Source organism: Chrysemys picta, chromosome 2 (genome assembly GCF_011386835.1).
Source record: "Chrysemys picta bellii isolate R12L10 chromosome 2, ASM1138683v2, whole genome shotgun sequence".
Lineage (NCBI taxonomy): Eukaryota > Metazoa > Chordata > Testudines > Emydidae > Chrysemys > Chrysemys picta.
This window is the reverse complement of record NC_088792.1, coordinates 190,174,463-190,246,551: the sequence shown is the minus strand read 5'-3', so window position 1 is coordinate 190,246,551 and position 72,089 is coordinate 190,174,463. Positions and strand designations below refer to the sequence as shown.

The window sequence follows — 72,089 nt, the reverse complement described above, 5'->3', positions numbered from 1 at the left end:
GGGACGGGCGCGACATCGCTTCACTGTGGTCCCGCACTCGCAACGCCACACGTCGCCTGGGGAAGCGCATCGGCTGCCGTTGGGTGTGGTGCGAGGAGCGCCAGGAGCTGGGAATCTGGGTGCCGCAGATCAGGTCCGACGACAACACCGTCGTTACCCCGACGGGCAGGGGCTTGCTGGAGAGGACTCTGAAGGCCGCCATCCGCTCGCTGTACGTGGGAATCCTGAAGCATAAACCGGACCAGGGTAAAGCCTTTGAGTTGACCAGCAAGTGGGACGCCAGCAACCACTTCCTCGACGGGGGCAGCTTCACCCGTTTCGCCGACTGGCGGTTCATCCACTGTGCCCGGCTCAACTGCGTCCCGCTCAACGGAGCCGTCTGCCACGGGAACTGAGACAAGCGTTGCAGGAAGTGCGGCTACCCCAACGAGACCCTGCCCCATCTCCTGTGCAGCTGCAAACCCCACTCCAGAGCCTGGCAGCTGTGCCACAATGCCATCCAGAACCGCCTGGTGAAAGCCATTGCGCCACGCCTGGGGGAGATCTCCGTGAACTGCACCATCGCCGGTACTGACAGCCAGCTACAACCTGACGTGGTCGTCACCGACGAGGCCCAGAAAAAGATCATCCTCGTAGACATCACGGTCTCCTTTGAGAACAGGACCCCAGCATTTCGCGAAGCCCGAGCTCGTTATCTGGAAAAGTACGCCCCCCTGGCTGATACCCTGAGAGCGAAGGGCTATGAGGTGCAGATGGACGCCCTGATTGTCGGAGCCCTGGGCGCCTGGGACCCCTGCAACGAGCGTGTGCTGCGGACCTGCAGGATCGGTCGACGTACACACGTCTCATGCGGCGCCTCATGGTCTCAGACGCCATCCGATGGTCCAGGGACATCTACATCGAGTACAACACCGGCCACCGACAGTACCAGGAGGCGTGAGCCAGAATGACATCATTCTCCCACTATGAGAAAGGGACCAAGTGACCTTCTCCTTTGGAGCATATGAACTGGAACCATAAACTCCCTGAACATTAAATCTCACGAAATGAGGGTCAATCCATCCTCATCATCATATCCACTCATTATAATCTACACTCGAACATAGCCACTTTATGAACTTCATACCCTCATATCTCAATGTCTATACTTTGACCCATCAACCTTTTACCCCCAATCGGGGATATTGCAGATTATGTATTCCTCATGCCACCTTATCTTAAACCAAACTTTGCACCCTCGATAATCTGTATGTTATTCCCTGATAACCAGGAACTTCTATGCTCAAACTCTGTTCACTACTTTTTTAACATCATCTTAATAACATTTTTAATCTGAGATAACATCTGATCAACCTTCCAGCTTTCTGTATAAATAATAAAACAATTTATTAAAATAGGGCTATATTATGTCAGGCCAAACAATTCTGATGCCTGAGCATTCACTGTACAAATACTGGGGGATGCCAGCACTGACACAGGTTCTAGGAGCTCCATAAAAGGTAAGAAGAAGGTTAAGGATGAGTTCATGGAGGGAGGGCCTTTTTGGAGTTCTAAGTCAACAACTCAGGAGCCTCCCAATGTCTCTTGCCTCCCCTGTGTCTGTTTTGTAGACTGTAAGTTCCTGGAGTCAGGCACTGTCTTTCTTTGTGTCTTGTACAATGCTGAGCACATCAGCAGCACTTAACAAATAGCACATAATAGCAAAGAGACAAACCTGTTTCCTTATTCACATGAGAAATCCTGTTGACTTCAAAAAGTGAGCTGGATTTGCCACAAAGTGGATAATAATAGTATTTATGACAATTCACACCTGTCCTTTGTGGGAGACCGCTGAGACTTTCCAGAGCCTTGAGGGGAAGATTCTAATAAAAAGTTTTTCTAGCTATTGTGCTATTTACCAGGGACAGCCAGACTCCTGAAAAGCTATGCTGGCCTGAACAAGTGGCTTTTATATAGTATATTTACTCTATTTTTTTCGATTAGACTCTCTCTCTTACTCTTTCAATATAAAAGTACTATTTACTTTCTGCAGTTACTTGTATAACTTTATCATCTTGATAAAATGTATAATGAAGAGAACTGATTGCTTTAAAAAAGGAAAAAGTCAATGAAACTTTCCAAGGGTATTTCTAAATTGTGTGTGAGATATTTATGTCAGTAAGTCCCTGCTTGTATCCTTAGATTTTCTAAGCAAATGAGAGACTGCAGTTGAGGGTGGCCATTGATAAGATTCCACAGGAGAAAACAACCAATGAAGGCACAAAGGAAAAGGTTTTATTTCTTTTTCCTTTTCGACCTAGCATCAATTATTTTTATAAGGCTAGATTTTTCCTTTACTTTCACTATGGCACATTGCAGACAACCAGAGAATGTGTTTTTTGTACAGATATTTGACTAGAGAATTGATATCTTCTCCATGTTGTGCTGGGCATTGGTGGGTTGTGCCAAAAGTTGCAAGGTGAATAAATAGAAGAATTTTACTATTGGGCCTCCAACACTTACACTACTAGCAAGGATATCAGGAATATAACTAAGGAGCAGTACTAATTATGGGACCACATTATGACGCTACACCCCACATGCTTCATAGAAATATTGTTATGATATAAATATGGCATAACTAAGATATATTTTATGCAAGATGGGTCATGTGAGGTATCATTGGAAAGGTTATGATTTGTTGAATGTGATTATCTAATTTGTATACATGTATCATTTCTGTATCTGAAGTTAGGAATATTGACTATGTAACAATTACAACTGTATGTGTGCTTGGGGCAATGCCCACCAGACAGTAGGCAATCAGCCTGAATGAGCCATTTAAGAAGGACAATAGAACTTTTAAGATACTAATCTCCCACCTTCCTGAGAAGCTTCCTGGGATGTTGCTTTGACGCTGCACAGTCATGTGATGATGTCACCTGGTACAGAGTACCACCTTAGACACTGCTGGTATTTTTCCACTGGAAATAACGGATTCCCACCTTATGTAAATCCTACTCTAAGGCTGAGAGGTGAGTCAATCAGGGCTCTTCTCTATTGCTTCTCCGCCCAAGAAGGAAGGCTGCTAAAAACACCTGAAGAAGCAAAGGAACTAAGTTGGGGAAAGGCAAAGGCTGAATCCAGGCTGAGACAGGGGTCCAGCTTGTAAAGAAAAATAACTGGAACTCTGAGCTGCAGAAACTCTGCAACCTGCCTAAAGCAACATTTAGGGTGAGAAATTTCTGTTTGTAACCTGTTTCTTTAGTGAATTAGCCTTAGGCTGCATGTTTTATTTGCTCAGCAATCTGTTTTGTTCTGTTTGCTATCCCTTATAATTACTTAACATTTACCTTTTGTAGTTAATAAACTTATTTCTTGTTTATTTCAAAACCCAGTTTGTGCAATTCATATCTGGGTGGCAAAAAGCTGTGCATATCTCCCTCCACATTGAGGGAGGGGGTGATTTTTATGAGCTTGTGCTGTGCAGATCTTTCTATACAGCACAAGACAATATTATTTTTGGTTTACACCCCAAAGGAGGTGAACATGTGAGTGCTGTGCAATCCCCTAGCTGAGTCCTCCCACAGAGAGCTTACTGCAGGCTCTGTGTGATTCTACAGCTGGGTGTGTCCCTACCTGTGTGTGTGCTGGAAAGGGCCATGAGAGCCAGTCACAGCAACACAGAGTAAGGGAAACCCAGGCTGCTGGGACAGGTGGGCTCAGTGGGACCCCAGCACAGCTAGGGGCACCCCAAAAGGGGGTCCAACCCATCACACACATTATCTATTTATCTTAGGTACTTATATGCCCCCCCATTACCATAGCATCTAACCATTACCCAATGTTTAGGGTAATGTTGCCCCTTTTTTACCTGGACTGCTAGTCAAAGTTCAGGGCCCTGGGGATGCTCCACTGGGAACTAGAAATGGATGGAGTCTGGTATTCTTTTTGATGCCATCTTGTTTATTTCCAAGGAATGCACAAAGTCCTCTATATCTGAATGCAGAAGGAACCAAGAACAAAAGGAGCAGTTTCTTAGTTTGCAATCCCAAAGCCCCTTTAGCCAACATCAGAATCAAAAGCTCTCTTGCTTTTTTCAGGGTCATGTTGTGCTCACAGGCTTCTGCTTGGCTTTCTTGTCTTTTCCTTTCTTGCTCTCTCTCTGTTCTCAGTTTCTGTTTCTCACATATTCCTGGTCACAATACCCAGTTGAACTCTCTGCTCACATGGTGCTAATTTCTGGGAAGACTCTATGAAAGCCTTGTTTTAGGTATGGTCTCTTAACTGTCTCTTATATCTTAAAACAGGGATGTAAGCTTCAAAGAGGTTTTAACTCTAGCCATAACAAAGTTTCACTCAGCTCATAATGGCATTTATCCTCATAACACCTTGACAGGCAGGGAAGTGCTATTATCCCCATTTTACAGATAAAGCATGGAGAGATTAAGTGACTTGCCTCAAGTCAAACAGGAAGATTGTGGCAGAGCAGGGAATTTAATTCATGTCTCCTGAGTCCCAGACTAGCACCCTAAACACTGGACTATCCTTCCTCCTCACTCATATATCCTATTCTCACATCCCTCGAGCAACTATCTGGGACTATTGATTTATTTTCAAAGAAAGTGAAGGAGTACATTGCTAGGGCTTCATTCGCCCAGTGATTCTGCTCACTCAGTTGCATAGGTATAATAATAATAGTCTTCTTCACCTATTCTTACAGCCCTTGTTTCACTAAGCAGTGCACACTCAGAGCTGCAAAGAGAAACAATTTGCTACATTGCTTCAGATTCCCAGGTAACTAGTTAAGTTGTCCAAAATTTATATTAGCTGTAGTCTCATGGAAGTACAATACAACAGAGAACAAGACAGTCTACTCTGCAAAATCCCATATCAACCAATAAGCTGATAACAGGTGATTTTTTAGTCTAGTCACTCCTCAGCACACACAGCTGAATATAAAATTCAAAGGATCCACAAGTTTTCCATATTGCAATCATGTATTTTCCACCCTGTGCATAAACTTGCAGTAGCCATAGGCTATCATATGTATCATATGCACAGATGTTCAGTAAACAATCAACACTAGCACAGCATATTAGAACTTCAGTGTAGATTGAACTCAAGGGTAGTGAGGAGAAGTTAAGATATGATGTATGCCTTTCTCTTCAAGATCTATGCTAGACCCATACACTACACTACACTGGAGCAATCTGTCCCTGTAACCTGACAGCCAGGCCCAAAACTTAGGGCTTAGAAAAAGCTCAAACAATGCCATCAGGCACTGAAGAGTGAGTCTCAATATAAAATCTTGTTATTGTCTTTGCAAAAGAAGAGCACCAGGCTGAAGCACGCAAATATATTCTTAATCATTCAAAATAAACATGACCAGCCAGTGGTGTGGGATTTATCATATTCAGCTCTATCTATCTGGCTTATCTCAATGTTAATGTTTTTTTTTAATACGATAGGAGTATGACAGAAACGAGAAACATTTTGGACCTGACTTTTTTTTCTTCCTCACACAGATGTTAATCGGGAGGAGTACCTCCACTGATGACATGCCATTAAACGAGTGTAAACTTGTAGTAAAGTGAAAGGAGAATCGGGCTCTTCCTTTTTTCATGAACGTAAAAACCAACACAAATGTCTTGCTTTAAATAATAGTCTCTTTGATACACAAAGCAAAAATAATGGGGAAAAAAGAAGCTTTAACTTTGGTTCATGTACAGTCAATTACTATTATACTGTAGGAAATACAAATACTTTGTTAGCTGAATGCTTTCTCATGCCTTTTCTTTCTAACCAACCAAATTCAAGAGTTTAGCTGTACAAAGGAAAATTCTATTTTTAGTTCCTGTATAGTGACTGAAAATTAGATACAACAATGAAATTGAAACTAGTTATTTTCACAGAAAAGGAATGTGCACACTCAAAAAAAAAATGAAAAGATTGCCACTGTGAGAAACACTGCTAAAGGAGTTGTTGTCTGTGAATATGTATTATTTCAATATCAGTATGCACATACATTTTCTAAGTGAGTCAAGATACTCCTGTGCATAAGTGTCTGAAGAATCAATGCCAAAAAAGAGTAACATCAGCCTTGACATTTTCTGCTTTGTGGAAATACTAGACCTCTTTGTGCCTTTCAGATGTGGGCATACATTAGTTTAAAATGCATTGTTAATTTCTGCACTGACATCCACAAGTCTCTCAGAGACTGATAACTGTAGAATTCGATGTCACACTTCTTGAAATTTGATTTTGCCATTTGAAATTTACATTACTTCATGCTTAACTATAGTACTTATGGTCATCAATTACAAAGGTACCAGGTACCTTCAAAGTAATCACAAGGTTCAGAGTGTTAATGCAAACCTACTGTACTGTTGGTTATTATTATATCATATACATATGACTGAGAATTATGATGAAGATTTCTAGAAAGTTAATACAGGCATATGTGGAGATAAAACAGAACCAGGACATCAATAACAGGGGCATTCTCCACTGATAGGTGGTCAGAAGAACCTTCCATGGCAAGCACTGTGGTGGGATGGTGGGCAGATGGCTGCAGTGCATTGCACTCTGGCTATTCTGGGCTGGTGGAGCAAGCAATAAGTGGCCATTCAAGGTTGTGCTGGGCAGATCCCAGAATTTGGAGGGCACAAAGATGGCTTAAAGCTACTTTTGCCCCTCACCCCCTTCTGAAGAGGCTGTGCCTTTTGAATTGCACTTCAGAACAGGGCCACTGTCTGGTGGTTAAAACAGAGGACTGCTCTGGAAGTCAGAACTTTCTCTTGTAAATCAGTTTCCCCATCAGTTTAGCAGTTATGAAATAGTTTCCCACCTGAAATGTATGTTGTGGGAATTGATTACACTGGTCTACAATTTTTGAGAAGTCGTCTGCTTCAGAGATAAAATGTGCTATTTATTATGTATTTTGATGTGCTGAATTCAAATATGACAATTAAAACAACGGATTGGCTACTGTTTCTAAGATATTTAAGTTTTTACATTTTATGTCTATGTATATTGTGTAGATAGTAGAGTTTTAATCATAAATTGTAAACCTAGGTCTTTTCATGTGTTTATGGTTGCTTTACATTATAATAGTTCACCTGTCCTGTTTATGTAACACTTTAAAAATCAGCAAAAGGGAAACAAAAGGCAAAAAACTATTATGTACATAGTTTAGTCCTATTCAGTGTCTACTCGGCGCTTCTTGGCTTGTCTCTTGTATTCATTAAATGGAGCATCTCTTGTCACTGTCCAGCAATAGTCTGCAAGCATTGATGGGCTCCATTTGCCCTGATAGCATTTCTCCATTGTTGCAATGTCCTGGTGAAATTGCTCGCCGTGCTCGTCGCTCACTGCTCCGCAGTCCGGTGGAAAAAAATCTAGATGAGAGTGCAAAAAATGTATCTTTAGTGACATGTTGCAACCAAGGTTTTTGTATGCCTTGAGGAGGTTTTCCACCAACAACCTGTAGTTGTCTGCCTTGTTGTTTCCGAGAAAATTTATTGCCACTAACTGGAAGGCTTTCCATGCCGTCTTTTCCTTGCCACGCAGTGCATGGTCAAATGCATCATCTCGAAGAAGTTCACAAATCTGAGAACCAACAAAGACACCTTCCTTTATCTTAGCTTCACTTAACCTTGGACATTTTCCACGGAGGTACTTGAAAGCTGCTTGTGTTTTGTCAATGGCCTTGACAAAGTTCTTCATCAGACCCAGCTTGATGTGTAAGGGTGGTAACAAAAACTTCCTTGATTCAACAAGCGGTGGATGCTGAACACTTTTCCTCCCAGGCTCCAATGACTGTCGGAGTGGCCAATCTTTCTTGATGTAGTGGGAATCTCTTGCACGACTATCCCATTCGCAGGGAAAACAGCAGTACTTTGTGTATCCAGTCTGCAGACCAAGCAAGAGAGCAACAACCTTCAAATCGCCACAAAGCTGCCACTGATGTTGGTCATAGTTTATGCACCTCAAAAGTTGTTTCATGTTGTCATAGGTTTCCTTCATATGGACTGCATGACCAACTGGAATTGATGGCAAAACATTGCCATTATGAAGTAAAATAGCTTTAAGACTCGTCTTCAATGAATCAATGAACAGTCTCCACTCATCTGGATCGTGAACGATGTTGAGGGCTGCCCTCACATCATCGTTGTTGTTGCAGGCTACAAGATCACCTTCCATGAAGAAGAATGGGACAAGATCCTTTTGACGGCCACGGAACATGGAAACCCTAACATCACCTGCCAGGAGATTCTACTGCTGTAGTCTGGAGCCCAACAGCTCTGCCTTACTCTTGGGTAGTTCCAAATCCCTGACAAGGTCATTCAGTTCACCTTGTGTTATGAGGTGTGGTTCAGAGGAGGAGGATGGGAGAAAATGTGGGTCCTGTGACATTGATGGTTCAGGACCACAAGTTTCATCCTCTTCCTCTTCCTCGTCTGACTCAAGTGAGAATGAATCTGGTGCATCAGGAACCGGCAGTCCTTCTCCGTGGGGTACTGGGCATATAGCTGATGGAATGTTTGGATAATGCACAGTCCACTTTTTCTTCTTTGACACACCTTTCCCAACTGGAGGCACCATGCAGAAGTAACAATTGCTGGTATGATCTGTTGGCTCTCTCCAAATCATTGGCACTGCAAAAGGCATAGATTTCCTTTTCCTGTTCAACCACTGGCAAAGATTTGTTGCACAAGTGTTGCAGCATATGTGTGGGGCCCACCTCTTGTCCTGATCTCCAATTTTGCAGCCAAAATAATGGTGATAGGCTTTCTTAACCATAGTGGTTATACTGCGCTTTTGTGATGCAAAAGTCACTTCACCACAAACATAGCAGAAGTTATCTGCGCTGTTCACACAAGTACGAAGCATCTGTGCTCACTTTGGCTACACAGAAATGTGTCCCTTTGCAAAATCAAACACTGACAAATAAGAGAGCACAACACTGTATGATTTCTAGAGCTGATAAAGGGCAATTTGTTCAGCAGAGTGATGTAAACTTCGTTATGATTGCATCATCCATGACTTCTAGGAATAACATGATGCAATTCATATCATGGATGACGCAATACGAGCTTTAGATTGCATCATTCATTGTTTTGCCTAAAAAGCAAGTACTGTCCAAACCCAGTCATAGATTTATTCATAGATCCAGTCAAAGATGTATTTTAGTCATTTCTGGTTTAAATTGAGATCCCTTCCCTTTATAACTCACTTATCCTCCGCCATTCCCAAGTCAAGGGTCGTGTATACTGACCCAATAGCATATCTTGAAAACTAGAGCCAATCAACAATTTTAAGCATCATTTTCGTTCTCAGTGACCCAGAATTAGTAAAGTTTGACTACATTTATTTCAGAAGCATTTTGGCTGTAGAGCAGTGTTATTTGTAATGAACTTTGAGAGGTTCAGATGATTTTTATTGATGTTCATAACTCTGAGAACATAAAGTCATTAATTAATGGACTTTTCTGCAATGATCTTCTGGATTCTGCTATACAGAAACATTACTGATTAACTGACTTTTCCACAATAACCAATTGGATTTTGCTATATTCCATCCACATTTCAATGCAGTGAGCATCAGTAGGTCTATTACTGAGACATCTCACTCCTCAGTTCTGAAGTATGTGACTAGAGACTATAATAGCAGAAGACATGAACTTTCTTCAGTGCTTATAAAATGTGTGAGATACATTAACATCAAAGGCAGCTGGATATTTGCAGTGAATGCCAACATTAAATGAAAGCAGACAGGAACAAAAATGTGTAACTGTAGGCACATAACTTTCATGTATGAACCATTATGCTTTTCTTCAAAGAAACACGGTCAATGTTTCTTTTATTCAGAATGCACAGGGTTTAATCACTTGTTCTACCAATTGTTGAGTAAATAACATTAATTATGAAGTTTTGTTATTGATTTATAGGCATTTCTATGGTGCCTATCAACATAGTGTCTGAGTGTCTTACAAACATTAATTAACTTCTCCTCTCTTGCTCTTCTGAAGTAGGGAAGTATTATCATCCCTCTTTTACAGATAGAAAACCTGTGTTTAACCTTAATGAAGTTATCTAACTTTGGGCAAGATACTTAATGAGTTCATGGAACTAGGGAATAGAATCCACAAGTCCTGACTATTTGACACTGGACTGCAATTATATGTTTCCATTATGAACTTACAGGTCTGTCTCATCTTACACTGGGGTTATGTTCCGCAGTCAGTGCGTAAAGTGAAAATCGCATATAATCAAAATTACATTGAGTGTAATGGCGGGTGGAATTGCAGGGCCAGCTCTGGCTTTTTTGCCGCCCCAAGCAAAAAAAAAAAAAAGGGCAGTCGGAGCGGCGAAGCAACAACAACAAAAAAACAAAACAAAACAACAACAAAATCAGGGTGCAGAACGGCTAGAGCGGCGAACCAAAAAAACAAAAAACAAAAAAAAAACAGGGTGCAAACTTTTGGTGCCACTTAAATGGCAGCTTGCGGCTGCCTCCCCGGGCCGTGCTGGTGGGCGGCGGCTGCACTCTGTCTAGCAGGACTCCCTGCGCTGCAGCCATGCCCCGGGCAGCGGAGTGCATGCCCTGGCTAGCAGGGGGGAGAGAGAGAAGGGGGGCACCAGGGCTTCCTTCAGCTGGGGCACTTGCCACTCGGCCCCTCCCGCTGCGCTGCCTGCTGGGAGGGCTCTGCGCCGCTCCTGCCTTTAGGTGAATTGAAAGTCGTCGGTCAGCGGGGAGGGAAGGACGCGGGCTGCCAGGCTTGCTGCAGACCTGGCACTGGCTGGGGCAGACGAAGCGCGCAGCCCACTCGCAGCAGGGCGCAGCCGCTCCCCTCCTCCGCGCTGCTGCCCCCTACAGTGGCGCACTGAAAGTCGTTGGCGAAACAAACAAACAAACAAACAAAACCAGGCAGGTACAGTATTTAAATTGTTATTTTTCTCTCTTTTTTTGTTTTTGCCGACCACGTAAAGCTGAATTCATGCATGTTAAATGCGCATAAGATGAGACAGACCTGTACTAAGAGCAGCATTACTATTGGTTAGAGAGGTGAATTTTTTTTAAAAATCACCAAAAATTTGAGAAATTCAAAAACTGTTTGATTGTGCTAGTTTTGAGGCTGGATTTTTTATTTTCCAGAGTTTTTCACAGACTTTGTTGTTTGTTTGTTTTGTTTTCAACATTTGGAATATTTGAAAATAAAGTTTTAAAATTTCCAAATAGAAATGATTTTATTTTGAAAAAACCCTCCAAGTGACCAAACTGAACAATCAGATTTGGCATTATGAAAGACTGCAAAGCCCCAACATGGTGAATTAAAACTATAAACAAAATGTTCTGGTTTTTCATTAAAATTTTAGAGACTATCAAAATATTATTGTGAAAGTTTTTATTTTTGAGGGAAAAAAGCCATTTTAATTGAGGAAAAGTTTTTGTTTTCTGTTTTATTTTTTTAAAGACCATTACCTCTAGCATGCTATAAACAAGAGATGAACCCTAAGCCTTGATTCCGGATTTGTGCATTTTGGGGGCAGGGAGGACTGTTGAACCCAAAGACAGCCACAATGGCATCACTGGGATTTCTATGGGCACATATGTAAACCCATTAATTGCCAGATTGGAACTCTAGTTGTTGTCAGCTTTCCTGCAGTTCTCGTAGCTCTCTAAGGGCTTTTCTACATGTATGGGGGATTGACGCTGTGGCGATCAATGCATCGGCAGTTGATTTAGTCGGTCTAGTGAAGACCCTCTAAATCAATTGCGAAGACCTGCTAAATCGACCGCTGATTGCTCTCCCATCAACTCCTGAACTCCACTTAATCAAGAAGAGTAAGGAGACTCGATGGGAGAGCGTCTCCCATTGATGTTACATAGTGTGGACCCCACGGTAAGTAGATCTAAGCTACGTCAAGCTATTCACGTACCTCAAATTGCGTAGCTTAGATCAACTTTTCCCTTTAGTGTAGACAAGGCCTAAGACTCCCACCAGAATACATACTGTGACATATTACTGAGTCTGACAGGAAGGTGAGCACTCTGATCACTGTAGCCTCAATTAGTTTCCCAACTCACAGTCTCACTGAGAAATTAGCTAATCAGAGGGAGAGGCTGGGGAGGTTAGGAACTAATTAGACCTCAGATGGCTAACCTGATAAAAGCCAGGAAAGAAGTGTTACAAGGGTGGAGGGATAGTGCAATTATGGATTGGACTGGACTGAGTCAGAACACTCCCAAGACAAGGAGATCGCTTTCCCTCCTAGACCCCTGATAAAGAGGGATTGAAAGATGTAGGGATTAAAAAATGTGATGTTGCACTCAACTGATGTTGGTGGGAGGGTGTGGAATAAAATACAGACAGAACACTAAAAAAGTGGGTCTGAGCAGTTTCTGGGGTATCAGAGAATGGGACATAGCATTGTCCTGTCACACATACATATGGAGTATTCTCCAGTTCTTCTTTCATTATTTGATAGGAGGAATTAGCAGTTGTAAACTGATTTTAATGGCCAGAAAAAAATCTAATTAAAATAAATGCCATCTCCTAACAGCTACCTTTGGACAAACTCAAAATGCTAATTCCTTGCCTCTTATGTTTTAAAAAGAACCGAAGGTGCTCTTGGAAGCCTTGGTTTTAACCTTGAAAAGTTTTGTAGCTTTTCACAAACTCTTCTATCGTGTCGAAATTTCAATTTGAATGGAAAATGGTACCATTTGTAAACTTTTTTTTGGTATTCAAAAGGAAGTTTATCACATCAGAATGTACATAATGGGAAAAAATTCCCATTTTCCTCTCCTCTTACATCATGGTTCTATCATGCTTCATTGCTCATTCCAACTCAACCAGATTCTTTCCACCAACCCGTAATAGGCCCATTGCTCGTGGGCATACAAGAGGAGGGCATAAGAGTAATCCCCTGAAAAAATTGCTCATGTTGTACAAAGGCTTTCCATCTATATTCCCCTAGTAGAAGAGTTCTGGATAGTACAAATAGCACTCATTATACACATGCTTTCTTGCTGTGCATCCATGCTTTCATGTGGAGACACAGCAGAGAAAATAACCATAAGACAGAATGCAGAGCTATGGGAGTAGGGAAAACTTTGGGACAAACTGTCCAGAGGCATCATGGAAATGGGGGGAAACAAAGACTGGTTGGTTGAATTGTGCTTTGTTATATGCAGGGAAGGTGAGAAAGCAGGGAAAGAATCTACTAGGAGAAAAGGAAGAAAAGTTTGAAGTTGAAGAGAGTTCATGTCTTTTGCAGTTCTAGTTTCAAGATACATAATTTAGAGATGAGGAAGTAGATGACTTAGCAACAGACTTCTTGGTGTACCTTTGATGGTTACCTTTGAAAAATGGATAGAATTAATTTGGAAGCATGAGTGAGCCTTGATCTTAGTATAAATGAGGTAGTGACAAGAGTTTGACATCAGTCCCAGCCCCAAAGTATGATACCAAGAATGCTGCTGAGCAGTTTCTGTATGAGATCGGCCAGACCACCTGGAATTATTCAATAGTCACCATGCTGTCCTTGCTATCCTGAATTAACTTACAAGGGTTATTGTTGGCATGGACGTCAAAGTCATCCAGAACAATAAGTCTGTGCTCTTCCAGCACCAGGCCAGAAAAGTACCTAGCTGGTTCAACAGCAAACGTTGTTTGCAGCAGTGTCAACTTTACACCAGAACAAAGGAATATGATACTTAGGAGCAGCTCTAATACCTGAAGTAAGATACAAAAAGAAGTGATCCTAGTTCATGCTGAACCAAGTATTTGTATTGTCTAGTAAAAACAATTCTTGTTATTTTCCAGTCATCTGCTAAAGACTAATTGTATTAGAATTTAAATTTGCTGTTAATAAGTAAGTAGTCTGAAAAATTGTATTATCATTACCTTTACTTGCCTAAGATCAGTGGTTTTTCTCCAAAGAGTATATAGGGTATGTTTTGGTTTGGTTAGAGATGCCTCCTACGTCCAACTCCCTCTAATCCCTGGCTGATATCCCTTACTTTTCATGATATCCTATCAGGAAGGGAGAGGAGGTGTATCAAGTTTGGCACTTTCTCAATCTCCAGTTAGCTGTTCTATTCAAATCTTTTATTCTCCAGGGCTTCCCTGCAGAAAAGAGCCCCAATTAACATAAGAATGGCCATACTGGGTCAGACCAAAGGTCCATCCAGACCAGTATCCTGTCTACCGACAGTGGCCAATGCCAGGTGCCCCAGAGGGAGTGAACCTAACAGGTAATGATCAAGTGATCTCTCTCCTGCCATCCATCTCCACCCTCTGACAAACAGAGGCTAGGGACACCATTCCTTACCCATCCTGGCTAATAGCCATTAATGGACTTAATCTCCACAAGGTTACATACAGTACAGTTCAGGAAACACTTTCCTTAAATTATTCAGGAGAAAATGAAAAAAAAAAATAGGCCTATTTATAACAGAAGAAATGGATTAGAGGCAAAACATTATTGATCATCTATAACTGTCCCAATTTATAGTTCATTCTCCTCCTCTTCTATTGCAATGTGTAACATAACTTGTGCTCCTGGCAGTATAAATTTCACCTCAATGATAGTTAAAACTGAGCTTTTCTAATAAAGATTTACCCTCACCAGTCCCTAATCACTTCACTGTGGAAGCACAGTATATATATATATATATACATACACAGTATATATATATATATATATACACTTCAACTCTGAGGAAATGTAGAAAAGAGGGGAGAGTGTTGCCACAGTATATTTATTCCTTTATCTGCAGATATTCCCCTTTCAACGGTGCTCCTGTCAGATCTCCCCAGCTATACAAGTTAGGCTGAGTCATCACTTAAACAAGAGACCTCCAGAGTGCTTCAGTAAAAGGCAATATCATGGGGTGGGGCTGTCATCTCATACGTAGCATTTTCCCTATGAATCACTGCTGAACTAAGGCAGCTTTGCCAACTCCAAACAACAATTATGAGAGTGCTTAGAAGTCATGAGATTTAAAAATAAATAAAATAAACGTGTTCTTTTTATTTTCTTTCTTGTTTCTGAACCCACAGGGGTCACTCACTTCATGTTTTCAAGCTTTTCTCTATGTCAAAGAGGGCTAGAAATATACTTTTAAAAAATGAAAGCTGAGATTCCTCTGCAATCTTTGGATTCCAGCAGCTGGAAATTTAAGTAATTACACAAGATATTATAAGATATCAACAATCACATTACAAGAGTTGGCAAAAATTCTAGTGCCCTGGCCTGATGTTGGGCACACTGGTCTGAGGAGACATAAGACTAAGGCCAAGGCTGCTTCCAATAGCTTGAGGTTGTTTACTTTGGCTTCCTAGTCACATAAAAGCAAATTGTATTATTGTTGTTTCAATAAAACAGCAATTTACACGTGACTATTTTTATACATTTTCTTACATATCTACCGTACGTTTATGTGTCTCTAGTGCTTACTAATAATAAAATCGTAGCAGGCTTGTGTCGGTACAGTACTATTTGAAGTGTACAGTCAATATATTTGTCATATTTTTAATTACAATATTAACGAAAACAGGGGAATGAAATCGTAAAAAACTGTTAACTATTAACATTTATTTATATCTATTGAATCATCTGTGTTAATTGATAAATAAGGCGTATGTTAATAAGGAACAATTATTTAAATAAGGGCAAACTAAATTAAAACTATTAACTGATTTTTAATTGCATATTGATTATTTTTTAAATTAATTATTTCTTGATAAATTTAGTTTGATATTTGACAATTTAATATCAAATACATAAATCTAATGCTGAGCAAAGAACAAAACCCAGTTTATTAGATTCATTAGTATTTTAGTTTGGTTGTCTTTTGCCGTCTTATGCAAAAGCCACTGTATGCTGTCGTGGGCAATAATCTAATAACACATCTTTCTTTACTATATTGTAGGACGTAGGTAGAAATATAGATACATAAAAGAACGCAAATTTGTCCCTGCATCTTTCTGTTTGTTCGCTTAAAGAAGGTAGATTTCCAGGGGGGCGCTGAGTAATTTTTTTTCTGAAAAGGGGGGCGCTGAGTAATTTTTTTTCTGAAAAGGGGGTGGTAGGCCAAATAAGTTTGGGTTAGACTCTCCATGTTTCTGTTCGGGCACCCAAAAATCTAAAGGCACCTACAATGGAGGCTTTTGAAAATTTGAGCCTGTGTGACTTTAGCATTTCAAATAATTTGTATTCCTCTTTGAAACTGAGCTCGTTCTAGTTGACTAATAGGCTTCACTGTAAACAGAGTTTTTCTGCTGTTAAACTGAATTCCTTTTGTTTCAGATAAAATTCATTATTTTTCTAGCTTTATCATTGTTAACTAATGAGACTGTGTTCTCTCTTTCTTTGAATAGATCCAGGCCTGTTCAACACATTCTCGTTTCAATTCTTACTTCCCCCCATCCCCCTCCTAATCAGGATAATGATGAATCTTAGCAGAAAAGGAAAGAGCTGTCAGACATGTATCCTCCCACATCTGCTGCAGCATCCGACCTCTCCGCACAATATAGATAGCCAGAAATGGGAGTGGAGACTAATATGACAAAAATGCTTAGGTGCCCATAAGTCCAAATTTACATGTGCAAACTCCATTTCTTGATACAAAGTGTGAGGCATGGGAGAGCCAGGATCTTCCATGCAAAGAATATAATAATTATATCAATCACAGGGAAAAAATGTCATCAAAGTGCAAAAGAGACATTTTAATCCTGGATGATGCTCCTTTAAGGATTTCTGTGAACATTATTTTATGAATGCTGGTTGAAAACATGAATGAAGTTCATGAAAAATAATTGAAAATTTGAGGTGACCAGAATTAGCGATATGGAAAGACTTCTTTATAAAGAGAGGCTGTAAAACTGGCACTATTAATTTTTTTAGAGAACCTGGATATGAGCTGACATGACAGAGGTATATTAAATTATGAATGGAATTGAGAAAGTAAACTAGGCACTCTTTAGTCTCATTCATAATACAAGAATAATGGAACATTCAGTGAATATGAGAGGTAAAATATTCAAAACTGAAAGAGGATTTTAAAAAATAACACAATTAACTTATGGAACTCTTTGATATAAGGTATCTTAGGCTAAGAGCTTAGTAGAATTCAGAAAACATTAGCTATATTTATGGACCTGATTATCATTTATATAAAGGCTCCTTTGCACTACTGTAAAGTAGTGTACATAAAGTGTATATAAATTGTAAAGTGAACATAAATTACATTGATACTCACTTTAGTGCCCTTTATACTCCCAGAATGGTTTGACGTGGCCTTAGTGTAAATGAAAATAGGCTTATATGGCTAATGAGAACACCTGATTGTATTACACAGGATTATACTAAAAAATTATTATGGATATAAACCTTCACACTTCAGGTAAATCAACCACTAATTTAAGGGCTAGGACATTTTTTTTGCTATGAGCAATTTATCCCATAATTGTTCAGTATGTTGTTTTTGTTGTTTTGTTTTTTAAACCTTTCTTCAAAGCATCTGGTACTGGACATTATCAAAGCCAGGATACTGTACTAGATGGATCACTCATCTGATCTGGTACAGCAATTGCTATGGTACTATGTTGTAGAATGTTGTAAACAAATATTAAAATTATATTTTTGCACATTTGAAAAACCTTGTTGCATGGTAACTGATTCAGTTTCCCAGTTTGAAGGTGTTTCACTAAGGCGTACATTGATCCGTTTGTCAGCTTCTAGTCAAACCATATTTTGAATACAGGATTTGAGAGGTTGTAGTTATGTTATTAGAAACATTGCTTTATAACCTTTCTTCAACAATAACCAACATGCTCAGACAGCAGTTTTCATTTGGGGCTTTATTTTTCCAGAATTAAAACTTGACAGGGTTAATGACCTGTATAAACAAGTAATATGCAATTACTTCTCAGATAACTGTATCCATTCAAACATAACATTCATCTGGTTAGTGTAGATAAAGAAATCACCTTAAAATGTATAAAAGTATGAATAATGCATCATAAAGCAACTGATAAATTTTTGGTGCTAAACAAACTAATTAACTAAAATGCGCCCATAAATCTGCATAGTGCTTAAAGCTATTATGTGTTTTCAAAAATAAACTGACAATTGCATCCCTAAGGTGAAATTCTCACTGCCTGGTAGTTTTGTCTGAGGAAGGACTATAATATTTGGTCTTCTGTGTTTATAGGAAGAACACTTAGGGTCAAAATCTGGATTTATGTTCATTCGCTTTCAGTGCATGCCTGATTCCGTATGTACATTGACACACATGCATTTACCCTCTCTCCTTCATGGTGCATGTGACGGGCTTGTCTAGGGCAGAAGTTGCATTGTCAAAAACATTATGAGCCATGTGCCCTATGGAAGAGACAGGATTCAGCCTGGATTTAGAGACAGGATTAATACCTATAAAGGGGATTTTTTTCTTAATTGAGGCCACTGGCTCTCTAGCAATGATAGATATCATCTTATCTCTCTATATAGAGTTATACAGGGTGATTTGCTGCTTTAAGAGAAAGCAAGGTCCTGTGCACCTGTGACTCATTAGCTAGCTGCCATTTAACTGAAGGCCTTTCTGCCTAAGAAGGGAGGGAGGCCTGGTGAGTCAAAGCTGTCTGAGAGACACAAACAAGGGCAGGTGGGAGCTGCCTGAAGGAGAAAGCAAAAATCCAGAAGGAAGTAGCAGCAGCAGAGGAGAGTTGGTATAGACAGCCACTGGAGAGACCAAAAGGTTGATGGTGAGCACTGGCCAGAGCTGAGTAACCCCTGCTGAGTTAAAGGAGAGCTCAGGCAGAGGTCCTAGGAAGAAGGGAAAGAACCAGCCTGATTAGAGGAAGCTGAGCCCAAAACAAGAGGGCTGATGCTGGAGGGTGGATTCCATGAGAAGGGGTGGGACTCACAGGCAGGAGGCCTGGCTGAGTGGAACACGGCAGAAAGCCCCCTTGCAGCAGGCCTGAATGGATTTCTATGGGAAGCTGAGCTGAGACCAAGAGGTTGGTCCTGGAGAGACATTCCCTGAGCAGGGAGGGGTAGGACTCACAGGCAGGGTGGCACTCTATGGGGAGGAAACCTGACTTCAGGCTAGAGGAGAAGACTTGTGGGAGGGAAGTTGGTCTTGGAACTCTTGAGTAGAATGCCTGTGGAGTGGGGCCCTCAAACAGGAGCTAAAAGAACTGTGACCAAGTGGCTGATGATTCTTGAATGGATGGCCTGGAAACAGGGACCTTTGCAGGGGATGGCAGGGCTGCTGTGTTGTTTTATTTTAGGGGTTTGAGAGGAGTGGTTTTTATTATTGATATGTTGACAGTTGATATGAAAAAAGGGGTTGAATTTGCTGTTGAAAGAGACAATATCCCTTTGCATGGGTGAATGAAGGGGAAATTGAGGCAGGTACACTTGTGGTGTGACCTGCTGCTGGAAGGTGCCTCTGGTGATTGGCAGTCTCATGACATTCTCCTTAACTCCTGACCTGAACTCCACAGCCAGGGAATGGAGCATTGATCAGACTACATGTCTCTGGAATACTCCTCCACAAGCCAGGATGGGTAGAAAACTTTATCTCTGCTTTGTATGATTCTTATTGTTCGTTGTGTCTGTGAAGGATCTGGGACTAATCTGTTGTCATTTTTTAATAGTGTATGTGAGCTCGTTATTGGGATAGGTGCTGTATGTCTAGATTGGGTTATTGCAACTTTTGTGCATAGGTTAGGTTAGTTTAATAACAAAGCTGTTAGAAGGAAGGCAACACAATGGCTCTAGATAAGCAACCTTTTTGTAAATGCCGTAGGGGTCATTAAGAGACAGTGCCTGAGCTATTAGCTGGGAAGATGCTGCTTCCAGGCACCAGACAAGTTACAAGACTTGTGTTGCTAGGGAGTTAAAAGATCAAAAGGATACTAAACCGTTAAAAAATGTCTCTCTAGAGAGAAGTGGGAGGTAGTTGTCAGACTGCTGTTTGTGGAAAACAGACAGCTGCAGAGAGAGAGAGAGATGCATCTGGAGGGTCTGAAGAGTAGTAGGGCTTAAAGTAAGACAGACATATATAGATTTTAGTATTTTAAAATTTCTTTTCTCTTATGCTGGTGGTTCCAAGCTCCCAAGAGAAAACCTTGCAGGTGCTGAAGCCAGTTGGACCCGCTGAGGAACCAGCGTCAGTATACAGAATGCCGTAGCCCAGCAGCTGGTCTGAGAGGGAGAATTGCAGGATTCCACCCTGACAGAGGGGAAGGCCTGAGCTGTAAAGGGGTGCACTCTGACACCAGAGAGGGGTCACAAGTACAGCTAGCTATGTAACCATGATGGTCTCCATCCAGAATTCGGTCCTTTTGGTATTTTTAAAATGTCATATTAACTCACATGTATTTTGAGCCTTATTAAATATCTAATAGTAGAGGACAGAGATATTATAAAGCTTAATATTTTTTATGTATTAGAAATGTCTTGTTGAATAATGGTGGCAAGCTGCTAACAATGACTGGAGGACAGGACCATATTTCATAATAGGCCAGTATTTCATGACTACAGAAGATGAGGAGAGGGAGAAGGAAGCCTTATAATTAGACCTCAGAAGAAGGATGGGGAAAAAAAACCATTGCTTAGAAAGCCTTTTATTTCACTTAATATAATGCGAAAGGAAACAAAATAAATGTAAAATGCATGTGTCTGCAAGCTAGCAAACAGTATGTAGCCACAAGCCCTGAGAGTTTAGAGCTGCTCTTGGCCAGCACTGGGGAAGTTGAGCCTCAGGCAGCCATGATCACTCCTGGTGCTCCTCCTTGAGCAGCAAGGTACACAATAGTTGGTGTAGAATTCTCCTTTAGAGTCCCTGCCCCACACTATGGGGGCCTCCTGACTACCCAACCCCTTTCAGCCAACTTGTTCCTTAGGGAGGAGCAGGAGAGAGCAATGTACACATTAGAGTGCAGGGATCATGAGGATTGCTGTAGTACAGCCGCCTAAGGCTAGACAGAGAAGCCTGAACAAAGGCAGCACACAAACTGGCCTTCAATAAACAGCTGTCTGTGTCCCAGCTACAAGTCCGACATCGGTGAGAGAGCATAATATAATATACGTGTAAATAGGAAGACGGACTGATTTGTATTCCAACCAATTCCCTACGTTACAAATGCTTTTGGGCATGATTTTATTAGGATTCCTACAACTCACCCCAAAACATTGACATTGACTATAAAAGGGCTTCTCAATTTTGTCTCCTAAAAGAACTCTTATTTCCAGGCAAAATGTTAGCACAATCACCAGGAGAGTCTAAAACCATTCTGAAGAGCATTAAAAACCTTAATTCCTTTGTAATATACAATGTAATGTACATCATCTTCATGGTATCATGCATAATTAATTACTAGCGCTAGGCCCATATTGCAAAAGACTGTCTCGGCATCTTCGTGTGCATGTGTGTTAAACACCTTCAGTTTGTCTGTTCAATAGTATTTTATATTCATCATCATGAAAGTTTACTATCAGCAATGTAATGGAAACAGAAAATGTTAAGTGGATACTGGAGAACATTAATGTAGAGTGAATTTTGCCATCATAATTACACGTGTTTTCACCAGAAGCCTTATTCACAGAGTTACGCTTATCCAGTCAGGAAACAGAAGCACAACATATGACCATGTGTCGGATCTACGCCTTGAATACTGACAATGAAATGTTCTTGACGTATGCAGGAGGTCAGACTAGATGGTCACAATGGTCCCTTCTGGCCTTGGAATCTATGGAATTATGAAACTATGAGTAGAAATGAAGTATTCACAGATTATTTGACTAATTGTGACTAGCAAATGAATTTGAGAACTGGAAAAATCTAATGGACAACTGCAAACTCAAAAGGAGAACTTTTATTTAAAAAAAAAAGATTGGAAATTATTCAGACATCTCTAATCACCACCTCACCTTAGTTAAGACTGATATATATTTTTACATAATCATACATTCCTCTATTTGTTTAAGAACACAACAGGAAACCTCTCTTTGCTCAGGCCTTGCATGCATCACCACAAATCAGTGCTAGAAAAGTAGTGAGCTGGGACATGATTGTTAGTGATGAGAGACCTAGTTAGGTCAAACTTTCAATGGAAGTCTAAACTTCAGCACACAAAAGGCACATTTATGCACACAAATAGGATATTAAACCATGTGACAAATCTGGTTTTTAATACCCTGACTCATTTCCAAATACAACGATTGTTTCTGCCAGGTCTCTTGAGACTATGCAATTGATTGATATTCAGACACTTTATATGCAAATATCTTTTCAACAAATGTGTGGGCCTTTAAATATAATGGCTTTAAGGATGGTTGCTTTCTTTTGTAATAACTACTGAACACTTTTTTTTTTTTTGCAAATTTTGTGGATGTCTATATTAGGGATGGGTAACCAGATGCACAGAGGAGCACTAAATGTGGGATTTTGAATGTCAATGGGATGTTTACTCCTATTTCACTTAGACATTTTGAAAATTCCATCCTTAAAGACAAAGTGCATGACTGTGCAATTTTCTCTCACAGGCATTGCAATTCCTGTGACTGATGGAATCTAAAGACTGCTTCCTGTCTCTGTCCCCCCAAGGGAACAGATTATCCCAATGGGCCAGGAAGGAGTTGGGGATCTGGATTTGTCTCCCCACCTCCCCCAAACACATACACTGGCCAATGCATCCTGCTAATGGATGGTGCAATTTTTCCCTTTTCCCCTAAACCACACCCTATTCAGGATTTTTACTTAATAGCATAATCTACTTTTTACAGTCCAATTCAGTCCTTATTTAACTGTAAATCACAAGTCAGAATGCTGGCCTATGATGGCTTAGGCAGAACTCAGGCTGAAATATGCATCTCAGATGTCAGTGGAGAGTGAGAGGTGTAGATGTAAGGACTGAGCAAGAAGGAGAAAGGTGGGGGATTAGCCTAAGTAAAAGGGGTGTGTATTTGTGGATACAGGGATGGGATAGAGACAGAGCAACTAACTGCTGGTGCAACTTGGCATTGCAGCGTTTAACACAGTGGTGGCCAACTTCTGGCCCGTCAGGGTAATCCGCTCACAAGTCGCGAGACAGTTTGTTTACATTAGAGACTAACAAATTTATTAGAGCATAAGCTTTCGTGGACTACAGCATAATATATGCATCCGAAGAAGTGGGCTGTAGTCCACGAAAGCTTATGCTCTAATAAATTTGTTAGTCTCTAAGGTGCCACAAGTACTCCTGTTCTTTTTGCGGATACAGACTAACACGGCTGCTACTCTGAAACCTTTGTTTACATTGACCATCAGGAGGCACGGCTGCCCGCAGCACCCAGTGGCCGCGGTTCACTGTTCCTGGCCAATGGGAGCTGCGGGAAGCGGTGGCCAGCATGTCCCTGCGGCCTGTGCCGTTTTCTGCAGCTCCCATTGGCCGGGAACGGCGAACCGCAGCCACTGGGAGCTACGGGCAGCTGTGCCTGCGGATGGTCAATGTAAACAAACTGTCTTGCAGCCTGCCAGCAGACTACCCTGACGGGCCACAGGCTGCCCACCACTGGTTTAACAGCTTGTGCAAAATAAAGTTGCCCTAGGCTAGTATGAATCACATGGATTCCGTGAAGCACCCATCAGTATTCCCCGCAAACATTGTAGTGCATACCACTTGGATATAATACATGTGTAATTCATGTGCAGTTGAGGTATACACACTGTCACTTTAACACACATTTTTCAGAGTGAAAACTGACTTTAATCTCTTTCCCGACAGTGGCTATTGTGCTTCCTTAACACTTGAACCCCAGGAAGCTATTACTGCGCTCAATTTAAACTTTTAAGTCTACACTTTAAAAATTGTCATCACGGCTTGTGTACGGCCTGGACCTGGATGCCAGTATAATAGTCTGTGTGCCTAGATGATGGAACAGCCAAGTTATGAAGCTTTGTACATAAAAGCAGGTAGTTAAGTCAAAACTTAAAAAAATAACTTGGTTTAATTTGGGGGACTGCATGTTGTAAACACACACAGCTTCCAGTTTAATCTGTGGTGTTATGGCAACAAAGGGCTACTTTAAATCACATTTCCAGTACAGCTGAGCTAGACGTGTTGGTATTATGTTTGAAATCACAAGCCTACTCCTGTTCCGTCTTCAAAGTTGGTAGGACTTGTTTTCCATCATAACTTGAGGCACTGAACCCAGAGTGTTTCTGTGGTCAAGATCTAGACCAGGTGACACTTGGTCATTATTTGTACAATTACAGCCTTAGGAACATAACAGTTACCAGAGTGGATCAGACCCAAGGTCCATCCAACCATGGTCAGAACCAGCTAGCTGGGAAGGAGGTGCAAGAAACTTTGCAGTAGGCAGTTGTGTGGTAATCTGCACCCCTAAGAATTAAAGATTGTCTTAAACCCTGAAACATGAATTTATATAGCCCTTCCAACACACTGTCTTGCTTTTTTTTTTAATTTAAAGCATTAAATGTTATAACGGTGAATATTATTACCCTACCTTCTGCACTGGAGGCCTCAATTCTAGCAAACACTTAAATCCACAGACTTCAATAGGGCTACTCCCATGCTTAACCAGTGCACTGGGAGAAACTTCACTGAAGTCAATGGAATCACACTGATGTACAGCTGTTGTGAGAAGGGAATTGGACCCCAGATGACTTCAATAGGAGTTGCACCTTTTCCCCCTCCTCTCATGATTGGGTTAATAGATGTGAAGAGCAGGTTTGAGATGCTACTGAGAAATGTACTGTCATGTAAAGTGATTAGATTATTTGTTTTAATCTTGTATCACTTCTTAGTACAATTACAACAGAGGCAATTTTTTGGAGTTAGTCTATTGATCACATGTGACCAGTTGAATAAATCAAAAATATAGACAATTTTGTTCTGGTATCTGTAGCAGCAGGTTTATACCTTACTAAAGATATTGTTCTCCCATTCTCAGAAAAGGCCTGTTTTCTGAGCTTGGATACTCAGTATGAATCATTGGATATATTAAACAATAAACTGACTTGCTTATTAATATATTCACAGCTGATTTTATAAAATACATACAAATACAACGAAGAGAGGGAAGAGCATCTTCGCCAGCAGGCTGGCTAACCTAGTGAGGAGGGCTTTAAACTAGGTTCACCGGGGGAAGGAGACCAAAGCCCTGAGGTAAGTGGGGAAATGGGATCCTGGGAGGAAGCACAAGCAGGAGAGCGCAAGAGGGGAGGACTCCTGTCTCATACTGAGAAAGAGAGACGATCGATGAGTTAGCTTAAGTGCCTATACACAAATGCAAGAAGCCTGGGAAACAAGCCGGGAGAACTGGAAGTCCTGGCACAGTCAGGGAACTATGATGTGATTGGAATAACAGAGACTTGGTGGGATAACTCACATGACTGGAGTACTGTCATGGATGGATATAAACTGTTCAGGAAGGACAGGCAGGGCAGAAAAGGTGGGGGAGTTGCGTTGTATGTAAGAGAGGAGTATGACTGCTCAGAGCTCCAGTATGATACTGCAGAAAAACCTGAGAGTCTCTGGATAAAGTTGAGAAGTGGGAGCAACAAGGGTGATGTCGTGGTTGGAGTCTGCTATAGACCACCAGACCAGGGGGATGAGGTGGACGAGGCTTTCTTCTGGCAACTAGCAGAAGTTGCTAGATCGCAGGCCCTGGTTCTCATGGGAGACTTTAATCACCCTGATATCTGCTGGGAGAGCAATACAGCGGTGCACAGGCAATCCAGGAAATTTTTGGAAAGCGTAGGGGACAATTTCCTGGTGCAAGTGCTGGAGGAACCAACTAGGGGCAAAGCTTTTCTTGACCTGCTGCTCACAAACAGGGAAGAACTAGTAGGGGAAGCAAAAGTGGATGGGAACCTGGGAGGCAGTGACCATGAGATGGTCGAGTTCAGGATCCTGACACAAGGAAGAAAGGAGAGCAGCAGAATATGGACCCTGGACTTCAGAAAAGCAGACTTTGACTCCCTCAGGGAACAGATGGGCAGGATCCCCTGGGAGAAAAACATGAAGGGCAAAGGGGTCCAGGAGAGCTGGCTGTATTTTAAAGAATCCTTATTGAGGTTGCAGGAACAAACCATCCCGATGTGTAGAAAGAATAGTAAATATGGCAGGCGACCAGCTTGGCTAAACAGTGAAATCCTTGCTGATCTTAAACGCAAAAAAGAGGCTTATAAGAAGTGGAAGATTGGACAAATGACCAGGGAGGAGTATAAAAATATTGCTCAGGCGTGCAGGAGTGAAATCAGGAAGGCCAAATCACACTTGGAGTTGCAGTTAGCAAGAGATGTTAAGAGTAACAAGAAGGGTTTCTTCAGGTATGTTGGCAACAAGAAGAAAATCAAGGAAAGTGTGGGCCCCTTACTGAATGAGGGAGGCAACCTAGTGACCGAGGATGTGGAAAAAGCTAATGTACTCAATGATTTTTTTGCCTCTGTCTTCACGCACAAGGTCAGCTCCCAGATTGCTGCACTGGGCAGTACAGCATGGGGAGAAGGTGACCAGCCCTCTGTGGAGAAAGAAGTGGTTCGGGACTATTTAGAAAAACTGGACGTGCACAAGTCCATGGGGCCGGATGCGCTGCATCCGAGGGTGCTAAAGGAGTTGGCGAGTGAGATTGCAGAGCCATTAGCCATTATTTTTGAAAACTCATGGCGATCGGGGGAGGTCCCAGATGACTGGAAAAAGGCTAATGTAGTGCCCATCTTTAAAAAAGGGAAGAAGGAGGATCCGGGGAACTACAGGCCAGTCAGCCTCACCTCAGTCCCTGGAAAAATTATGGAGCAGGTCCTCAAGGAATCAATTATGAAACATTTAGAGGAAAGGAAAGTGATCAGGAACAGTCAGCATGGATTCACGAAGGGGAAGTCGTGCCTGACTAACCTAATTGCCTTCTATGATGAGATAACTGGCTCTGTGGATGAGGGGAAAGCAGTGGATGTGTTATTTCTTGACTTTAGCAAAGCTTTTGATACTGTCTCCCACAGTATTCTTGCCACCAAGTTAAAGAAGTATGGGCTGGATGAATGGACTGTAAGGTGGATAGAAAGCTGGCTAGATCGTCGGGCTCAACGGGTAGTGATCAATGGCTCCATGTCTAGTTGGCAGCCGGTTTCAAGTGGAGTGCCCCAAGGGTCGGTCCTGGGGCCGGTTTTGTTTAATATCTTTATTAATGATCTGGAGGATGGTGTGGACTGCACTCTCAGCAAGTTTGCAGATGACACTAAACTAGGAGGCGTGGTAGATACACTAGAGGGTAGGGATCGGATACAGAGGGACCTAGACAAATTAGAGGATTGGGCAGAAAAAAACCTGATGAGGTTCAACAAGGACAAGTGCAGAGTCCTGCACCTAGGACGGAAGAATCCCATGCACTGCTACAGACTAGGGACCGAATGGCTAGGTAGCAGTTCTGCTGAAAAGGACCTAGGGGTCACAGTGGACGAGAAGCTGGATATGAGTCAACAGTGTGCTCTTGTTGCCAAGAAGGCTAACGGCATTTTGGGCTGTATAAGTAGGGGCATTGCCAGCAGATCGAGAAACGTGATCGTTCCCCTTTATTCGACATTGGTGAGGCCTCATCTGGAATACTGTGTCCAGTTTTGGGCCCCACACTACAAGAAGGATGTGGAAAAATTGGAAAGAGTCCAGCGGAGGGCAACAAAAATGATTAGGGGTCTGGAGCACATGACTTATGAGGAGAGGCTGAGAGAACTGGGATTGTTTAGTCTCCAGAAGAGAAGAATGAGGGGGGATTTGATAGCAGCCTTCAACTACCTGAAGGGGGGTTCCAAAGAGGATGGAGCTCGGCTGTTCTCAGTGGTGGCAGATGACAGAACAAGGAGCAATGGTCTCAAGTTGCGGTGGGGGAGGTCCAGGTTGGATATCAGGAAAAACTATTTCACTAGGAGGGTGGTGAAACACTGGAATGCGTTACCTAGGGAGGTGGTGGAGTCTCCTTCCTTGGAGGTTTTTAAGGCCCGGCTTGACAAAGCCCTGGCTGGGATGATTTAGCTGGGAATTGGTCCTGCTTTGAGCAGGGGGTTGGACTAGATGACCTCTTGAGGTCCCTTCCAACTCTGATATTCTATGATTCTATGATTCTATGATTCTATGATTCTGCATCAGAGCTGAACACAAGATTATATAAACAGAAAGGCCCCAATTCAAGAAAACTGTTAAGCATTCGCTTAACTTTCTGCATATGCCAATGACATCAATGAACTCACTAAGATTAATCACAAGTGTAAAGTTAATCACGTGCAGAAATGCTTGTAGGATTGGGTCCTTAGACGTGATATAACTTGAATGCCATAATTAGAGTCTGGGTGCAAGTAGAATCTTTCCCCAAGAACAGTACTTCCCGGCAGAGTAATACCAAGTTGAAAAAAATCTTTACGATTAAAAAAAAAAAAGGCACTAAAATTGAACATGCAAAATATCTGACTATGAGCATAAATAGGGAGCTATGCATGCATCTGCATATTTTGTGTATTCAATTCAGGAGCTTTAAAAAAAAATTGACATAGCATATTTTCATATTTGTTTCTATTCTAATTTTTAATGTTAAATTAATATGAAACTCTAATGAAACCCTACGGTCCTGGGAGCTTTCAGAATTTTTCACTTCAGGTTTTTCCTTTCAAACTGCAGTAGATTGGACTCTTGTCTCTCTTTTAAAACTGCTGGTTCTTTCTTCAGGAAAGAATCCATACATTGAATGAACAAGGTGTTCTAAAAAATATTCTTTTCCTAACACAGTCAAACTTAAATGTCCTCAACTTGTCTCTATAGGAAAAATAAAGCAGAAATAAGCAGGCATTTCAGAGTGCTAAGCCCAGTAGGTTTTTCATTAATTAAAAATAAAGTAAAATTGAAAGAGGAATAATAACAATTATAAAAGTGCCCCTTTGACATGATTTGATGAACAGGCTAAGAAATTCTGATCATGTTGAATCAAGTGAAAATTCTTCTTACACAATTTGAAAGATTATCTTAAATCAGCATTTATGCCTTTTAATAATTTATATGTATAAACCCAATTATGAAGATGTTGGGTGTAATCTCCCTGTGCCTCAGTTTTCATATCATAATCACCATTAAATTGTCTGAAAATCTCAGGTTACATAGACCATACTGCTGGGGTCATGGTGATCCCAGATTTTTTTTTTTTTTTTTGAAACTTCTTATGAGGGCAATGACCAAACAACTGAGTGTAAAACATTGTCAAGTAAAAACAAAAACCCTGATATCCTCCAGCCTTGAGCCCTGCAAAACATTTCACACAACCCCATTGGTATTAAAATGTAAATCTAATCTTGTGATGTGGATAAGAGAGCTAAAGTTTCTGAGGAAGGTTATTAGAGCCCAACTGTTTGCCTTCACAAATAGAATGAAATACTGTCTATATTTTTCATTTACTGTATTTGTTCAGAGAGCAAACAGAGTCATAATAAGCAACCGGAATAAGAACTAATAATCCAAGGAGTCATACCTCCCAAAGGAACAAAAAAGACATATTAACATATCAATATATCTTGTTAATTTAGAAGCCACCTCTGTTTATTAACTGTGCACTTATTACCCAGGATGCAATGAAAAATTATTAGACTTACTATAAGCCATCTCTTATTTCAATTTGAAGCCACCTGAATTTGAAAATCACAGAGGGAGAAAATTTAATTAATGTTAATAGAAGCTATGGTTTGTAAATGAACTTATTCAATGTTTGTGTCTCTACTGTAAGGGATAAATATTAGCTTTCAAATTCCGTGACTCTTGGAACCTATTGTGAATTCTTTTTTTGTTTATTTATTAACTTTTAAACTTATGGAGATATATTGCAACATACTATATGTATAAAGGGATTATATTCCTCAAACAAAAGATACATAAAGCCAGGTTCTATTTTCTCTTATACCTGTGTAAACTGAATTTATTTCCATTGACCGGGGTGAAGTTAAATAAAACTTACAGACTGGAGTAACTGAGATCTGAATCTGATAAATATACATTAGCTTACATTTATTCATATAGGCTAGAGTGTGGCATTTAGCTCACAATGTTTAGCAAGCAGTTGGACAGAATCACACCGCTGCAGGGAGAACAATGGAGGCTTCCTACCTCTCAAAGCTCTTTACAGAGTGCAATAAACTTTCACCTCTATGGTGGGACAGCCCTGCTGGTTAGTGCATAGGGAGAACTGGGAGTTTTGCCACTGAATTGTGCTGGAGCAGAATCAGACCTTATTTGAAGAAGTTGCTCCCTTTGAAGAACATCCCACTGCAGCACTATGCCTCCCACACACCGAGCCAAAATCTAGCCTATAGTTTGAGATAATTAAGGTAGAAAATCTTGATTCTAATCTCATTTATTTCTTATCTCACTCTGGCTTCATACCAGTTTAACTCCATGAGCTTCAGTGGAGCTACTCTTATTTTACATATGTTTGAGCCCTGCGACTGATCAGACCCATAGGTATTGAAAGACTGCATTTTCTAGTATTTTGTAAAATATTCTGTCCATTACCTTAATGACTAAGTCCCAATTCCAATTTCAGTTATGGTTTATATGACAACTTTAATCTCCTTAAAATTCTTTTGTTATTCATTAAAAGAGACCTGTACATTCATATTCCAGTACTCTTAACTGGATTACACTATACAGTCACAAGCAGAAATGAAGCTCTCTTTTTCATGCAATACTTTAACATAAAAATATTTTTGGACAAGATCAGTACAAAACAATTCCATGTGTATGTGACATTCAGTTTGAGAATGCATAATTAACTTAGCTCACAGACTCATTAAAGTTTTACTTTTAATTACACTTATTAAAGTATGTCAGCATGGGGGTCTTAATTTAATCTATCATGTCCAAAATTCTAAGAGGAAAAAAAAGGAAGATTGATATGATCTACCTAGTAAGTATATATCCATGCTGAAAATATACAGCTAATATCTTTTCTTTCTTATCAGAGGCCTGATATTTCTAAAATTTTACTGACTGTCTGAAGAGCAGTAAAAAGAATGATACTTTCTGGATCAGAAAAAGTGTCACTAAAGATCCTCTTCATTCATGAGTCAGTCTTTATGATAAAAAGATGGATTGATCACAAACTAATATGAGATGATTAACTTTTCCCAAATGCCCTGGGCTTGGTAATCAATTGCAAGGACAAACAACATAAAAAGATGAACATCATGCCCCTATGTAGTCCAATGGTAATTGTTTAAAAAAAATCAGAAAAAGAGAGACCACAAATTATTCACCAGAAAAAATTATTCAACAAAACAGTACAATAAACTAGCCCAAAAATTGTTTGATTTACCATGAAGATCAGATAATTTCTTTAAACAAGACTAGTAATTAACACTTTAAAAATGTTTTTCATCACTAGATCTCAAAGTGTTTTATGAAAGATGGGCATCTTTTAGCACTGGCTGAAATGAGTCAAAAAAGCTTTTGAAGGAATAAATGAAAATTTCCATGGAAATTGTTTGCTTTCATAAAAAATCTGAATAAAAAATCAGTAATTTTCGGTTCTCTGTTCCCCAAAACAAAGATTTTTTGTTTTACAAAAAGTTATTTTTTTCACCATCTTTATCTGCCATCCCCATTTCTCAGATGGGGAACTGAGGCCTAGATATGTGACTTGTCTCAGGACACACAGCAGGACAGTGGCAGAGCTAGGAGTATTATTATTATTAAAGCTGATCGAAAAAACTTTAGTGGAACCATTTTCCAGCAGAGTTTGGTTCCATTCAAGTCAAATGCAGTTCCATTAAAATAGAAATGCTTCTTGAAATTTGTGGGGATTTAATCAACAATTTGTTTCCAAGAAAAAACAAGAGGGAGAAAACACAAAACCGTTCTGACAATGTCAAAATGTCTTCCCAGTCCAATGTTTACATAACAAAACATTCTGAGTTTTGGAACTACTTTTTAAATTTTGCACTTTATAGTATAATATAGAATTGTAAAAAGTCAAAATCCAACTGAAACATTTTGATCAATCCAAAGTGTTTTTTAATTTTTTTTTCCTCTGTAGAGAATTTTGAAATATTCAGGTTTAGTTCCAAATTGGAGCTAAGCCAAATGTTGAAATCTCAAAATCATTTATGAAACAGAACTTCCATCCCTGGAACAGACCTAATATTTATCTTGTGATAGTTCCTAGAGACCAATCTGGCCAAGGCCCCATTGTCCTATGAGCTATACAAACATTTAGAAAATGACAGTCACTGTCCCTAAGACTGACTTGAATCTGTCTCTTGACTTCCAGTTCAGAGCCGAGTCCAAGGAACCACACGGCCCACCCTTCTTACCATATTAACCTGCCTTTCTAAAGATAAAGCTGGATTTCAACTATATGACTGTTTAAAAGATAAGTGTTATGACATGTAAAAAAGCAGCAGAGTATAAGAACAGTACAAATTGTACCAGATATATAAATACTTCCTGAGCACTGTTTTATCATCATTCACTAACCACTAGGAGTATTTATAATTAAATTAATTTATAAAATACTAAAGAAAGGAATTGTCTCTTTCCCAAAAATCTTCACTTGATTATAGCAATGCAACCTGCGGAAACCTGAAGTCGTATTAAAATAAAAGTAAACCTTCCTTTGTTGAATAGATTGCTCTTACTGAAATATAGTTATTTCCAGGCTCAGTACAGAATATGAGTGGATTGCAATGATTGGTGAAACATATGAAGATGTATTTGGTTTAATTTACAGCAGTGGCAGACTAGCTGAATGAAATGAATCCTGAGGAGGGACTTGATCAAAGAGGTAGACAGGGCAGCAGGCTATAGAGGGTCAGGAGAGATATTCCAGGGATATCCAGGAAGGTTCTGGTTCAGAGAAGGGGCTAAAGACAGTGTCAAGGTGTAGTGGTTTAACAGATCATAGGGTAGAAGTTGGAATGCATGGAGAGAGGAGCTGTAATTGGGGCACAGCCTTGGAAGTAAAAATGAGCAGGGTGAATTGGATGCAGAAAGTGATCAGACACCCTTGCAAGTATCAGAAGCAGAAGAGGGTGCTTAGGGTGGTATATGAGGAGGGTATTTTCATTAAAGTTAACATACTTGACAGGAGGGTTTGAGAATCAGAGAAGCTAGTGAGGCGGAAGTGATGACTAGCTTATGGATCATGGTTTTAGCAATAGGAGTAGAGTGGGTCTAATTGCTTTTTCAAAAGGAATGAATAACTGAAAACGTTACCAAATCTTCGATTATTCCTAGTTGTGATGCAAGAAGGCCATAATTCAACAAAGCACTGAAGAACATGTATAACTTTAGGCACTTAAGTAGTAACACTGAAACTAATGTGACTACCAATGTGCTTAATTACCCACATGCTTATGTGCTTTTCAGGATCAGGGCCCAATTTAGAAAAGAGTGTAGAAGACACCAAATAAGTTGTGTAAATTGTTATCTAGGTTTGCAGGTCTGCAAGAAACAATTTGATAGGGGAAAAAATAGGAGAATGGGAATAGATTTGAATAATTATCTAATATGTCAATTCTTGAAGCTATTAAATAAAACTGTATAAGGTGTAGGGTTAGAAGTTTGTGGTTTTCCTTAAATAAAGAATCCCTGTTAGTCTAGTGAACAAAGCGGATGGGCTCAGGAGAGAAGTATTGGGTTTAAAATTCCTGGGGGGCTGGGGAAACTTTCTATAAATATATATAGTGGGTGTTTCTGTGGTAGTCACACAGATCAACACATTCTCATCTCTTATTTTTCTACAAAAAGAAAAAATTGTAACATAAATTATTTAACATCAATAAAGCCGAACTCGTTAGGTTTAAAAAAAGTCAGTTGTCTCTAGATACAATATTTACAATATAGACTAGCTAGAAAAAGTCTTGCCATTTTAATGGGTATGATGGCAGGTAAACCCCACACCGCCATTGGGGGGATTAAAAGAATCTGGAAACTCAATTACTATATTCAGTTGCACCTGGATGAGGGGCCAGGACCAGTCTGGGATGAGACCCAGCTGTGGAGGGCTGGGTGACTACTATAAGGGTAGGGCTTCAGGGCAGAAAAGGCCCAGGGAAAAATAAGCCTTGGGTTACAGGCTAGGAAATCTGGACTTTGGGAAAAGGCCAAGACAAAAGGGATTTAAGCTGTGAGATAAGAGTCAGGATCAAAATGAAAATGGGTGGGGTGGGGTGGGGTGGAAAAAAAGTGACCAAAAAATACCAGACACCTGGTTCCTGAAGGATGGGCTGGTGCCATGTTAGTGAGTCATTAAAGATTTTTAAGGTGTTTTAACCACCTTCCCAGAAAGGGGCAGCCTGGCGAGAGGGCTCAGGAAAAGACATTATTATCCCAAAAGGGGTAGACATAAAATGTGACCTGGCTGGAATGATGAGTTGCAAGAGGATCCAGACCACTGCAAGGCTCAAGAGGCTATTGACAGGGGCTTCCAAAGGAGAGGAGGGAAGCCTGCTATGCCTGTACCTACCCACAACAGGTATCTGAGATGAATGAACTCCTTCCAATGGAGCCTTTAGCCTTTCTCCACATGGTCCATAAAACTGCAGCTGGGTGGACTTAAGGAATAGCTCTTCGATTGCTTCTTATATTAAGACTTCCATAACAGCCCCAAGGGTTTCAGTAGGGGCAGGATCAGGTGTTGGTATTTCTAAGTACATGTTTTCTTTGTTTATTTCTGTTCATTTATATTAATATTGTCCCGGCCTGTTTTTGCTTCAGAGGCACCACAAAACTGGTATTCTGCCAGCTATGTAATTAAATACCGTGAAAGGACCAGGTGTGGCTCCTTGAGGCACTGAAATAGACTGGGTAAGTGATGCCAACTACAAACATTAATACCTAAAGCCATGTAGATCCCTGAACTCCAGTATCAGATATGGGGAGTTATGCAACCCCTCCTTACTTAGGGCTGAACCTAAAAGCTCTGTCCACCCTGTAGTGCCATCCTTTAATAAGTGTTAAATACTGGTAAGAATACTTGTAAGGTTACACTGGAGAGAGTCTCCCATTTGTTTTCAATGTAGGACTTATGACATAGCTCAGGATACGGTTAGGCAGAAGCTAATACACATGGTATAGCCTAGAGAACATCAACAAGGAAGAAAGGGGCAGATATTCGAGTTTCTCTTTACATCACATGTTTTGAGGGGCAGAGAAAATGAAGTGGTAATTATTTTGTCAGTGCATAATTTCTGGCTACCTGATGAGTTAATTTAAGAGACCGCAACAAAACAATGGAGGGGTGCTTGCAGTTGTCATGAGAACCTTCAAGGGCTTGTCTGCTGCCTGCTGTAATTCTTCATTTATGCGCAGATAAAAATCCTAATGTCTGATGTGAAGAATGCAAATCAAGAATTTACAACTCATCTAAAATGCGAGAACATGGTAGAGTCAATATGCATTCAGTGAACCATGAATTTATCCAATTAGATTTGCTACTAGGCCAATGGTTTTGACTAGTTCAGTCACCATGTTTTTCTAACAGTTAAAAAGAACAAAAGAGAGCTTAATAAACTTCATTAAAATAATAGGACTTTGTAAATGTGAGCAATTTTGTCATTGCAATGGAAGTAATCAAATAGTATTTCGATACCAAAACTTGTATAATCTGCTTTCTCATTAGGGTAAAACAATTCACTGTGAAGTCTCTTTAATCATGATTATAGCAAGGCCTCCCAATCTATACCACATACGCATTTAATAAGTGCTGTTGTCATTCATCAGATTCTAATAGCTGTAAACAGTAGCTGTGATATTTGTCTATCCCATACTTAATTGATTACTAGGTTAATAATATTACTCCAGTGCAGTTTCATTACAATGAATTTGCCTCTGCTACACTTAAATATAGATAACTATTTTAATTCAAGAACCTGCCACACAGTAACACTGATTTTTAAAATAACAGGCCTGATTTGCCATCACTTTGCCCCTTTTGTAGTTATTTACCACAGAGCAAATTAGATGTAAAATGCTATCAGATCAGTATGGGAGAAACTAACACACTTTGCATTCACTTTGGACAGGTATAAATGGCTACACAGAGGGGAGAGCAATGGTAGTCAGGCCTTGGACAGCTATCACTCAAGCAATTACCTTCTCTGGATGAAATCCCGGCCCCACTGAAGTGAATGCGAATTTTGCCATTATCTTCCATGGGACCAGGTTTCACCCTCTGTTTCTGGAACTTTAATCACTTCCAGAAGAGCAGCCTCCTAAATACTTTGCTTCCAGAAATAATAATCGACTACGTTTAGTGACATAGCATTGCCCTGCAGGTAGATATATAAATATCCATGCTGCCTTTGAGCCAAATTCCCCAATGTTTGTGGATATTGACAGCTATATTTCTCAACAGGTTGCATGGTTTTTAGCACACTTTCTGAGGATTCAGAATTTCCCAAAGAGATAGCATCGGTTGAGAGGTATTTGGAGTAAAATATACACATTGCGCTTTCCCTCCTCCCCCTCCCCCCAGCCCCAAACACCCACTTACTTACTGTATATGTTGTACTGTGGCATTTTTCCTGCAAATTGGCATTTCTGGAAATAATATTAGCACTTGTGTAATCATTCAATGTTCAGCAATCATTACAGCTTTATTCAAAGCAAAACACATAATTGCCCCACAGAAGGAACAGAATAAACCTGAAACAGCACGTCTGGCCCCCTTTGTGCTAAAAACTCTTCTCAGATTACCCATAGCAATAAAACAACTCCTCTGTTGCCAGGAGCTAATCATTTTTTCCAGTGCTTTCACATCAGTGTCAGAAGTACACTTTTAGGTGTTGTGCTTCTGCAAATTATGTATTCAAAAGACCAAACACAGGGCAGCAGTTAAACAAAGGCAAAATGGGGGTCAAGGCAGTGAAATGCCTATGGCCTCAAACCTTCTTAAATCAAGATTGCAGTTAGTCCTGAGATAGTGGCCAAGGGAAAGGAGAGGCGCTACAAGGGACCTTTCTCTTATGCCCGTGGCCAGGGACCAGCCATAATAGTAGCTGGAAAGAGAAATGAAAGCTCTGCTCTTGATAGCACTTGTGATGGTATTAACCCCAAACATGGAGACAGTATAAGAGATGAATCTTGGCCTTATCTATCTTCACACTCGAGCAGTAGAGGTGAACTGGCATGAATAGAGTGCATGCTGCACCCTTTCAAAGAGTATTGGAGCTCTACCGGTAGTGTATGCTTTTTCACACCCTTGTAGAATGTCTGTTGAGCTAAAATTCCTCTGGGTTGGGATTCCTGCTAGCATCTCCTCATTTTCCCACAACATGACCTGAAAAAAAAAATCTGTTTAAAGAACCTCAAACCTCTGACTCTCCTTTAATGCTTGCATCTTTAACATTGTACACATATTGCAAAACAGATGTATTCAGCAAGCTGCTGCATATCCTTTCTAAGCTTGACACTTTAAAAGAAAGTTGTCTTTTCTCTGCTTTCTTTCTGACTGTCATACAAGTCAATACCTCCAGAGAACAAGACAAGAGGAGGTGAAGGGGTATGAGTAAAGATAGATACAAAAAGCCTTGAGTAGTTCATCATCTCATTCACCAAGAATACACTGTAAGTCCTTATCAGAAGAGTGTCTATTTCTCAGCTTGTCAGAGCCAGTGAGAATAAGTGATTACCTGTCATGAACATTCTGGGAGGGGAATCCACTCATTCAAACAGCAGTCATGTGTTTGCTCTCCATCAATCTATCCAGTTGTGTTCTTTTAATCCCCCCCGCCCTTTTCTTTTCTTTTGCCAGAAACCAGAATCATTTGAGAGCTGAAATCTTGCATCCTTGTTCTGTCAAACATTCCCTAAATATTTTTGCCTCGTCATTAGTAATAAAACTGCTGAAGTCCAGGGCGTATGTGCATGTATGTGTTTGCAATGACAAGGAGAGAAGAGCTGAAGGATGGAGGGTTGCAGCTATCAATATTTCATAAATCTCAAAAATATGGGGAGTAGGAAATCCAGGCTTTTTATTTTTTAAAGAAATTACATAATTTCCTCCCCTTGACACACATAGCATGTTCAGAATCTCCTCTTTTCATTCCAGCTTCTAATTTATACGACATCATAATTAGAACTGACTTATTGGTTCGCAGGCTGTTCTAAAAAATTGGGGGTTGCTATAGCACTCGGGATTGATTTAGAAAATTTCTGGATTCTACAAATGACATTAATGTAATAAAGACATGGGTCCTGTCAAGACAGAACACAAACTTCCCAACCCTACTCTTGAGTCCTGTGGTAAATGTGTCTTCACATATATCATGTTTTGAAAACTGGGCCAACATATTTTATTCTAATTGTGATCTCAATGATAAAAAAACATATGAAAAGTTATTTGATAACTTTCATATGATGTTATAATAACAAACTTTGATGGAAAGTATGTCAAGTTGCTTTCAATAATGAATGTTATAAACAGGTGCAAGAAAACCAGACAGACTAAATTAGTCAAAAAAACTGAAACACATCTGTGCAGGGCCAGCACTTCCATTAGGCGACCCTAGGCGGTCGCCTAGGGCGGCAGGATTGGGGGGGCGGCATTTTGCCGCCCTCGGCGGAAATTCGGCGGCGGGGGATCCTTCTGCTCCGGGTCTTCCGCCACCGAATTTCCGCTGGCCCTTCACTTGCTCTGGGACCCGTCGTCAAAGTGCCCCAAAGATGCAGAGCAGAAGGACCCCCGCCGCTGAAGACCCCAGGCCCCCTGAATGCTCAGAGGGGGAGCGCTGCCGCCTAGGGTGGCAAAAACCTTGGGGCCGCTCCTGCATCTGTGCATGCAGTCCTAGAGCTTGGGGTGAGATGAAGATTATGAAGTTCCACAAGCATTCCAGTCAATAGGATGAAAAACAAACCTGCTCACTGTGGGATCCTGGGTTTTGATTTGTCCAATATTGGGCTAAAGTCTAGCTACAAAATTTAAAATCAGCTAGAGATAAAAAATTCCTTGCAGTTTGGGAGCATTTGACCTGGATATCTGACATAAATTCATATTTTTCAAAAGTGGCCTCTAAATTTGGGCTGCCTCCATTTTTTTGGAAACGGACTTTAGATATCTAACCCAAAATTTTCAAATGTGATTGCCCAAAGTTAGGCACCTATAGCCAAACTAAGGCACCCAAGCTAGTAGCCTGATTCCCAGAAAATCTGATTTTAATTGGCAAAGTGAATGTTCACAACTTCTGAAAAAGTGGGCCTCAGGTGTCTGAAAACAGATCCTCCTCCCCTCCCCACAATGTTATAAGACATTTTTGGAAATATCTCAGAACATGAGGTAAAATAAAGCCTACAAGGGCCTGGAGTTCACAGTGTACTAGGAGAATACTGAAATTCTAGCCCAGCAGCGGCTGTATTAGCATTGCTCTCACTCAGCAAGCTTTGAAGAGAGCCTGGCTCCTGCCTGTAAATAGTCACTATGAGCTTGTTCCTGCCGTGTGACTCAAAGGCTTCAAATGATCAATAAAGAGGGGGAAACAGGGCTCTTAGCTCACCTCCATTTCTTTTTGTAACTATAATCAGTTCAGAAATAATTTTTGTGTTTGTTTGCTTTTTATAGAACACAAAAACTAGTTGTTTGCTACTGTTACTGCCATCCTGGACAAGAAGTGGGCCAGGAAAGACAAATACCAGATGTAAAAGCTGCAACTAGCACTGCTGCAGGGCAACAAGGCAGAAGCACAAAGACATAGCAGCTGGCACAAGACCTAATCCAAGTCTCATTGGAGCATCACAGTGTGGTGTGGGCTGAAAAGAACAAGGAACTATGTAGGCATTTGGAGATGTGTTCTTTGAGTTCATAATCATCATCATCATCATCATCATTATAACAACTGTATGCAAGTTCCAGAAATGCTTTTAGCTGAGTTGGCAATTATGCAGCACTTGTAATCATATATGCAAGAAAATCTTGTAAACTTGCCACGCACATCAGGCTTAAACTTGTGGCACCCAGCAAAAAACAGAGCTTGGTCAACTGGAAGTGGTACCCTACCTGCTATTGCAGCTGCCAATATAAATCCATAATTGTGATAGTAACAGCAGCAGCATTGCTCCTCCCTGTAAGTCCCATTATGACATCCTTTCATGCAAAGATTAAGTATAGACACTCTCTCAAAGAACTGTGCAGCAGACCACAAAGCTGATGGGTGAGATGATGTCCCAACAGCCCTTTTCATCAATGGAGGACACTGGCTTTGGGCCGCTGATGGACTATTACGAGTTCCAAACCGAGAATGAGAGTCCTTTTTCCTGATCACTGGTGACTGATATTCATGGGAGCGCCTAAACCTCTACACTTGGAGCTGGGTGTGTGATACCCAGCTTGAGAAGACATACTCATGCTAGCTCTAATTGAGCTAGTGTGTAAAAAGAGTAGAGTAGTCACAGTAGCATGGGCAGCAACTTGGGCTAGCCACCTGAGTATGTACCATGTGGTCCAGCTGGGTTTGTACTTGGGATGGCTAGCCCCTCCTCTCACACTCCACCACCTGTGCTATAGTGGCTATTCTCCTATTTTTCATAGGCTAGCTCCCCATAGGCTATATTTTCAAAGACAGCTAGTGCCAGTATGTTTCCTCGAGATGGAAATTACCGCCTTAACTCCAAGGGTAGACTGTCCCTCTTTTGGGCTGTCCTCAGGATGAGTTCCATACATGCCTGCCTGTCGTGGCAGCTCACAGGAGCTGCCAGTTAATTCTGTCACCTCTTCCTCCTCTGGTCTTTCCACCACCAGAATCTATTCATCAGCCCTAATCAGGATTACATGGCTAGAAGATGGGCAATTTAAGATCAGTTTCTTTGTCACTGATAAACAGTGTAAGTGAGAAGAGGATTAGGATTGATATATGTACTTGCAGACATTTCCACAGCTTGGCGAAAGCAATTAACCAGCTACCGGTAGCTCAGGGTAACTTAGATATATCCCAGTTGCACTCATTACAGAAGATGAGCATATTCTGAAATGCTGTGTTGTATTTGTTGCCTCAGCTGATTAAGTAAAAGCAGGCTGTGGAACATGACATGGAGACATAAATACTTAGCATGACACTAAGCTGCTGTCAGTAGTTATCAGTGGAGCCTCCAGTCAGGGATGAATGATGTGCTTGCAAACTCAGATACTGCACAATATCAACAGTCTGTCTCATCTCTTTGAGCATATCCTCCAATGTTACATGGTTCATTTCCTGAAACTGGCCAAGAGGAATTCAGAAGAGATCCCAACTAATATTGTATCTCTCTGTGTGTAGCCCCTCCCTGGAGGAGTGCCTCAAGCCTGCTCCCTATTGCTTTCTAACTGGAGTGGCTTCTGTCCCCCACACCCCTTCTTCTTGCATGGGTTGGGTCCTGGTTTCTTTATTTCAGTGCCTCCACATCTCTGTGCCTGGGACACACAGAAGCTATCCCTTTTGGAAAATAACTCCTCCTCCTCCTCCTCTATTGACAAGGAATATAACCTAGTGAATATATGTATATTAATATGTTATTATGTATAACATACAAAATGCAACACAATACAATAATAGAAACCCAAACAAATGAAATGCCACCCTCAAAAAGAACAATAGAACACAGGGAACTTTGCTGAGGAACTAAAGGCTCTAGGGAAGGAAAGGATTAAAATTAACTGAAATGCTAAAACACCAACAATATAACAAATTCCCAACCTCCCTGCATTCATCACTGACTGTACGCAACCCCCTAGCTACCTCCCTAGTACTGTTTCAGGCAGATGGAACTTGAGGATAAGTCCTGCAATGAGTGCTGCAGCACTGTGAACATTGGTTGCATTAAACAAAAAGAAAGGGGTTAGGGTTCTTTCCTTGCTCCTGGGGTTGGATTTCGGTGGAGGTCTTGGTTGGCTGTAGGTACCCAGCACTGCTTTAGTTCTCTGCATCCCTGATCTCTGGTCTCTGCAGGGCTGGCACTCCCATAAACTTCACAATAATTCAAAATCCCTCTTTGTGTGGGGACTGGGAGTTGATTAGCAACTCCCCAGGGTCTTCCCCTCCTCTTCCAGCTCCAGACTCAAACAACCCAGTGTCAAACCAAAATTAACCCTTTGGTCTCTGAGGAAGCTTATCCATGGCCACTGAGGGAATTGATCAGTCCTGGCTCCTCATTGCCCAGCAAACTGTGTCTAAGTAACTCACTCCATCCAAATATCCCCATTGGTTTGGACAAGTTTCCAGTCTATTCTGTCCCTGCCTAGGACCCTAAACCGGCAGGAAATGGTGTTGGAAGGCTTTTGGAACTATTGTTGCTGTAATTCAGAGGCTCCTCTAGACCCTTAGAGGCTCAGCTCTGTGTTCCAGGAGCTTGCAAACTTCAACAGGGGTTGCGTGTATAAGGCCAAACATTCTTAAAACTCAGAGTGATTTCATTTTCTCTTTCTGGGTTTCCTAGGCACCCTCCCAGGCACAGGTCAGTTTTAAAGACTTTTGCAGCAGCCATTTCCTAACATAGTGAAAACACTATCAAACGGCAATACCTGCTTAAATGAGTTGTGGTTTTTACTCTCCCTTTCATGCTCACAGAAAGCAGTGATTAAAATTTTGAAACTTAGTAACTCTCTGGAGGAAAAAAATGTATTTGTATATGTTATCTGCTCTGACTTGTTATATGTGTCATGCTGCATCAAATTCTGTGTGTCGTCTGTCTGAAGGGACAGTCTGTATGAGAAGTGACTGATCTAGTGGAAAATACAGCATAAGTAAAAAAATATATAGCTTTGGGAATATATTTGTCTTTGGGTTATACAACTTTTTAAAAGAATGTAGTTTCTTATGATTTTTCTGAAAGTCAACTGCTACCAACAAACTACCCTGAGTTGCCTGTTCACCTGTGTCTTGGTAGTTTAAAAAACAAACAAACACAGCCACATGGTTAAACCTGTCCACACTTAACTAGCAATTTGTCAGTCATTTTATATTCCCTACTATAATTTATACTCAATGAATAATTCAACTAACCCTACTTAATTATTATATTTATAACAAATAAAACATAGGTTTTGTATGTTTATAACTTTAGATTTTGGATACAACTGTTCATTCATATTCCCCAAACGTAGGCAGATTCATCTGCCTACATGTGAACAATCTTGTATTTCGGGCTCAAATTAGGCAAATCAGTGGACAATTATACAATTTGCATGCACATATGAATGGGCCAGTTTTCTGAACATGCCAATGAATGATGCACTGGCAAATTTTGCAGGTGCATTTGGGGAGATCCAATGATGATTTGGTCTTTAGTTCATGCATAAACTTTTAATTCCTTAATCATCAATCTTTTAAAATTTATTTTAATGTAATATAACCTATTGACAGTTGTTGGAGGTTATAAAGACATGATATAAGAGGTTTTGGAGGTATGATATCCAGAGAGTAAGGACAGACCAGTAGCTAGGACATTGACCTGGGACTTGGGGGATCCAGGTTCCATCAGCTTCTCCACCACTTACTTCCTGTGTGACTTTGGGCAAGTCACTTAGTCTCTCTGTTCCATATCTGTAAAATGTGCGAATTGGTACTTCACGAGAGTGCTGTTAGGCTCATAGGGTACTATGGTAATGGAGGCTATATAAGTATTTAAGACTGATAGATATCTGTGTGACATTGCACTCTATATGATTTTATGAAAATATGCTAATGAGTGTGAATATAATGTAACTGGAATATGCTTCATGCAAAAGGTCTCTTGTAAGGTATCTTACAAAGCTTATACTCTACTGAATGTGTTCATCCTATTTGTATGAATGTATCATTCTTGTATCTGAAACTAGAAATATGAAATATAACTGAGGGTCTATTGTAATTATGTAAAGTGTGGGCCATTAATGGTGGTTTGGCATCTTGATGGTTCCCATTAACCAGGACAATTGTCTGTAGATGGCTCTGTTTTACTTGTAAGTCTTCCTGTATAAGTGTGTGCTGGCAAGTGGGTAATGAAGTCTTACAGTGACATGTGATCATGTCACCTGAAATGGAATCCATCTTTAACCTGGTGCTTTTCCATTTAGAAGGGGGTGGGGGACCCAGAGAGACAAAAGATTCCCGCCTTGTTCCAAAGCTATATAACGGGGTGGGGCAGAACAAAGGGGGCTGCAGTCATGAGAAATCCCCTAGCTACCACCTGAGCTGGAACAAGAGCTGTACCAAGGGAAAAGATTGTGCCAGACTAGGAAAGAAACTTATTGAAACATCTCTGAGGGTGAGATTTTATCTGCATTCAGTTTTATTAGAGTATTAGGTTAAGACTTGCGTTTTTTTATTTTATTTTACTTAGTAATTCACTTTGTTCTGTCTGTTACTACTTGGAACCACTTAAATCCTACTTTCTTTATTTAATAAAATCACTTTTTACTTATTAATTATCCCAGAGTATGTATTAATACCTGCATTTGTGGGGGGAGAGGAAACAGCTGTGCATAACACTCTATCAGTGTTATAGAGGGCAAACAATTTATGAGTTTACCCTGTATACACTTTATACAGGGTAAAACTGATTTATTTGGGGTTTGGACCCCATTGGGAGTTGGGTATCTGAGTGTTAAAGACAGGAACAGTTCTTAAACTGCTTTCAATTAAGATTGTAGTTTGTGGGACGTGGTTCAGACCTGGGTCTGTGTTTGTGGCCGGCAAGTGTGTCTGGCACAGCCAAGCAGGGCTCTGGAGTCCTAAGATGGCAGGGAAAGCAGGGGCAGAAGTAGTCTTGGCATATCAGTTGGCAGTTCCCAAGAGGGTTTCTGTCATCCAACCCATCGCAATCTGTAATTCAAATTTTGCAGCTGGGCAAGAACTGTCCTCTTAATAAAACACGTGGAGTGAGGAAGACTGTTAGAAAAGGGAAGGAAGGAGAATACAACCAGAGCCACATACATATATTTTTAATCCTCTATTTTCATTCAGGTGCCACTGAACATCTGCCTAGGCTGAAGTACACCAGAATACTTTCCTAAAATGGTACTTTTTACTTTAATCCCTGAATGATCAAGCTGCTATTATTCTGGCTTGTTAAAGAGCAAGAAAACAGAGACATGATTAGTTATAGCTTAGCAAGGCTCAGGCCTACCTCTGTACATAATAGAAGATAATGGCTCGGAGAGTACAGTAAGAGCTTTCTGAAAAGCGGGTCCCACCCAGCTAAAATTGAAAGATGCTGCAGGGTTAAAAAATTAGGCTACAAAAATTTAAGATTGATACAGACTCTTGAGAGAGATTCTGTTCATGAGCTTTGAACAGCCCCTGTGGGGAAGAATGGATTATTTTAGATTTTCCCCCCTCCAACAAATTGCCTTATTTCATAATCAAGTGTTATATCTGCACACATGCCAAACGAGTATATGCTGATATGCTTTGGTTGTGAAGGAGTATAAAGAGTTTCAAACATTCCTGCAGGCTTCTCAGCAATATTGTCTGCTTATCACACATACACGTGTGAGCTGCTAATACAGCTGTGATTGTAAAAATTTTTGATTAAAAATATATCTTACGCCAATTACAATGGACAGCTGATCATCAATAGTTCTATAAAGGGAAAGAATTATGGACTTAGGTCTTTTACCTTATAGGGCAAGTTTTAGAGCAGACAAAAAGTGCAGTAAATGTGTTTGTGATAGGACATCATTTTTTTTGGTCCTTTGTGTGAACATCTGATTTATAGATCATAGCTGTATTTAGCCATACTCCAATAGTTATGGGTCTGTCAGAGATTCAGTTACAAGCCCATGTAAATTTGATATATTTCTAAAAACAAAATCCCCTCTGAATAAATTTAGCTGGGTTTGTATGTGAGAGTCAGGCTCTAATAGAAAAATGTGCTATTCCATCTGTGATTCACCTGTCTTGCTGCTAATCTCTGTATCTTCAGATTTTCACTGCTGATTCTGACAGGAAACCATAATTCCTACTGAGGTGATGACATATGAGCAACTTTCCAGATGCTAATTACAGGCTAAGGGCCTGATTTTTTCACTCCATTTTTTACGATTTCAGCTAAGTGACTTGATTTCTTTGTGCGTCCTAATCTATCAAATTGTAAAATTGGAAAGTAAAGAACCAGATGTTGTAACCAAGCTACTGTAAACTAAATAAATTACACCAAAAAGTGCTGCTTTTCTTTTATAGCACTATCAATGTGTAGGAAGACCTCCAGTTTTCTGTACTTCTCTTTTTGCACGGACGGAATCCTGCCTCCTTTGAGGGTATTTGTTAGCAACTTGTGTCCCATAATTCGTCTGCTTCTTCCATGCCACACTTTAAGTTTGGGTATTGTTCCGGGATCTACAGGCCCCACACTGAACCAGGACTGGGAGTAGACCTGGACTAAGGAGGCCCTGCTCAGCAACAGGGGCAGAGCATGTTCCCAGTGGAGGATCAGTTAAAAAGGACATTGGTAGCCCAGAAAAGGAGGAAAGACCTGTATGTTGCACTGAGGCACAAGGCTGAGAGCTGTGCCAGGAGTAGCTACAGCTTTGAAGGCTGCTCTAGCAGCAGGGACTTGCATTCCCCTCCCCCTCTGAAAGCCCTAAAAGAGATTCCTTGAACCTGACATAAAGAGACTGAGGGGAGTCTTCTAAGCTAATGACCATGCCGCCAACTGAGGAGCTCCAGAAAGGTAGGAAGTGACCCAGTGGAAAAATATAATTTGGAGTAGCTCAATAACTGGGCTGGATGCTTTGATTAAACCCCTAGGGTCCCTAGTAGGGGCCGGGTGGAATGTGTGGGCCTGGGTCCCCCTAAATTGCCACCCTCCCCTGCTCATCTGCAGTGAGAGAATCTCTGAGGGACAATTGGAGCATGCAGGAGTGATTGGGACTGCAGCTGGGGCCACCTCTGTGATGACTAGGCTGGCAGAAACCGTAAGACCATGACCTGACTGCTAGGCCAGCTGGTCATTGGCCCATCCTCCTGTGGTATATAAAAGAAAATCAATAGGAAGATTAATTTCTTCTGTGTTTATGTTAGTGGAAAATTCACTGTTCAAATTAGTGGGAGATAATGGTCTAAAACTGCTCCTCTGACTTATGATTTATATTATAAAAATTAAGAGGACTTCACAAACACAGGCTGATGCTAAATACCTGTTGCTATAATGATTCATTTTCCAGCTAGCTTACAATATTTAATGATGATTCAACAATAGCCAGCAGGATGTTGTCTAACACTGCTTCAACCTACATGGTACTTAGGTATCCAAAGCCTATTAGTGATGGGTGGACACCTTATAAAACAGAGACAACCTAAATTAATATTCAGGGCCTACAGCTAATATTTTGGAGTATGGGGTTAACAGTAAAAGCATATATTTGATATATCTGTTTTCTATATTACTCAGTCCTTTATGTGCATGAGCATCAATACACACTTAAGAAAAAATAACTTAATGAGGTCTATGTTACATGGATGGTAAATCCTCTGTGGTCGTCATCTAGAGGAACTGTAACAGCACAGTGGTAACATCAAAAATATCTTTAGGGTAGATTCCAAAGAACCTTTGGACCTCAAAATCCTTAAGCTGGCCCTGTGCATATTGCTGTGATATTTGGGTGGGGGTAGTGAGGGGGGGGTCAGTGAGGAGGCAAAAAACTATCCTCTGTGACTACTCAAAAATGCTGGCCTTGAGAGTCAGATACTTATGAGTGTTGAGGTGCAGCAATGCCCCTTTGTGAGTTCTGGGAGAGGTGTGTCATAGGAGGCATGATAAATCCTGGATCTGTCTGGCATGCAATGGGAAAAAATAGATTGAACTGTCCCTTGGGAGGATGCAGTCTTTTTCCTCCATGCATATGTAGCCAGCTCAATGGACTAGTGCAGAGGGGACAGGACCAATGTTCTCACCAACTTAGCTGTCTTGCGCTCTGCTAAGCGGTAGGGGGAATAGACGTCTGACCTTTGCGTAGGGTGACCAGATGTCCCAATTTTATAGGGACAGTCCCGATTTTTGGGTCTTTTTCTTATATAGGCTCCTATTACCTCTCACCCCCTGTCCCAATTTTTCACACTTGCTGTCTGGTCACCCTATCTTTGCACAGGTCTTCCCTCCCAATCAGCACACCTCTTCAACAGTGCTTGAAACAATCTGGTCTGGCCCTTAGAGAATATGCATATGTAAACAGGTATCAGTAGCATAGTCTACTTCTACTTATCTCAAATATTCATTTTTATTTTTGTTTCTCTTTAGTTTGTTTTCCATTCATTCTTTTTACGTTAGGGTTTGTTATGAGAGATTTTAAAAAAATCCTATCACTTTATGTTACACTAGATGTTATTTCCCTGTGACAAACTACTCATGTGATTAAAGCAATAGAAATCTATGTTACAGACAATACTCTATGCTATCCCTCTATATAAATCTTTCTATTATTGTTATTTATTTGTGTAACTGTAGTGCTAGAAGCCCTAGTCATGGACCAGCAGCCCATTGTATTAAATATTAAATGTTATGCCTAATTACATTTGTAGGAAAATTCACTAGTACTCCTTATTCTAGCAACTCACACTCAACTTTTCTACAAAAAACACACAACAAGCTAACAAACAAAATATACTTTAGACTTCTATAGTTACTGAAGTTCCATGTCACTATAGAGTTTTAATAGTTAGTTAGCACTGCCCCCTACTGTTTTTCCAGCTCCAAATTTTGCGTCTGCAGCAGCCACACAGTTAATAACTGTTTGCATATACAGATCCTATAGGGAGTAGTTGGCTGCGGATATCAATCTCTGGTGTATACATTTGCTGAAGAAAGTCTCTCTGAGTCCTTGCAGGCTGTCCTTTCAAATAACTCAACCAGACTAAGAAATGACTTGACTCTTGAGATGTAGGGAAAATATATTAGAAAATTCCCCAGACAGACACGATTTAACTGAAAAAGCTCTCAGAACTTTAGATCTCATTTCAGAATTATTTTCCTTTCAAATGTACTATAAAAAAAAAAGCCTACAACCCCTCCCCCTTCATTGGTACATGTCAGAACTATGTAATGGAAATAATCTAGTGTGTAACAAGATCAAAACAAATCAGAAATTTATTAAAATGGGTCATCCTTCTTTTTAGGCCAATGCCCAACACTGTATGTATCAAATGTAGAATTTCTGTGATGACTAGTATAGTGCCCATCAATTCTAGCCATTTTAAAAACACGGTAGTATGTCTATCTAGTATAATGCATTTGAGTAAATAAGTATATTTTTTCCCTGCCATTTTATTTCTTCATTCCTCTGAATGTCTATTAAAAAAAAAAAAACTTTTGTCCCAACAACTTAAGAAAAAGATCATTACTATTAGCCAAGATCACTCCAACCACCAGAAGGGGAGGGGTGGGACAGGAATTACAAAGGGCGGGGCCCTTAGCTCAGTCAGGGCAGCACCAGGGAGGGAGGCAGACGCCGACTATGGGCTGCTCCCTTCAGACCCTGCTGCCACGCCAGGGGAGGCCCTGGACCAGGGGAAACCTCACCTGCAGGAAGGACTGGGGTTACCAGGACTGCCAGCAACTGAATACCCCGAGGAACCGGAGGAGCTCGAGCCTGAGGGAGAGCTGGAGCTGCCAGCGGCGGACTACCCAGCTGACCCGCCTCGGGGCCAAAACCCAGACGGTGCCACAGACCTTTGTCATTGCACCATTTAATTCCTTTCTCCACTTCCTCTCTGGCTGTTCCATAGTTTGGCTAGTCTTGTGTGCCTGCAGCTACTCAGTCCTTGACATTATGTCTGCTAATACTAGCACTAAGTCAGTGCAGAGGCAGAGACTACCCATAAAGCTAGAAGGTGTAGATTGAACCATCTCCTGGAATGAATAGAAGCTACTAATGAAATTGATCTGAAACAGGCACTTCAGAAGCCTCTTGGAATGAACATTCATATGCTGCAAAGTAGCAGATGAAAATAACAGAGCTGAGGCAAGTGGACTAATACTCTGCTCCCTCCCTGACCCAGGAATGATGCCAGTGGCACTTGACTTAATGCGGGGCAGGAGGCGTTGATGTAACACCATCTGCTATTGAAGCTGTTGCTGTTATTATAGCATCTGCCCTTTGTGTTGATAGCTGCTGCTTTTTGCACAATTGAGGTTTATAATAATTACCTTATTTTTTGCAATATTCTCCCAGATATTTCAGCAATAATGAGAATCCACTCTGCATTCTTATGTGGAACTAGAGCACCTATAAGGTACTGCTATGACGAGAATTACAGAGACATTTTCTTCATTTCAAGTGGTTGCTTTCTCCAACTTGATGTTTTCATGTCCTAAGCAAATGTTAACCATTTTAGAATGCACACCATTTTCTTGGGCTTCAGAACACTTAGAGAGATTTCCAGCTCATCTTTGTGATACATTGCTGTCCCCACAAAGAAAATATTAAAAAGGCAAATTCACCCTTTTCTTCAGTTTGGGGCAAAACATGAAGATGTTGGGCCAAATTCTATTCTGATTAATGACAATATAATTCCACCAAAATCCATAAAGTTCCTTCACACTTTAGCAGAATTTCAATCTACTGGCTTTGAAACACAAAGGAGTGAAATTCTGGCACAAAGGGAGTTTTGGCACTGACTTCAGTAGAGTCAGGATTTCACTTGTTTTGCCAACCTAACCTTCGCTTTTGCTATTTTCAATGATTTCAAAAGAGTTTTATTTGTGATGTGAAATTCACTAGATTCATATAACTCTAGAATCAATTCATCTTTAGCTCATCTAAGAACAGATTTATACACAGCATGATAAAGCAAATAATGAGACTATTCAATGCATCATAGCAAAGGAATAGTATATCACGTAGAAACACTGTAAAATGCATTCCAGTGCATTGCTAACTTTCATTACAAAATCACAGCACACTCTGTCCAGTAAGGAATTTATCTGCTGAACTTTTCATGCTGCGCTAATGCCTCTTTCTATATGGATACATCTTCTTGGAGTTCTCACTCGTGCCAAATTAATCTGTAATGTACTGCCTGAATTCTATTACACGAAGGCCAGTGTTTCTAATCAAGTTAAATAAAAGCGCTAAGGTACCTGAAATCAATATTAATTTTAAAAAAAAGCTAATTATGCAATAATTGTTAAATGATTTCCAATATACAATAACAAAATACACTATAAATTGGAATTAAACAGATCTAATTGCTATTCATGTGCTTGCTTAAGGCCCACTGAAGTCAATCAAATGCTTTCCTGAATTGTGGAAAGCCAGGATAGTTGTGAAACAGCAGTATTCAAAAAGGGTTGGCATTTTAAATGTTCCAATTAATCAACATGTACTTAAGCCAAACTTGTCCCTGCCAATCCTTCTTTCCCATTTCATTCCACCTATGTTTGGTTTTATGAACCAATAGGTGATTAAAGCTATTTAGAATTGTGTCTTATTTATTTTAATAATTTACAAACTTTTCCCAGGGTGGCTGAGTTCAAAGCTACAGTGTCATGTCTTTATAAGGCTTAACTGTTCTCTTTATTTTTGGCATACATTTTATATTTGAAATGTTTGGCATCAAATAAAATGTATTGTTCTGCTTTAGGAAAGTATATCATATTGTGGTATACTACATATCCTGGAGTGGACTTAACTTTACCTATTTTCTAGAGAGGACATATATTTGTTATGAAAGTTCTGCAGTTTATACCTTTAATAATTGAATTACAGTCGATGTAAATCAAATGTTTCCCTCATTTTAAAAATTCAGCATATTTATTCACCTGGACATGCTTGAGTTAAAATGTCATTTTCTGTTACATGAAGCATTTTAATAGAATCCAGCATAATTGAAAGAGGTGTTGGCATATCAGGTTGTTAAATCTAACCGCATGCTGCAGAGATTTTGAGATATCTATTATCCAATTTGTTTGAGTGTTTGTCACTTAGAGCAGCAGTTCTCAACTCGGGGTTTGGGGTCCTCTGGGGGGCCATGAGTAGGTTTCAGGGGATCCGCCAAGCAGGGCTGGCATTAGACTCCCTGGTGCCCAGGGCAGAAAGCTGAAGCCCCGCCATGCTGGGCTAAAGCCTGGGGCCCTGAGTTCCGCCACTCAGGGCTGAAGCTGAAGCGTGAGCAACTTAGCTTGGTGGGGGGCCCCTGTGGCATGGGACCCCAGGCAGTTGCCCTGCTTGCTACTCCCTAACGCTGGCCCTGGCTTTTATATGCAGAAAAACAGTTGTTGTGGCACAGGAAGGCCAGGAATTTTTATTGCATGATGGGGTGGTCTCAGAAAGAAAAAAAAGTTGAGAACCCCTGACTTCGAGAACCATGCCAAAAAGGACTTCTTTGCGCTGTAGAGCTCTGTTGGGCCAGATAACAAAGGACGTGTACAAACGACTAAGGTCAAACATTGCATGTCTGCTTTTTCAATATAATGCAATAGCATATAGCTCTAAACTTGTGTAATGAGATATAAACCAGAGCTTCATTCTGTAGAGAGAAATCTTCAAGGAAGTATAATTCCAAACTTAAAACTGGACATAAAATGTTGCTGGGATATAACCACCTACCTCTCTAGAGGTTCAAAATCTTCATTGAAGAGAAAGGAAAAAGATGGGTCATAAGTCATATCAATTGCAGTAGCAGAAAAGTCCCATTAGAATGTGTTTTTTCACTCAAGAACATCAGTAGTCAGAATTTCATCGTCCTTTTTTTGATAATTAACTGTAGGCATATAAGTTGTCATATACTGCTGACACCTTCATTCTGATCAGATCTACTCTGAGTCAAATCCTAGCCTAAAAGAAATCAATGACAAAACTTCCACTGACTTTAGTGGGATCAGGATTTCACCTTCTGTAAGTATCACATTTACTTGCTTTCATGATAAAAACAAGTGTCTACTGCTTTTTACCCCTGTTATTACTGCAGAGACGACATAGCAGTTGGAAATGGAGTTGGATTCTGTTCTGATTCATATAGCATCAGTAGATAAGTTCAACAGGCTGTGTCTGACTACTTACTGGTGGTGATTCATGAGCCAGTAACAGCACAACTTGACTTTCTCATCCCACAGTGAGTTTCCACATCACTGAAATACAATAGCTCTGGAACCAAAAAATGCTTTTTGTATGCAGATCTTTTTCTTGCTATACCCATGCTTTAAGTATGCTCATGTTGATGACTTGTGCAATGATAGTGACAGCAGAAATTCTGGAATGACATGGTCTTCGCCCTCAAACTGATGCCACCTAGAGCTTTGAGATGGGATTGGCATTTCTCTTGCAACCTTCCAGTGGTAGCATGAGGCCTTCTTCACCCATCCCTATGCAGCATGATTGTCTAGAGGCATTACATGCTACCTGCCCCTTTCCAGTGGTAGCAGGATTGTGAGCAGAAGCTGAGGGATCTTCCCCTGAGTATAAAGTATCTTCAGGGGAATAAGAACTGCTATACAGAGTTAGACCAATGGCCCATGTAGCCCAGTATCCTGTTTCTGACAATGGCCAGTACCAGAGTTTTGGGGGAATAGAGCGGATAGAAGTTTCTACGCTGATGTCAGGTCTCAGCAGAGGATACTGACTGTCACTCCACATTTTCTGTTTCAAATGTGGCACTATTATGGGTCTTCCCCTTGACTTATGTTCTATGGCACTCCAAATCCCTTCTCCCCTTTCTCCCCTTATGCAAGAGTCATCCCCTATAATCAAAGAAACTTCCAGACAGTGAGGTGAGAAGAATGATATCCACAGATATTAGGCAGAAAGGCAGATAACCAAGACCACCCTTCTTCTAAGGTACTGGGCTGGTACTTGGAACTGAACTGCAATCTTCCTGCATGCACTTTCTGTGCCTTAATTTCCTCCTTGTAAAGCAGGGGTAATAATAATACTTTCTTACCTCCCAAGGCTGTTGTTAGTTATAATTATGATTAAATCTGATTTGTGCAGATGCTATGAAGTTGGGTCTACATAGGTATCTAGACAGTTTTGGAAATGGGAAGACTTATCCAAATCAATCAGAATGAAGAAGAAGAAGAAGAAATTGGGTTTAGGAGATAGATGTAGGGTCTTTCACTTTTCCCTCTTTTTAATTTCAGTGGTAATTAAATTACAAAGATGTAAACAAAAAAACCCATGACATTTGTACAGGAAAAGAAATGTGGATGTGTGAAAAATGAATGATCTGCTTGTCCCATTAGTATATAGTAATGTAAGTAAATTCATTCGGTTCCGAATCTGAAATTTAGAGATGTCTGAACAGTTTAGAGTTTGTCATTTTGCAGACCTTAGCCTTTCGCCAGGGAATATTATAATGTCTGCATTTATAAGCCACTTTGCTGTGGCTATCCCCATTGCTGAGTAGTTGAATAAATACTAGAGAAGTTTCATGAAAAATTTTCAAATTTGTCTTCATTCGGAATTGCACAGAAACCTGAAAATTTCAAAGTTCTCCATGAAGGAAAATTCTGATATACAATACAAAATTTTAAAACAAAAAGTTGTTTAAATTGTTGGATATTTTTTCTATTTTTTAAAAACAGAATTCCAGCAAAATTGACCAGATTCATGAAGCTTTACCAGTTCAACAAAAATGAACCTTGCACCAGAAAATGGCTTGAAATATTATGCATTTTTAAGTCTTATGTTTCATTTTTCACAATCCCCTATCAAATAACTTTACTCTGCCCAAATTACTTCCTTTCTGCATGAAAGATTTGCTTTGCATATGCAAGAGAAGAATGAATATTTCAGGTTATTTATATGAAAAGGCTGTAATTCTCTGACAACAATACAGAAAAAGCTTTTATAAATTTCAGGTCATATTCCTTAGCTTTCCATTTTGGTATAATGATTTTTAGAGCAATTTCAGACTGACAGTATCTATTGAAACATGATCCATTACAATGTAATGGACTCTTTTTTGGGGGGCTAGGGGAATTTTCATATCTTATGCAATCAATAATAATTTAGATGAGATACACCACCGTAGGAGAGAGACTTAATTTAGCTTAATACTGAATTTCTTTTTCTTTTTTATCATCTGACCGTTCCATCAAATAATTCTTGGATATCTCTTTTTACAGTTGAAGCCAGGCAATACAGATGTCTGGTTCTCCCACCCCATTCTAAACGATATCTATTTTAACTTTTTGTTTGCAGTGTTGTAGCGACGTTGGTCCCAGGATATTGGAAAGACAAGGTGGGTGAGGCAGTCTTTTATTGAACCAAGTTCTGTTGGTGAAAGAGACAAGTATTCGAGCTTACAGAGAACTCTGTTTCATGTCTGAGGAAAGGCACTCAGCAAATCACAGCTAAGTACAAGGTGGAACAGATTGTTTAGCCTAAGAGACTATTATTGTAAGAGACTATTCAAGGTGAAGTGGCCAGTTAACATCTCTATAGTAGTGGAACAAAAAAGTGGGGTTAGTGGGTTACACATTATTGTAATCAACCATAAATCCAGTGTCTTTATTAAGTCCATGATTTTTAATATCTAGCAAAGTGATTGATTTAAACTCCCAGGCTGGTCTTTTGACGGTGTTTCCTTTGAGGATGACCAGATGGGTCAGATGTGGAATCATTGCTTTGTGAAAAAAAGAGTTTGCCTACGGGTGCTATGTTTATTTATTTATTTATTTATTTTTGTCTTTTATCATTTTTTCCGTGTGGGTTCATTGGAGAGCATAAGTGATTGTCTCGTTTCGCCCACATAGTTGTTACTGGGGCATTTGATGCACTGTATGATGTATACCATTTGCTGTAATAGGCATGTGCAGGACCCCTGGATCTTGAAAGGTGTGTTTTCAGTGGTGTTGATCATCATAGCAGTAGAGATATGTCTGCATGTTTTGGGGGTGGGTCTGGAGCTGCTACTCCATAGAGAAAAGGACACCGTCTACTGAGAAGTCATAAGTTGCAAACAAAACAGTTTCTTTAGTAAAAACATGTTAGCTTATTAAAAGTGAAATGATTACAGAAATCCACAGTATAGCCACAGTTTATCCCCTTGTTATCATTCCTTTCAGCTGAGACAATCCTTATCTTTCATATGCATCACAAGTCTATGTCTAGATTGTTCAGTCATCTAACTGCTGTGTCATTGACGGTAACTGTGCCCTCCTCCCCCACATGTCTGACCATCTGAATCACTACCCCACAGTCATACTGCGAAAATTAGGCTAAGCCAAATTTCTACATTGTGGCAGCCACTCTGGCAGTTCCAGTCAGCAGCCTATTAAGCTTAGTCCAGAATCTGCAACCCAGGTAGCAATAGTTAGTTAGGGCTCCTGAAGTTCAGCAGTCTATCTGTCTATCCCAGAGTTGCCACTGTGTAGAGACATAGCTGTCAGCCCTGATAGGCTGTTGTTCATCTGAGATTGGCACTGGGCTGGCAGCACTAGAGATGAATGCATGAATGGCCACTGCACAAGAATATTGCAAAGCCAGTTGTGGCAAGTCAGCAGGAACCGAAGGTGGGGGCTGCGGGAAGCAGCGTGGGCCGAGGGATGTGCTGGCTGCCACTTCCCACAGCCCCCATTGGCCTGGAGCGGCGAACCGTGGCCAGTGGGAGCTGCGATCGGACGAACCTGCAGACGCGGCAGGTAAACAAACTGGCCTGGACCGCCAGGGGCTTTCCCTGAACAAGCAGTGGACTGGCTTTGAGAACATCAGTGACACAGATGTCGTCTGCATGTAAGTACTTACTGGTCTTGGTTGTTGTAGATCTTAAGTATATATGTTGAAAAAGAGAAGAGCTAGAACAGATCCTTGTGGGAGTCTGTTACCGAGATGCCTAACCCTGCTGACTTTTTCTCCATCTTGCAAGATGAAGCTCCCATTCATTATCACTTCCATGATGAACCACATGATGGGCTTCCTGGGAATAGTCAGAAACAACTTGGCAGACAGTATTATATGCAGCTGACAGATGCACCTGAATGGCGCCAACTTTCTTGCCCTTTTTTAAGGCATCTTCAATGTCTTGTGTTAGGCAAATGACTTGATATTGGGCACACTGTCAATGTCTGAAGAAAGCCTGAACAAAGGTCAGTTGTAGTTCAATAACATCATTGATGCACATTAGAATCTGTCTTTCCATAAGCTTATATGTGACACACAGGAGAGAGCTCTTGGGCTCGTCAAGTGTTTTTTCTGGTTTTGAAATGGCTATGATCTTTGTCCTTTGCCAGATTTTTGGGATGAAGCTGCCCCTGGAAACATTAGTTGAGGAACTGAAAAAAGCCGGCTTTTGGGCCTAGATGAAGTAAGAACTTCCTATGGATATAATACAGGCCTGGAATCTTTCCTTTTTTCATAAGCTTTATGGGTTGGTCCAAATCTTTGTCTGAAAAAAGAGCCATGAAGTTTGAATCCACACAAAGGACCTGCCACCTCTTTGTAACCTCATTTTTGACCCCATGGATGAGAGACTTTTCCAAGTTCTATATATGGCCATTAGGCACTAGTGGGAATGCAACAGCAATTATGGTGACTGGAAACTTCCTTTTGCTGAAGCTGGAATCTCCAGAAAGTCTTTTGATGGTCCACCATGCTTTCTGGCTAGAATGAGTTGAGCCTATCTTTGTGACTGTCTCTCTCCATCAATTGCACCTGATTGTATCAAGCAGTTGAATGAGTTCTCTGCTCTTATTAATGGCCTCCTGTTTGTTCAGCAGATCTGAATTCCTGGTCGAGCTTAATTGCCTCTGATGACCACCCAAGGATATACTGTCAACGACAGCTTCTGGGGATCAATTTCTTAGCAGCTGCCTGAACTAATTTATATTGGCTGGACATGTCAAGTCCAACACTGCCAGTTTGCTTACAGACATCTCTAGTTCTGCTTGAAACACCTTCCACTGGGCCTTCTGTAAACTATTTGTTATCTGCAGGCCCGTGTTGATCAAAGACAGCCAGTGCTGAGACGTCAAGAACCTTCCACTCTAGGAGCACTGATGGCAATTGCTCGGAAGATGAAAAGGTGATGTCAGCTAGAGTCTCTTGCCCATCTGTTACTGTGAAAGCTTGGTGTTTGCTTTGGGACATAGATGAGTTGTAGATCAGTGGCTGATGCCCACTCCACTAGAATGTCTCCATCTACATTGTTCTCAGGGCATACCAAATTGACACGGTGGGAACTGAAATTGCCACAGTAGATGGAAGGACCTGGAAAGGTGAGCAGAGTGGGGGTTGGCCAGTTCACTGATCAAGGCTTGTAGACATTAATCAGCATAAGGTCATTCATCTTTATTGCCTGCCATTATACTATGTCATTTGGACCACGGGTCAATACAGTGACAGCAGACAGCCCTTCTATAATGCAAGATGCCATCCCATAATGCTTGTGATGGTGATGAGGTATGGCAGTATAGCCTGGAACTGAAAATTGCATGTCAGTTGTGGAGTGCATCTCCTGAAGCAAGATAAGAGGTGGTTCAGTGTCTGTTTGTAACTAGGTGGAGGGGAATATCCCTTTTCTTCACCAATATCCCCTCAGTATTGAAATGCAGTGTGTTGAGAACTGTCTCCAGTGCTAGGGTTTGCAGCACTGCCCCATAAGGGGTCCTGTTGGAGGAAGGATCTTTGAGTGGATTGTTGCTTAGAACACAAGCCTGTGTTCTTCATTTCGTCTACTTTTATTTTGCTTTCAGTTTTCATTGGTGCCATATTTGAATTTCAAATGGGACCATTTACCTTTTAAGAAAACCCATTTTTGTTGTAATTTTAGAAAACAACAACATGGAAATATTTCTATTGGCCTCAGGCTTTATAAAAGTTTTTACAAAATTTAGGGCCAAAGTTAAGTTGATGGTGTCTCTTTCAGGATGAACCTTGTTTTCTCTTATCAGTCTGATTGGGACATGAACACTGAAAGTCCCAGTGAAAGGCCTTTCTGCTTTAAGATTTGCATTTATAGTCTGTGGCATTTGGACACTTATTCAGACATGCTCTTTTTTTAAACATATGACACACAGAATAAAATAGATATTAATTACAGTTTGAAATTTCCCCCTCTTCACCCCTTATCTTAGCTACAATGCTGCTTTGTCTGAGATAATTCAGAAACGTATGTGAAAAATAGTGGTAAAAAGTTATGAATGGGACCTGAGCTGTTGAAAGTTTGCCAGAGAGCTTTGCCAGCTACACAGCTCCCATGCATTTTTCATAATACACTCTGCCTCCCACCACCTCCCATACACTATATTATGCACAGGAGGGGAGACCCTTCACATGGACTTCTTGACTAAGCAGGCATTAAATCTCATTTTGAAGGCTAACATGGAAGTTAAGTAGTGCATAGGATTTGTGCTGTGTCAAAGTCAGTGACACATCAAGGAATAGAGCCTACATTTCCTGGCTCCTAGTTCCCTGCTCTAATCACTAGAATGCATGTAACTCCCATTATTTTCTGTGGAAGTTATACACATAAAATGATGGAAGAACAGAACCCTAGGTATAGTAAAAATACGTGATGCAGCAAAGTATCTGAACGATTTATAGATTTGGTATTAAAAACTTCCACCACAATGTATACAGCATGATCTGTTTATAGAATTTGCTATACAGTGAAGATATTTTTAGTTACACTGCTCTACAGCCAAAATGCTTCTGAAATAAATGTAGTCAAACTTTACTAATTCTGGGTCACTGAGAACGAAAATGATGCTTAAAATTGTTGATTGGCTCTAGTTTTCAAGCTATGCTATTGGGTCAGTATATACAACCCTTGACTTAGGAATGGCGGAGGATAAGTGAGTTATAAAGGGAAGGGATCTCAATTTAAACCAGAAATGACTAAAATACATCTTTGACTGGATCTATGAATAAATCTATGACTGGGTTTGGACAGTACTTGCTTTTTAGGCAAAACAATGAATGATGCAATCTGAAGCTGGTATTGCGTCATACATGATATGAATTGCATCATGTTATTCCTAGAAGTCATGGATGATGCAATCATAATGAAGCTTACATCACTCTGCTGAACAAATTGCCCTATATCAGCTCTAGAAATCATACAGTGTCGTGCTCTTTTATTTGTCAGTGTTTGATTTTGCAAAGGGACACATTTCTGTTTAGCCAAAGTGAGCAGAGATGCCTCTTACTTGTGTGAACAGTGCAGATAACTTCTGCTATATTTGTGGTGAAGTGACTTTTGCATCACAAAAGCGCAGTATAACCACTATGGTTAAGAAAGCCTATCACCTTTATTGTGGTTGCAAAATTAGAGATCAGGACAAGAGGTGGGCCCCACACATATGCTGCAACTCTTGTGCAACAAATCTTCGCCAGTGGTTGAACAGGAAAAGGAAATCTATGCCTTTTGCAGTGCCAATGATTTGGAGAGAGCCAACAGATCATACCAGCAATTGTTACTTCTGCATGGTGCCTCCAGTTGGGAAAGGCGTGTCAAAGAAGAAAAAGTGGACTGTGCATTATCCAAACATTCCATCAGCTATACGCCCAGTACCCCACGGAGAAGGACTGCTGGTGCCTGATGCACCAGAATCATTCTCACTTGAGTCAGACGAGGAAGAGGATGAAACTTCTGGTCCAGAACCATCAATGTCACAGGACCCACATTTTCTCCCATCCTCCTCCTTTGAACCACACCTCATAACACAAGGTGAACTGAATGACCTTGTCAGGGATTTGGAACTACCCAAGAGTAAGGCAGAGCTGTTGGGCTCCAGACTACAGCAGTGGAATCTCCTGGCAGGTGATGTTAGGGTTTCCATGTTCCGTGACCGTCAAAAGGATCTTGTCCCATTCTTCTTCATGGAAGGTGATCTTGTAGCCTGCAACCACATCGATGGTGTGATGGCAGCCCTCAACATCGTTCACAATCCAGATGAGTGGAGACTGTTCATTGATTCATCGAAGACTAATCTTAAAGCTGTTTTACTGCATAATGGCAATGTTTTGCCATCAATTCCAGTTGGTCATGCAGTCCATATGAAGGAAACCTATGACAACATGAAACAACTTTTGAGATGCATAAACTATGACCAACTTCAGTGGTAGCTTTGTGGCGATTTGAAGGTTGTTGCTCTCTTGCTTGATCTGCAGACTGGATACACAAAGTACTGCTGTTTTCTCTGCGAATGGGATAGTCGTGCAAGAGATTCCCACTACATCAAGAAAGATTGGCCACTCCGACAGTCATTGGAGCCTGGGAGGAAAAGTGTTCAGCATCCACCACTTGTTGAATCAAGGAAGATTTTGTTACCACCCTTACACATCAAGCTGGGTCTGATGAAGAACTTTGTCAAGGCCATTGACAAAACACAATCAGCTTTCAAGTATCTCCGTGGAAAATTTCCAAGGTTAAGTGAAGCTAAGATAAAGGAAGGTGTCTTTGTTGGTCCTCAGATTTGTGAACTTCTTCGAGATGATGCATTTGACCATGCACTGCATGGCAAGGAAAAGACGGCATGGAAAGCCTTCCAGTTAGTGGCAATAAATTTTCTCGGAAACAACAAGGCAGACAACTACAGGTTGTTGGTGGAAAACCTCCTCAAGGCATACAAAAGCCTTGGTTGCAACATGTCACTAAAGATACATTTTTTGCACTCTCATTTAGATTTTTTTCCACCGAACTGCAGAGCAGTGAGCGGCGAGCGATTTCACCAGGACATTGCTATCAGGGCAAATGGAGCCCATCAATGCTTGCAGACTATTGCTGGACAGTGACAAGAGATGCTCCATTTAATGAATACAAGAGACAAGCCAAGAAGCGCCAAGTAGACACTGAATAGGACTAAACTATGTACATAATAGTTTTTTGCCTTTTGTTGCATAATAAATTTTATTTATATAACCCTTTTGCTGATTTTTAAAGTGTTACATAAACAGGACAGGTGAAATATTATCATGTAAAGCAACCATAAACACATGAAAAGACCTAGGTTTACAATTTATGATTAAAACTCTACTATCTACACAATATACATAGACATAAAATGTAAAAACTGAAATATCTTAGAAACAGTAGCCAATCAGTTGTTTTAATTGTCATATTTGAATTCAGCACATCAAAATACATAATAAATAGCACATTTTATCTCTGAAGCAGACGACTTCTCCAAAATTGTAGACCAGTGTTATCAGTAGATTTTTAAATCTGTTAAAGCTAAATTTTCCCATATCATTATGTTTTATTAAATAATAAAGTGAGTTGTGGAGTGTGGTGTGTGTGGGTTTTTTTTTTTTTTTTTTTTACCTAAATGCTATATTCTCTTTGTGGTCTTATGATTCCTGGGGGAGGAATGCAATCTTTAGCGGCAGCATTTATTTAACAGGCTCTTTCCTGAAATCATAAGAATAAGTCTGCAGCTCTGTCTAGAGCTACCAGCTGTTGACCAGTAGTCATGGAAACTGTGTTCCATTAGCGTCTTTTCTATTTCTCTTTAACTTACAGTAGAACCTCAAAGATACGAACACCAGAGTTACGGACTGACCGGTCAACCGGACACCATGTGAAACCAGAGGTAACCTTTCAGGCAGTAGCGGAGGGGGAAAAAAAAAAGCAAATACTGTACTGTGCCAGTACTGCATCTTAAAGGTAGGCACATGTAGGCTGCCTGTCCCCACCCCTACCTCCAACACCACCCCCATGTGTGGGGCACCCACTTACAGCTAGGAGTTGAAGACACTGAGCTTTGCGCTGAGTTTCACAGGCAAAGCTGTGAGCCCCTGCTGCCAGCCCAAGGCAGCTGGAGCAGGAGCAGCATTGGAGTCTGCGCTGCTTTCCTGTAAGCAGTGGGTGCTGTTTTCACCCCCCCTCCCGGCCAGGAGGGGGGCACTGTTTTCACACACACTTACCCTGCTGGGATGGGGACATGCTGTTTCTTCCCCCCCGCACCAGTCAGGAAGGGGGGCAAGTTTGCCAGGAAAGAAGTTGCCTGCAAGGAAGCTGCCTCTGAAACCTGGCCCGAAGTGTGAACTGCTGGAGCCTGAGCTGCGTTTTGTTGAGAGTTACGAACATTTCAGAGTTATGGACAACCTCCATTCCCAAGGTGTCCATAACTCTAAGGTTCTACTGTATTTTAAATATATCATATTTAGGTGTTAAAAGCCTAGGGCAGTTCCCACTAACATATTGTATGTCAATAAATTCTTGGTCCATGTCTCCCACAAATGTCTGTGCTGGGGTCAATTCCTGTGACTGGACTTTGGTTCCCAGGACAGCACACGCTGTCAGCATTGTAGAGAAAAAGCACTCAGCCCTTTGAGGGAGTATCTTACATAGTGGTGCATTCTCTTCTGTGCCTGACAGCAGCATGATGATGCAGGACTCTGAGGAGAATATCAACTAACAGTACTCCCTAAGAAGGCAGCTTCATGAGGGGTAGTGATGGGTAGTGATGGTGAGATATAAACCAGAGGGATAATAACCAAGAGGCAGCATGGTCTGAGAGGTGGTGTGGCCTACTTGACAGGACATTGGATTGGAATGTAAGAGACCTGCATTCTATTCCTGTCTTGGCTGGTGATCTTCTGTGTGCTGTTAGGCAAGTCACTTCATCTCTTTGTGCCTCTGTTTCCCTTCCCAACGTTTGTCTAGCTTGTCTATGTAGATTGTAAGCTCTTTGAGGCACGGAATTTCTCTTAAAATTTGTGATAAGATTTCTGTGCCTTAAATCAGTAGAATTCACAAGGTAAATGAAAGAGCTGGATACAGTGAGGAGTCAGAATTCTACAGTCTTGCTGTGGAGAAGGTAACAGTCAAACTGGATGAGTAATGAATGCTGAATCTGATCCAGAAAGGGTAAGTACAAATGGGCAAGAAAATGCCAGGTACATAAAAATATGGCATCAAGAGCCAAAGACAGGAATTTAAACAGGCAAGGGGCAATGAGACACGGTTGAGATCGAAGTGCTCTGTTTTTTATACCTGTAGAAAAACAGCATCAGACACACTCCCTTTTTTTGTGATTGATGGTGGAAGACAGAGTGGGGCAGAGGACATTTGCCTTCCAGAGGCATCTCCACTTTCTGAAGATGTTGTAGAAGAAAACAGGAATAAACATGGCTGGTTACATTTACTGGAAGTGAAGGAGGCAGGTCAACACATGATACTGCCAAAACAGCATTACCATTGTCCTTCCCCTGGACATTTCTACTGGATTATAAGAAGGAGCATCTGTGGCTGTAGTAAATGGCAGCCATCCACACTCTTTTTGTTATTTGGGCAGTAGTTGTACCTAAGCCTGGCCCCAGATGAAGTCTTACTTGGGTTTTTTGAGGATGAGGCAGATGGCAAGAACCAAGCCAGAGCCACAAACAGTATCAGCCTAGACTTAGGCCTTGTCTACACTACGAGAGTAGTTCGATTTTACTTGCATCGAATTTTTGTAATCGATATTGCAAAGTCGAACGTGTGTGTCCACACTAAGGACAGTAATTCGACTTTGTGCGTCCACACTAACGGTGAAAGCGTCGACATTCGAAGCGGTGCACTGTGGTCAGCTATTCCACAGTTCCCGCAGTCCCCTCTGCCCATTGGAATTCTGGGTGTAGCCGGCAATGCCTTCTGGGTAACAAAATGAGTCCAGGGTGCTTTTGGGAAACTGTCGTCATCCGTCCATCACTCCCGCCCTCCCTCCCTGAAAGCGCCGGCGGGAAATCAGTTTGCGCGCTTTTCCAGTCATTGACAGCGCGGACGCCACTGTACTCCGAGCATGGAGCCCGCTGCGACCATCGCTGCAGTTGTGGCCGCTCTCAACGCCTCGCAGCTTATCATAAAGGTTTCCCTGAGGCAGATGCAGAAAAGTCAGGCGAGGAGGCTACGGCACCGCGGTGATGTCCTGAAGTCTGAGAGTAGCACAGACCTGTCAGAAAGCAGGGGACCCAGCGCCGAGGACATCACAGTGGCAATGGGTCATGTTGATGCCGTGGAACGGCGATTCTGGGCATGGGAAACAAGCACTGAGTGGTGGGACCGCATAGTGCTGCAGGTCTGGGATGAATCCCAGTGGCTGCGAAACTTTCGCATGCGGAAGGGAACTTTCCTGGAACTTTGTGAGTTGCTGTCCCCTGCCCTGAAGCGCAGTGACACCCGGTTGCGAGCTGCACTGAGTGTACAGAAGCGAGTGGCCATAGCCCTCTGGAAGCTTGCAACGCCAGACAGCTACCGGTCAGTCGCGAACCAGTTTGGGGTGGGCAAATCTACCGTGGGGGTTGTTGTGATGCAAGTAGCGAAGGCAATCGTTGATGTACTGCTGCCAAAGGTAGTGACCCTGGGAAACGTGGAGGCGATCATAGATGGCTTCGCAGCGATGGGATTCCCAAACTGCGGTGGGGCCATAGATGGAACTCACATCCCTATCCTGGCACCGGACCACCAGGCCACCCAGTACATTAACCGAAAGGGCTACTTTTCCATGGTGCTGCAAGCACTGGTGGACCACAGGGGACGTTTTACCAACATCTACGTCGGATGGCCGGGCAAGGTTCATGACGCTCGTGTTTTCAGGAACTCTGGTCTGTTTAGATGGCTGCAACAAGGTATTTACTTCCCGGACCACAAAATAACTGTTGGGGATGTGGAGATGCCTATAGTCATCCTCGGGGACCCAGCCTACCCGCTAATGCCCTGGCTCATGAAGCCCTATACTGGCGCCCTGGACACTGAAAAAGAACTCTTCAACTACCGGCTGAGCAAGTGCAGAATGGTGGTGGAGTGTGCTTTTGGCCGTCTCAAGGGGAGATGGAGAAGCTTACTGACTCGCTGTGATCTCAGCGAAACCAATATCCCCATTGTTATAGCAGCTTGCTGTGTGCTCCACAATCTCTGTGAGAGCAACGGGGAGACCTTTATGGCGGGGTGGGAGGTTGAGGAAAATAGCCTGGCTGGTGATTACTCACAGCCAGACAGCCGGGCGATTAGAAGAGACCAGCGGGAAGCGCTGTGCATCCGGGAGGCTTTGAAAGCAAAGTTCCTGAGTGAGCAGGGTAACCTGTGACTTTAAAGTTTGTGTACTGAGAAGCTAAACCTGCCCCCGTTTCTTTACCCAGTTAATGTTGACTATCCTATCCAGTTACATACCCCCTTCACCCCCCCTCCAACACACGTGTCGAAATAAAAATAGTTCTACTTTGTTAAAGCACACCGTTTTCTTTAATACTGTTTTCGCGGGAATTTTTTAAAACTGGGACGCAGACTGTGGTGCGGAGCGGGTGTAGTGTTGTGACGCGAATGCAGCTTCTAAACTCAAGGATTGACAGGCTCCGCTGCGGTGGGATGCTTGTTTCAACGGAGCCTGTCACCCCTCCTGATCGGGACTGTGTGTATGGGGGGTCTATGTGACTTTGTGGCAGGGGGAGGACGGTTACAGATCCCATGCTGTGTGGCTCTGTGATCCTGCCTAAGGACCGGCGCTTAAGATCTGTAACTGCCCTCCCCCGCCACAAAGTCACAGAGCAACGCCCCCCCCCCAACATTACATCAAAACAACCTCCCAGACTAACCGGGGTAACTAGTCACTGCATCACTGCACTGTGTATGTGCCCTGCTGCTGTGCCTGCCCCCGACTATGTACCCTGCCAAAGGAGACTGTCCTGTCCAATTACCAACCCCCTTTCCCCTCCTCCTCCAAAAGAACATGATTGAAACAGTAGTTAACAGAAACGAATTTTTTATTATCAACTACACATGGCATTGGGAGGTGAAACTTGGACGTGGGCTTGTGTCAGGCGGGAAGGAAAGAACTTTTCAAATTTTGGGAAATGAGAGCCTTCTGCTACTAGAGCTCTCTGCAGGGGTGGAGTGAGACTTAGCAGGGACTCTGCCGCCTCTCCTTCTTTGCACTTTGGGTGAGGTGGGTATGGGACTTGGTGGTGGGGGAGGGCGGTTAGAGATGGACTGCAGCGGGGCTCTGTCCTCCTGCCTCCGTTCCTGCAGAACATCCACAAGGCGCCGGAGCGTGTCCGTTTGCTCCCTCAGTAGTCCAAGCAGCGTTTGAGTCGCCTGCTGGTCTTCCTGCCGCCACCTCTCCTCCCGATCCATGTTGGCTTGGTGCATTCGGGTCAAGTTCTCCCGCCACTGGGTCTGCTGTGCTGCCTGGGCTTGGGAACAGGCCATAAGCTCAGAGAACATGTCCTCCCGTGTCCTCTTCTTCCTACGCCTAATCCGCGCTAGCCTCTAGGAGTGTGATTCCAGGCTAGGTTGTGAGACAGTCGCAGACGGGGCTGTGGAAATGGGAAAAAGGGAGTGAATTCCTAAGAAAGATAAATGTAGTTGTGAACAAAGAACATAGTCTTTCTCTGTGAACAAGACCATGCACAGCACCTTTCACATGCGCACTCAGCACAAGGTCGAATTCTCGGCCTTCGCATTCAGTGCCTGGGGGCTTGAACAGCACATTTGAGAAGCGAGGCAGCACAACGGAATTTCTGTTGCAGGCAGACATGGTAAGCCGTACACTTGTGGCAGTTTAAAACTTTTATATTACCACTGGCCTCATTTCACATTTAAAGCAATGTCAGTCCCTGCTGCCAGCAATCCGGCAAGCGGGAACTCTGCCCCTGTCCCACCCCCTCGCGGCTGTCCCCGGGAACGATCCCTTTCGGCTGCCCCTCTCCCGCCTCCACCGCGTGGCTGCAAACCAGCGGTTACAGTTCTGTAAAGGAACGGGAAAGCAGTCCCAACACTAACATTCCCCTACCTAATTAAAAGCAGGTCACCATGGCCGACATCACCCTGATGAGGATCTCCGAGAGCGACAAAGAGAGAATGCTCCGGGAAAGCCTCCAAAGACCAGGGCCGTATGCCGCCCTGCTGTGCAGAGCAATGATCCCCGAGTACTTGATAATCTCGTGGCGCGGCAACGTGTCGTACTTCGGAGGACCCAATAAGGCCGCTCTCCCCAAGAACCTCATGCAACGGCTTTCAAATTACCTCCAGGAGAGCTTCATCGAGATGTCCCAGGAGGATTACTGCTCTATCCCCGGACACATAGACCGCATTTTACTGTAGCTGCAGTAGCAGGGAATAAACAGTAGAGCGGCTTGTGCAGGACAATCACTGAAAACCGGACATTGCTAGATTTCTTTTCAAAACTTGCACTGCCCATTACTAAACCGTTAAGCGCCTAGGGCACACTAATCATGAACAACCCATTCTTTTAATTGTTAATATTCCTGTTTTGTTAAAAATAAATGTTTAGATGTTTACAACACTTACTGGCTGATCCTTCACCAGATTCTGTGTCCGGGGTAACGGCTGGGGACGCTTCGTAGGGGATCTCTGTAAGGGTGATGAAGAGATCCTGGCTGTCGGGGAAATCAGCGTTGTGAGAGCTGCCGACTGCCTCGCCCTCCTCATCTCCTTCCTCATCTTCCCCGTCCCCTAACATGTCCGAGGAACTGGCCGTGGACAGTATCCCATCCTCAGAGTCCACGGTCACTGGTGGGGTAGTGGTGGCGGCCGCACCGAGGATGGAATGCAGTGCCTCGTAGAAACGGGATGTCTGGGGATGGGATCCGGAGCGTCCGTTTGCCTCTTTGGTCTTCTGGTAGCCTTGTCTCAGCTCCTTGATTTTCACGCGGCACTGCGTTGCATCCCGGCTGTATCCTCTCTCTGCCATGTCTTTAGAGATCTTCTCGTAGATCTTTGCATTCCTTCTTTTGGATCGCAGCTCGGAAAGCACGGACTCATCGCCCCACACAGCGATGAGATCCAAGACTTCACGATCAGTCCATGCTGGGGCTCTCTTTCTATTCCCAGACTGCACGGCCATCACTGCTGGAGAGCTCTGCATCGTTGCCAGTGCTGCTGTGCTCGCCACGATGTCCAGACAGGAAATGAGATTCAAACTGGCCAGACAGGAAAAGGAATTCAAATTCAAATTTTCCCGGGGCTTTTCCTGTGTGGCTGGTCAGAGCATCCGAGCTCGCACTGCTGTCCAGAGCGTCAACAGAGTGGTGCACTGTGGGATAGCTCCCGGAGCTATTAGCGTCGATTTCCATCCACACCTAGCCTAATTCGACATGGCCATGTCGAATTTAGCGCTACTCCCCTCGTCAGGGAGGAGTACAGAAGTCGAATTAAAGAGACCTCTATGTCGAACTAAATACCATCGCAGTGTGGACGGGTGCAGGGTTAATTCGATGTAACGGCGCTAACTTCGACATAAACGCCTAGTGTAGACCAGGCCTTAGCAATCTATTTCCCTCTTGTGTCCCACTGTACCCTCTTTTATTATAGAGGCGAACATCGGAGGATTGTAAACAAACACTGAAGAATGAGAGGAATTCTTTAGAGCTGCACAAGGCAGCATAGCCCAAATTCTGCTTTCAGTTACATTGGTGTTACTGAAAGCAGAATTTCAGCCCCTCAGTGTGACATCTACATTTTTAGACAAACAGGATTATTAAGAGAATGACTCTAGAAACATTCAGAGACATGCCTTTGGAAAGAAGCAAAACCACAGATGAAAAGGGGGGGGGGAAACATAGTTTTATCTATCAAAGAAACTGCAGGAGTTAGATAATCTTTAGAAAAAAGTAAGGATAGTTCATATGAGGTATTCAAACTTTTAACTCTACACACAGTGTGTGGACTGCAAGCACTGAGAAATTGTACAAAGGTTTTGCTTTGACAATTCATTTGTAAGAAACAGTAAAATTAATCTGAGTCTGCAATGCTTTTGTGACTTCCATAGGAGATGAATATGGCTATTGAATCTCATGTCCTGTTGTGAGCTTTAATAACCTGTTGGGTCTTAAGCGAGAATAATGCCAACAGCGATTATCAAGCCATTAAATCAGAGTCAATGAGATACCACTGCTGTCCCTATTGACACTTCTGTAATCACCTTATTTCTCTGTCCACACATCCTATCCCTGTTACTTCACTAATAATTAATGAAAGGTATAATTTAGACTCTAGTCATGGGGGTGAGATTTAAAAAATTACAACAAAAAGCAAGAACGGTGCTAGTGTCAGTTCAATGATATTTCATCCTCCCTGTGATGCTTTAAGGCACAACTATTAACTGGAGGATACTAATAATGCAGTCAGCTTTTCAATTACTATAATTAAGAAGCCACATTGTAAACAGCTTTCTCCCACACAGGTGGCAGGGCTACAGCCTCTTGGACTCTCTGCCCAAATTTCTCCTGTGTGTGCCCACAGGGAGCCTCTGTGGATTGAACTCAACAGCATGCAGAGGGTCTGCACTACCTACCCAGGCTCCCCCATCCTGCCCACCAGCCCTGCACAGTGGGACTACACTGACTTATCTCTACAGGAGTCCTTGGTTGCAGGGGAGAAGGTAGCAGGAATGATCTCATTGAGACCAGTCTCAAGATTGGCACATTCCTTTAAAAATAATAATTAATAATACCTAGCTCTTACCTAGCACTTTTCATCAGAAGATCTCAAAGCACTTTATGCCCCTTTGCAAAGCTCTGGCTATCCAGTGCAGAATCTATCTATAAGTATATGTTTGACAGTGCAAAGCTGAGCTATCCCTCCATGAACCCTACTTCAAAAGGATTAAACTCAAACCGACTTTTACATCAATGAAACCAGAACACCCAGGCCAAATCCAAATATCAGTTAGTTCCAGCCTTACATTACAATACCTACTCTAGCTGCTAGTAGCTTACATTGCTACTGGTATCTGAAGAAAGGATACATCGTTCTATAGATTACTTTTTATTTCCCTTTCAAGTAAAATACTAAATGTGTAGAGAAACGTCTCTGAAAACACACAAAATAAACAAAGCTCCCAGTGCAACAGGTATGAAATGAGCACCACTAAGTGCACAACTGCATATTTTTGCAGTGTGGCCTCGTAGCTAGGACACCGGACTGGGACTCAGGGGACCTGGATGTTAAGTTCCTTGCCATTGGCCTGCAGTGTGACCTTCGGAAAGTCACTTCCCCTCCCCGTGCCTTAGTTTCCCTATCTGTAAAACGGGGAGAATGATACTGACCTCATTTGTAAAGTGATTTGAGATCTATTGAGGGGAGGGAAGAGATCTCTGTCTGCTTCCTGCAGCAGTCCTGATTGGGTGCTCTTTCCCATGAAGTAGGATAGTGGTGAAGACAGACAATCTGGGTTTTTCCCCAAGGCAGAGCTGACATTCCTAAGAAGGCTGAAACTTCTTGCATTATCATGAGAGTGGCTCTAGCTCTCACCAAACTCTCATGACTTGCCAAGAAATTGTGAGTTGGCAACACTGTAAAAACACTACCGTATAGACACATTTGCTAAGTGAAGATGATTTAAGCCTTTATTTTGGTTGGCATTACAGAAGTCCTTGGCAATGCCCTCTTTTTCAGAGTTTTTAATTATAACAGCTAAACTGACAATGTGGCTGCTGGCACAACAGTGTGAAGGGCAATGTGGCTTAGTGGGCTAAGCCTGGAACAATTTTATTTTAATCTCTTTCTTGCTCTCTGCTCTGGTTCAGTACCTAGTAACAAAAAGGCTAGAGTAAACGATAGTATGAAAGCTGCATCTGAGATTTTCCTAGTTTGGTGAGTGTATGTGTCTCATAAGGCTGAGATGAGAAGAGTTTTGCCAATTTTAACCTGCAGTTTTCAAAATTTGGTAAATCATTCAAAAACCTTGTTCAGAGACAGAACACTTATTCTATTAGTTTAGTTAATGTACAACCATGTGGTCTTGGTCAGTTTAGGATAACTGTGCCTTCAATCAATTGTCCATATTCCTATTTTGGTGGTTTGTATTTAGCAGCTATCTCTCATGGCATTGTCCCCCAATTCCTGAGTGACATTACTAATTTACTGCATTATTAATACATTCTGGTAATATCCTGGCAAAGTCAAGACTGCCAGTGAAAGGTCTCTTTCTTCCTTATTGATTTCAAATGAAAAAAGTGAATGTTCCTTCAGAAAGTCACAAAAAATGTTTCAATTAACTCACAGCAAAGTGCTTTGCTGTAACAGTCTCAACAGGTATTCTTCTCTTATCAGAAACTATTGGTTTTCTATTACTCACTGTTAGCTGGTGACCATTTCTGCTTAATATATATATTTATTTTGTTTTAATTGATTTTGTTGTTTTTTACTGTCCACATTTGGAAAACTTCTAGACGCTGCCATTAAATAGCCTTCTATAATATTGATTGAAATACTTGAACATTATTTAAAGTGAA

General features: G+C 41.5%; 1 long non-coding RNA gene across 1 annotated transcript; it reads left to right on the top strand.

The window, feature by feature from the left end:
* The first annotated feature begins 18,606 nt into the window (after positions 1 to 18,606).
* Positions 18,607 to 46,105, top strand: LOC122174706 (uncharacterized). Its single transcript, XR_006176876.2, has 4 exons — positions 18,607 to 18,757; positions 34,751 to 34,840; positions 36,390 to 36,456; positions 39,591 to 46,105. It is a non-coding gene; the product is annotated as an uncharacterized LOC122174706 (long non-coding RNA).
* Positions 46,106 to 72,089: the final 25,984 nt, after the last annotated feature.